Here is a 71,868-nt window from a genome sequence, read left to right as displayed (position 1 = left end):
CTGGGAACACTGACAGAGGAGCAGGAGGACAAACACTCTGGGCCTCCAGCAGGTTCATAAAGCATGCATGTTCACAAACAGAGCTCATCCAATCCCAGCCTGGTCAAAACAGGCTGTTTAAGATGACAATAATATGACTGGACGTCATAACCAGCCACAGCATCATTATTTCTTTGCACCGGGACCATAGCTGTGGCTGAAGAGGAGGACAGTTAAAATGGAACCCTGAGGAGTAAACTCAGACGTGTCTCTGTTTCTCTTTGCAGGCAGCAGAAAGCGTACATGGCCACCCAGGGCCCGTTAGCCGAGACCACAGAGGACTTCTGGAGGATGCTGTGGGAACACAACTCCACCATCGTAGTCATGCTCACCAAACTCCGCGAGATGGGACGGGTAATGATCACACCTTATCTCATGTCATGTCATTAAGTATGGAACAGTGTCACATCACATTGAATAAACTCTGGTTTGAGATATACTATACTTCTAAAAAAAAAATTGGTTCCCAGGGGGAAAAACAGGATCAAAATATGCTAATATGTATAATTATTGTTATTGTTGTTTTATTGTTTTATGAATAATAATACACGTTATTTGTAGAGCACCTTTTGTACTAGAAATGCAATCTATTACAAAAAGGAAAAATGAACATAGAATGAACATAAAATTGTTTGTTTTTTCCTTGTAAATAAATTACTAAATTGTTCTTTTCTGTTGTGTGTGTGTATATATATATATATATATATAATTAGTACCACTTAACATAACTCTGCATAGATGCACTTGAATATGCATAATAATCCTCCCAGCAGGACCCTTTTTAGTTCCTGCGGTAGAACCTTTATAAATCACCTGGAACCCTTTCAGAGGATCCTACTTATAACCCAACATAAAGGGTTATACCTGGAACTATCTCTAAAAGGTTCCCTCAGGTTTTACAGAGAACCCCTCTATGATGTTATGGTTGCACCCAGAACCGTGGCTGATGTGGTGCAGGGCAACTCACAAAAATCGTGGTTACAAATCACAGTTTTTTGGGGCGATTGTCGGCGGGATTGTTGCCGTTTCATGAAAAAGGGTTCTTAATGGAACCCTTAGACTCACAAAGAACCCTTGATAAACCCTTTCTTCAAATAGGGGATCTTTAGACGCAAACGGTTCTAAAATAAACTGAATTGAATTCTGGGTAAAAACCTCAGGCTCTCAGGAAGAACCTTTTATTTCTAAGAGTGTATGAAGCACAGATGGAAGGAGACAGGGTGGTGAATAAAGGCCCAGCAGACTATTGAAGCTGACCCTGCCTTCACTAAACTAAATGACCCTTAACAGTAACATTGACATAATAATGATACGTTGGTCTCACTGGCTATCCCACGCCAAACTCAAAAACGTCACATATCCTGATTACACGCCTCTCAAGTTGTGAAACATGTTGTGATGCATCTTCATTCTCCGTTCTTCAGGAAAAGTGCCACCAGTACTGGCCTGCCGAGCGCTCTGCACGCTACCAGTACTTTGTTGTGGATCCCATGGCTGAGTACAACATGCCTCAGTACATCCTGAGAGAGTTCAAGGTCACAGACGCCAGGGTGGGTTCTCCTCAGCAGAGCAGCGCCGTTCCTGTGACAGAATATGTTTCATTTTCATTGCATCTGAACAATGTGCTGAAAGCAATAAAAAACACAATTCTTGAACAAACTTAAATTAGATAAATAACACCAACAAATTTCGATGTCAACCTGCTACACCACAGTCAAAGCTGAACCCTGAGGGTAGATAAGAGATATTACTATATTTTGGAGGTCTGTTTACTTGCCCATCGGTAACAGCTGATTAAGCTGTGTTTTTAGATGGAAAAGAAAAACTACTTGTGACGGATGCAAAAGCAGAAAATGAAAATGTTCTACAGTTGACATATTTTCACATTGCCCACACATTTTAACACAGGTGCTTAATCCGACCAGACACATACCTGTTCTCCTCAATCACTTTCTGCCAACTACGAGCAAAGGATAACGACAGAACTTGGCAAACAGCCAATCATATTGCAGAGGTGCAATATGCAGTCAGCCCTGAATGGCATGTGATTTGTGCCATCTGCTTTTATAAGGAAAGTCTTCAGGCATGCTTATTGTTTTTTACCACACTGTGAGTGTGAGGCAATTAAAACAAAAACATTTAAAAAATATTATACCAGCCACTGACGTTAAATTGTAGAAAAATGCTAAATAAGAAAAAATGTAGGTATCTTAGATTTAACCTTTGGTTATTTCATGTATCATTTAAATTGCAACATTGGATTAGTAAATATAAAAACACACTTGCATCATTTCTTTTTTTCAAATCTTTATGTGAGTTCAGTTTCTCTTTCTTTGTTACTTTTCTTTCAACTTTACTTGAAAAGACAGAAAATGATGGGAAGTTATAACTGCTCTGTTACTGTTTTCTTTATAAAAGGGAACATTTCCCCAAGTGGTGGGGGGCTGTAGAATGTGTGTGTGTGTGTGTGTGTGTGTGTGTGTGTGTGTGTGTGTGTGTGTGTGTGTGTGTGTGTGTGTGTGTGTGTGTGTGTGTGTGTGTGTGTGTGTTTGTTACTCACAGTATCTTCACTCTGTTTTCCTGTGTGTTCATCAGGATGGTCAGTCGAGGACCATCAGGCAGTTTCAGTTCACTGACTGGCCCGAGCAAGGAGTGCCAAAAACCGGGGAGGGCTTCATCGATTTCATCGGCCAGGTCCATAAAACTAAAGAGCAATTTGGACAAGATGGACCAATTTCTGTGCACTGCAGGTAACTATGTGTGTGAAGATTTACTTTGGTGCAATCATCAAGCACTTGAAGATTGAAGATCCAAGTAGGTTGCTTATTGTTCAAATATTTAATACCCTCTCATCATATTGGAGGTGTTTCCAACACAGTCCACTTCATTTAAATGAAATATTAGAAACGCTTTCCAAATTAATTATATCAATGTAATCGATACTGTGGGATTCAAATAACAAGTTAGAGATAATACTGTATATGATAGTGCTGTATAAAGAGATTAGATCATGTTTGCTGTGTATGTGAGGCCCTTTTTCCACCAAAGGAACTTTCCCCAGGGACTTGGAACCTTTTGAGGATCTCACTGTGTTTCAACTCCAGCCAGGGTCTAGAATAAGTTCTGGTGACATTTTACCCTCCCAAAAAAGGCTCTGGTTGTAGGTGGTAACGGATGGATGTATAGATTTATTATGGCACAGTGGAAATCAGTCTTCATCATTTGTTTTATATTGTTTTTGACTTTCAAGACGTGTTTTCCTGGATTGCATTAACAACAGATAGAGCCCCTATACTCACTCTGCCTCAGTCTTATTGCATGCAGATATTTATTTACTACGGGTAATGTTAATGCAGATTAATTTTTATGGTATTTTCCTACTTTGATTAATTGACCGATTCATCTCAATCAAAAATAATTTTAAATAAATGTCTGTTTTTGAATATTACATATAAATTCATATAAAAGAAAAAGAAAGGCCTTATTATAAAATGCATCCAATACAATACCATCACAAACTGCAGCCTCAAATTGAATAAGGTAGGATTTATTATCAGACGCACTGGATGGTATTACCATCCACAGTGCAGGTGTTTCTATTTGCCAGGCTCACCAGGCACTGCTGGCTATTGGGTTTTAACATCCCTCTCCTAATTCCCATAATCCAATGCAGTATTTTCAACTAGAATAGACAGAAAAGTGTTTGTCAAGGTGGACAAATACACAGTATGAGCCGCCAGGTTCCCGTTTTGATTCGTTCTTGCAGATGTGTGTGCGTGTTTGATGCTGATGATGTAATGAGATCTAATAAAGTGTACCTCCACCAGTGCTGGTGTCGGGCGGACCGGTGTGTTCATCACCCTGAGCATCGTCCTGGAGAGGATGAGGTACGAGGGAGTGGTCGACCTCTTCCAGACCGTAAAGACGCTCCGAACTCAGCGGCCGGCCATGGTGCAGACCGAGGTATGGACATGAGAGGAGACAGGAGGAAACGTCTACTTCATTAGAATAGAGCATAGTGGGGCAATCATTACATAAATGAAAAATCCAAGCATCTTAAGCTGAATGTGTGATAACAAAAATAAGGAAGCCCAGATGAGCTTACTGCAAGAGACACACTGATTAAGGCAATTCTTTTTTGTAGTACAAGTTTTCTGAAATGATATGTTTGAATATGCAAATTAGGCATCTCATTAAATATGTGCTAATTTGCATACATTTCAGGAACAGGAATGTGAACATTGGATAAAACCAGGTTCAAAATGATTCATTCATTTTGTTTACATATGGGTTAGGGTTAGGATAGGGACATCTGGATATCTCTTTGTATCACTTCAGAAATCAGAAAGTACTGTCAATAGCCATAAATAAATTAGTTTTCTCCATGTTTTTAGTAATAAAATGATGTATAAATCAGGCTATGAATGATATATGAACAAACCCCTCAGTAAAAAGCTTAAGAATATAGATAGAATTTAAAATGAAAGTTTATTGTATGGGCTACTGAAGTGGACCAAAAGGACCTTTAAAGATATGTTTTGTAAAATGACATACATTTTTGAGAGTTAGCTGACAACTTTGCTGCTGTTTCAAGTAAATGTACTGAAGTTTAATTTCACTACTGCATTATGTGGTCGTATCAGTGTGAAGCCCTGCAAATGCAAGTCCTACCTGAAAAACACTTTCACCAAAAGGTTGTTTTCTTTATCACTAGGACCAGTACCAACTGTGCTACCGGGCTGCTCTGGAGTACCTGGGAAGCTTCGACCACTATGCAACATAACCCCGCCCAGAAAGAAGCCCTCAGACGAGTCCTGTGTCTCCTCTGAGCCACATCCACTCTGCTCCATCAGCCCCCCAAGGCCTGATGAGGAGGCTACAGTACAAGGAGGAGCCCTAAGCAGGAAACGGGGGGGACAGACGAGGTCCTCCAGCACCGGTGCCATGATTCTGCCACAGACCCGACACGAAAACCTCCCTAAAACCGACCCCCAAAAGACTTGTAGTCATGCCTCATCCGATTCCTGACTGAATACTCCCGTCACTCCCCAGTCTCTGCCTCCTCCTTATAGCAAAAACAAATGTTCTGCTACTTTCATTTATATCCATCATTACTATGTTGTTATAAATATTTAGAATTTATTTTGTAATCACTTACACTGGCTATTATATGTCTTAATGGGTCTTTTATTTTTATTCGCTTATTTTTTTATTTTTTTTATTAGCAAAGAGGACATGTATTCTGAACATTAATACTGGAGAGCGTATACTCACAGCTGCTAATAATTTTATTTTGTACCATAGATATGATATTCTAATGTTATCATTGATCTTATTTGGGGGTAAATGTGGGTTGCGTAGATATCCAACAGAACGATGGTGAAATATCTCACAAACAGATCAAATAAGCATAAACTTTTTTGAACTACAGTATGAAATAAATATATTGCTATAAACATGCAAAGACTATAAACATCTGAACAACTGCAAGCATGTTTCAAATCAATAACTGTTGACTGATTTCTCAAAGCCATCAGAGACTTTCAACAAAAGAAATCTAAAGTTGGTGGAAAGGGTTGTGTCCACCCCCAACATAGACTCAGGTACACTGAACACAGACAGGCTGTCGACCATGTCGCATTCTGAACACATGCTCTGTGCATTTAAAAAGAAAATGAATCCTCTGTGGCACCAAAGTAAGACTCAGTGCTGAAATTTAATCAAATTTGTTTAGTTCCCCAAACCCCTGCTATTTTGTAACTGTCAACAAATCCCATGAAAATGCTAAAACCAACAATGTGTTAGTCTCCCAGGTCTGTGTCTCTCAGCTCCAAGGCCATTGGTGCTTACTGAAAGCTTAGTTTGAATAAAAAACTAATGGCTCACAAATTAATCAATTATGAAAAAAAATAAAAAATCCTTTCCCAAACAGGTCAACACTGTAGTTTTTAGCAAGCAAACGGGATGAAATAATGTATTAGTTGGTCACTATTTGCAGCAGCGGATTAATCAACATTTGGTGCTCTAAAGCAGTGTTTCCCAACTTTTTTTTTTACAGTGGACCCACTTTTAAAAAATTTACAAACATCGGGAAACCGATTCACAATAGGCCTTGCATCTAACTTTGAGTAAATTTTTGATTAAAAAAACTTATATTATCTTGAATAGGTAAGATATATGTTTGAATAATCAGAACTTTGTTTTATGCGTTTGCATTGTTACATACTTTATAAATTAGACCAAATAAATGCATAAAGGCAGAGTTAACCGGCTATCTCATTCTTTTGATGTTCTCCCTTGGGTCAAACAAACAGAATCTACTCTAGCATTTCATACTAGAGTCCATGGGGCTTTAAATAGGCTACGATAATCAGAACAATACAAGTAGGATTAAGTCAAAACTCTAGTGTGTGAATTGATCGTAATAAAGGAACATGTCAGCCAGTGCTAACAGTGTGGCTCACTGATGTGTTTGTAATGGAGCTCTAAGGTACAGAGGACAAATATCTAGGAGACTTTAATGAACACACAGTACTTGTTGGTAAGATCAATTCATTGTTGGTTTGGCTCTGTGCATTGGGATTTGTCGACAACAGATTCTGTATATCACCAGACTTAATCAAAACTGAAATTTCTCTCTAAATGTCCGACCTGTTTATGATTTGAAAACTAACAGAGCGGGATTTTAAAGCATTGATAGTGGGCTTGGTGGAAAGTTAAGAATGTGGGGGGTACTATTAGATGATAATAAAGAAGAATAAAAACTGAAAGTATGATGGGCCAGCCAGTTCAACAAAATCACAAAATGTTCTTACCCTTTTGGTTGGTGCTCAAACTCCTTTCGGACATTATATTGATCCACAAACAGCTCCAATGGGCCACACACACACACACACATACAGCAGCTGCCATGTCTCCGACGTCATACTGGGAAGTGACTTGGTGATGGCCCCACGTGTCAAACTTCCATACTCATCTTATAACCTGCATCTTTCTGTTTGCATACGCGGCTTCACAGAGACAGCACACACAGGCAGATACACTGGATCCCGTTCATGATATATATTAGAGCTCAACTGTTTTTAATCACTGTGTTGCAGACGGACAGACTTGTAACTGAGAGCGGCATCGATGTTCAGTGGTGGATCTCTGTGGATTTCACTGGATGGGATGACAGAAGGGGGGTGGTTTTGATGAAGTGGACCATATAACGGATTAATTTCACAGAGGGGGTCCTATCTGTTGTATACATGATCTGTTTTCTATTTGTTAATAAAAAACAAAACTGTCTTGAAAACCTTGATGTTAATAAAGTTGAATAACTGGGTTTTTAATAATATAAATGTGTTGGACTTCTTTGCTCTCTTAGCTCTGTGGTAACGTGGTGTGAGGGGAAGCTACGGCTCTGTTTGCTACTTTGAGCATTAAAGGAGACACATCATGCTCATTTCTAAGTTCAGACATGTATTTGGGGTTTCTACTAGAACATGTTCACATGCTTTAGTGTTCAAAATACTCTGTATTTTGTACATACTGTCAGTGTGAATATAACTGTGTTAACCCTCTGTCTGAAAAGCTCTGTTTTAGCACATTTCAATTGAATTGCGTCGCTATAGGCACCAGCGTGGGAACATATTTACTTTCTGTCAGCTGATGTCATTCACATGCACTGCAACCGAAAAATAAACTGGGATACATTTAGAATGTAAACCTTTAAAACTGTTAAGGATTCAAGGGAATTTAAAGATTATTTATTGTTGTTAAGCAACAAAATGGATAGACAACAAAATTCAGTTCAAGCCCATTTGTAACACAACAAACCATAGTACATTCCTTTCTTTAATAGCCCATATATTTGTTTGTTGTGAATCACTGTACGGTTATCCTGACGGCTTGTTTTAAAGACACAGTTTCTGAATATGGGCTGTGTATATTTCTCCATAATTCAAGATTTTTTTGCCACAATAGTGTGAAACGCTTTTGCTGTGAGGCTCCATAAATAGTAAATACAAGTAATATAATTAATGAAACATATAAACAAAACTTAAGAAGCAATTCAAACATAAATTTAAGGAAAAACAATAATAAATTTGGTGTTCACATTACTCTTATATGATCTATTAGGTTGTGTGAGTTCTCAGGGGTTTCTAAAAACTGACTTGACTTTACATTTAGCTCACTACGCATAGATTTCACAGATGGCCGTTGTATTCATATGCATTACCTGTAAGGACATTTGTTTAGGTGTTTGCCTTTCATTTGTGAAATGTCTGTGTATTTATTACAGCAGGCAGATAAAACTTTGTAATTGATGTTTTCAAAGGATGGCATTTTCTCATTTTCACAGAACACATGGCTGTTGGTAGGAGTTAATATTTATTACATCTCTTCAAGCTGTCTCACAACAGACCTGGATAGCCGTCTTCATTTCAATAACTGTCATTCTCTGTCTCTTACACAAAGATGATTAATCACTGTAGGTTCATCTTTTTCTTCTAGTCCATTCTTGGAAACTAGTTTTGATTGTAATAATCAGACTCAATAATACGATGTCGATATTATATAGCTTCATCGGTACATCATTTTGATTAAGGAACTTTTGATACAGTAAAATAAATGTCAGATTTGGTGAGTGTGTTGATCTCTGACAGACTGGGAAACTTTAGTACTGGCATGGTCTGGTAGAGAGCGGACGCTGTGATTGGCTGGGGGACTACGGAAGCCCCTCCCGCGGAGCTCCATGTAAACAAACACACACTGAGCATGCGTCGCTGGAATAATGGAGGACTGTCTTTTCCACCCGGACTGATGATGTCTGTATTTCTACTCTACTACCTACTCTGAGAAAAAAACAACAGCAACTCGTCTTCATTTCAGCGTGCGTAAGTTCGTGTTTGGCACTTGAGAATTAGATCGTCTGTTGGAAAGTAGGAGTAACTCTTAAGTTTATGCACGAGAAACTGACGGTCAGCAACAAGCCATGTTTGCTAGTTGATTAGCGGAGAGCGCAGGCAGCTGTCAGATCCGATTCCGCTACACACTCCGCGGGTTTTTCTACTTTTAATAAATGATTATCTGGTTTGATAAGACGCATTGTCTATCAACGTTAGTTTAGTGCGGTTCACTCCTGAATGTGACAGGGCTTTAGTTTTTCTTTTCCATACTTTTAATTCCAGAGACGCAGAGCAAGCTATCTTGCAGTTAGCATGTTAGCTAGCGGACTAACGTTAGCTAAATATTTTTCCGAGGAGCATCGCTGTCAGTGGGCCACGGTGTGTGACAGACGTGGTGATCAGCCAATCACAGACTGGACATCCTAATTGGGCAGGGTTGTGTCCAATCACCGTTACGCGGCGAACCCCCATGTATTCAGGGTTTTGCTAGTAAAGTCCGTAATGCAGGAGTTTAGAGTATGTAGCCTGTTAGCCCAAAGTTGAGCATCTTCTCGGTGGGTCAACGGAATGCACATAACGGAGTCAAATGGTAGGTTTAAGTTGGAGGCGTTAGTTGCATCGTAGTCAAAGGGCAACTTGGGTGAATGCAAAAAAGTACTGACTATTCTTGTTATTATATGAGTTGGTGCTTTGGATACAATTTGTTTTCACATTAGAAATTACATAAATCGTCTTCTAGGTCTCTTCGTTGATTAAGACAAAGTTTGACTGGGTGAAAGTTTAGTGGACTTAGAATAAAGAATCTATAAATCTGGAACAGCGTCTCTGGAGTTTGCGTTTTAATCTAGTTCACAGTATAGTGTTTTTTTATGGTTTCTAGGTCTAAGTACTGTTTTTTTTCTGGACCTCGTCTAATGTGATCTGGATGGAGAAAAGGAAATTAAATCATCCGTTTTGTGTGTTGTGTGTGTGTGTGTTTTTAAGCGGAATAAAAGTTTTCACAAATCTGACAAGAAGTTTAAAGGGAAGAATTTTACCTTGCAGAACACAGGATTCTACCTCTGACTAATTGGTTAGTATGTTTGTAGTATACTGTGAATATGGTAATTCCATTCTAGCCCATTAAAACAGCCAAGTCACCCAATAACACAAACAAACTAACCGAGTGAGGCAGCGGAAGACAAGCAACTCCTGTGTTCTGCAAGGTAAAATGACTGCTTTTATTGATGGAGTCTGGTGGCTTTGATAACAGCTTGGGTAAATGCCGACCGCCATCTATACACTGACTGATAAGTACATTATACATCACCACTTAAAAAAATCCTAAGTATCCCTTTCACAGCTTTGGGTATTATGATGTCTGATACTGTTTTGTAAGCTTGAAGTGGTATTACAATGAAGAAATGGCCAAGTAATATCCCTTGACTTTCCCCTTTACTCCAGAGTTGGAGAGCAACTTCCACTGTGTGCTTAGTTGAGATGGTCTGTTACCCTCAAGTGAAGGAACAGAGCTGATGCAGATTGGGTCACAGGCTGAAAAGACTTAAAGAAACTGCATGAACGTGAGACAAACACACTGTCAGACATGTTACCCAGATGTTTTAAATGATCATGTCCATGTTTTTTCACCAATCAGAGTTGAAGCCCAAGAAAGAAACCCAAGATGACTACAGACACGCCGGCCCAAAGCGTGGGCTCCAGGATCATGACTTTCACCCCCTCCAAAGAGGAGTTCAAGGACTTCAGCCGGTACATTGCCTATATGGAGTCACAAGGAGCACACAAAGCTGGGATGGCAAAAGTAAGTAGTGTTTATTGAATTTTGGCAGGTTATTATAATACAAAGGGGTTTACTTATTATTACTCCTTCAACATACTATGTGTAATAATTTCTACTGTTTGTAGTTGGGATAATGCACTTTTTTTATGAATTAATAATTATTAGCCATGCTGTTTGGCTCGATAGTTAACATTAACCCCAAACATGACCTGAACCAAAGCCCTGCCAAAGAAAGAGTAGCAGAGATGTGTTTGGAACCTTAGGATGACGTTAATGCAAATTCAACACTTCCTGTGGCAACAGCGCGACGTGGTAAGGTACAGTCACTGTGGGGAAGCTTAGCTCAGGTTCTAACTGAGTGAATCCACAATAACAATTATTTTTGTCAATGTATCAGTGCTGTGTTCCACCTACTGCCTTGGGGCGGTGGATGGGTTGTCTCAAATTTAACACTTTAAAGCTGCAGTTGGGTATTTTTATGAAAATAACCAAATGTATCATATTTGCTCAGTCACCGTATCCTAACAGAGATACATGAGACAGATAATCTGTGACCCAATCAGGGTCCCTTTTCTTTCCTATAGTGCTCCTAATAGCATTTGCGAGATTCCACCGGCCCCAAAGAAAAACAACCAATCAGAGCAGAGCAGTTTCTTACACAGCTTTCAGTCACTGCTCATGAACTCTGATCAAACTGTCAAACTAGGCAGCGCTGGTAAAAAATGAGTCAAGATTCTGTTATTGTGTTCCCTATTTCTCTCCATATGTTTTAAGAAACATATTTAAGTAAACAGTTTTTTGTCAAAATGAGAAAGTTTGTGATCCAGCAGCGATGTTGACAACAGTTGAGCCAAAAACAAGCACTATCCCAAAATGAGATATGAATTCCCCCTTCCCTCTCACATTCTCCATAGCTCTCTCACAGGCCAATAGCTAGCTATCTAGCTAGCCCTTTGACACATACCGACATCAAACATGAAGGCAGTGGTTAAGTACTAAAGCACTCCTCTCGATTGATTTGATTGGCTTTCTGGGCAAAGTTTGACATTGATGAGCGGTGCGGCTCTGCGCCTGGCGCTGAAAAGTTATGAATATTTGTATCTTGTACACGCATCTAAAAACCGCTTTACAGTAGAAAAATAATGGTTTTGCGGGCGACGTGTTTCTAGCAACGCATCTCGGGGCCATAGAGACTCCTTAGCTCTGATTGGTTGTTATTTCATCAGGCACAGTGGAATCTTGCAAATGCCAATAAGAGCCTGAAAGGGAGGCAGACGAACCTGATTTGTTCTCAGATTATTGGTCTCATGTTCTACCGTCAGGATATAGTGACAGTTTTTATTTTTTTGCTTTAAAGTTTCTATAAATATTTATCAGGTACTTTCCAAAACACACATAAATTAGAGTCACTCTTCATTCCTTTTTATTTAAAAGAAAATGCAACACTTTTAAATCAGGTTCGCCTGTTACTACCGTTATTTGCTTCTCCCAAAACAGTGGTGAAGAACACCAGGGGTGAATGTTTTGAATAATTCCCACACTGTCTCTTAAGTAACCATATGACCGTTTGCTGACAAGCAATGTTGCATTTAAAAAGCAATTTTTTAACAGAGTCTGGTTCAGCTCTCACTCCACATAATTAACAATTCAGTAGTTTGATGTGACACAGAATAATATACCTTTCCACGGCTCTAATTCCATCAGTACAACCACCGAATCATGCGATACTCATCGTTCTAATTTGCTCTTCTCTGAAATAAAGCAAGTCTTCGTTCTGCCTCTGTGTTCTCTCGCAGGTTATTCCACCCAAAGGCTGGAAACCCAGACAGACGTATGACGATATCGATGACCTGGTGATCCCTGCTCCCATTCAGCAGGTGGTGACCGGTCAGTCAGGACTGTTCACCCAGTACAACATCCAGAAGAAGCCCATGACTGTCCACGAGTTCCGCAAGACCTCCAACATGGACAAGTCAGTTTGCATGGTCAAATCGTGAACCGCAGTTGATCGATACATGTTTATGGTCACACAATGAACATAGGATAACAATGCAGGTAACTTGGTACAGTGTTTGATTTACATAACGCCTAACGAGCTCTCTCCTTGGATTTGTCATCGTAGGTTCAGCAATCCCAGATACGTTGATTTTGACGAGCTGGAGAGGAAGTTTTGGAAGAACCTGACCTTCAACCCTCCCCTTTATGGGGCCGATGTCAGCGGGACTCTGTATGATCCAGTGAGTGGTGATAGTTTTGTTTGAACCACTGACTTGGACTTCCATCTATTCGTTGTGTTTAGATTTTATGCTCACGGACTCTGTAGCAGTCACGTCTCTGCGACTTACAGCCTTTGCTGAATCCCTCCTTTTACAGGATGTGACAGAGTGGAACATCGGCCGCCTCAACACCATTCTGGACACCGTGGAGAACGAGAGCGGGATCAAGATCAAAGGGGTCAACACACCATACCTGTATTTCGGGATGTGGAAGAGTGCCTTTGCATGGCACACGGAGGACATGGATCTGTACAGCATCAACTACCTGCACTTTGGAGAGCCTAAGTCCTGGTACAGTAGCTGACGCACCATTTCACTGCTGGACAGACTGCGTTTTAGCTTAGGTTGTAAAAAATACTATCGCATAGAGATGGAGCCTTTCTAAAAAATCTTGCTGTTCTCCTTTATTAACAGAGATTTAGTGCCTTCTGGAAACCTCTGAGCTCTTAGATACAGCTTTCCAGACAGTTTACCCACAATACCCTGGGAAGTTACGAACTGTTATCATACCTGCAAACTCATAAGAGGTTGCAGGTATGATAAATATGAGCTTTAAAATGTAGCATTCTGGTGTACTCTGAGAAGAAAATTAAGTGATAAGACAACATTTACTTTAAGCAAAAAACTAATTTATTAATCAGTATTTCAGCTCTAGTTGAACAGCTGGCTAGCTGGCTTTTTTTATTATTATTATTAACCTTTTATTTAGACAAAATTCATTGACCGAGGTCTCATTTTCAAAAGTTTTAGTCATATAACAACACAGATAAAATAAAATAAAATAAATAAAAACAAGAAAGGCAGGCAGTAAAACAACAACCATGAATAAAACATCAAATATACATTTTCACATCAACATATACAATATGGTTAAAGTCATTCATGGAGTTGAACAAGTTGTGGCTGGTGAACCAAAATCCTTTTTTTAGGCCTGAACAAGTCCTTCAAGGACTCGTTTGTGCTTCTTAGCCATGTGCCTTTTTCTTGCAAGCCTTTCTGCCTCTACCTCCTGCTTCCTTTGCTCTGCAGCAGTAGATGTTGCAGGCTGACACTCAAGCTCCATCCTCCTCTCTCTGGCTATGCGCAACTTACTGTCTCTGGGCCTTGTCCCTTGTTCCTGCTGTACTGATGTTGCTACATAACGTAACTTAAACTTTAACGCCAATACACAATCCACTAACGTTAGCTAACGTGATATCAAGCTGACTAGCTTTCCATTATAAACAGGTTGGGAAAGATTTGATGGGGTAACGTGACAAAAATATTACGACACACAACTTGATATGGCAGTTTAACGTTACTTTACTGACTAGTTACATAACGTTAAGTTAGTTAAACAGCATATTACATCGTTCCTAGCAAACAAGACTTAACGCTACCTCAAAACTAATGTTCTTTGCTGTAATGTAGATCCAGTATCGGCGGTAACTTCAACTTGGAGTGAAAGGATGAGAAGTTGGAGGGAAATGGAGACGCTGTAGACATCTTAACGCTGATTGGCCAAGACTCGACATGTCACATCAAAGATGTTTTATTGCGAAGATCACGACAACCTTTTCTCCTTGTCTCACTCCAATCTGTGAAACGCTGGCTGGCCAGTTGACCCCCCCAATTTATTTTTTTAATAAATATAAAATATACGGATCTACACGAATCACGTGGATGACATTTTGATTCAAAACGGCGAATTTCGACGAAAAGCGACAAGTTTGCAGGTATGTGTTATAGAAACCACAACAAAACAAGAAATACTACATATGCTTTAGTACTGGGAAAATGGGACCACCATCAACAACTCAGTAGATGTTTATATTACTGATGTATATTAATATTTTATCTTTATTGTAATTGAACACTATATATTAGTGGTGTAACAGACCTTCCTTAAACCCATTCATGCTATTCTCAGTAAAAAAGGGCATGATATGACTTGAACTAAGTTTTGTTATCCGTTGCCGTTTTAAGTACATGTGGTTTTAAAATACTGCCACGTAAATTTGCTTCTTTTTTTTTTTTTTTGTTCACTGATAAAAAAAATGGTGTTATTGATAATTGTTGATGAATGTATTTGTAGTCCCAGGCTAAAAGTACCACAGTAACCTTTCTATAAATGTATCCATTGTTCAGGAGTTGTCCTTCTGTGGTTATCACTTAGTTCTTCAAAACCCTTAACCGACATGCTATCTTAAACAGACCCTATTATGCTATTTTCCGGGTGCATATTAAGTTACAGTTACAACATGTTTACATGCGTTAATGTTCATAATCCGCCTTGTTTTTTTCATCCTGGCTATCCAGTAGCACCTCTTCTCACCCTCTCTCTGAAATGCGCCGTTGTAGCGCTTGCTCCTCCCTCCAGAAAGCAAAGTCTGCTCTGATTGGTCAGCTAGCCCACTCTGTTGTGATTGGTCAACGTTTCACATTACAAAAAACTCTTCCTCCGGAGCTTCAGCTCCGTCTCTCTCTTTTGTTGTTTGAGGGCAAAATTAGCCGGAAGGAGTATTATGTCACTTCCGTAACATTATGACCTCATAAAGTTACAGAAGTGAAGGAGAGAATTCAATGGAGCCGTTTCAGGCAGCTCGGGAGCAGTGATTCTGAGGGGGAGGGTAACTCTTTTTAGGCGTGGACTTCAGGTTTTACACTCTACGGACCTTTTACATGTACAAAAATATATATAACACACTAAAGAAAAGGGGGAAAGCATAATAGGGCCACTTTAAGGTTACCTTAACTCTTCTGTCAATATCATCTTATTTGATATTTGTGTTTTGTTACTTTTCAGGTACATCGTCCCACCAGAGCATGGGAAAAGACTGGAACGACTTGCCAAAGGTATGTGATGGGTTCCTGCAGAACTCCATAGATGGATTTTGATGTGTGCTCTCATCACATTTGTCATCATTCCCCCTATGAAAATGGATCATTTACACAGTTTTAACCGCTGGGTGCCACAAGTCACTTTAGCTTGTTCTGCTCAGTGGTTTTAAAGAGGAAGTCAGAAATGCTTTCAGTGAACCTATTTACCAACGGTTCCCAACCTTGGGGTCCAGACACCCAAGAGGGTTCAACAAAGTTTAACGGGGCGTTAAGAGGCCTTTAAGATGTGTAAGACAAAACATTTTTAATGCATAAATTTGGCCCACACCTCAACATTGCATTTATTTCTGCCAAGAAAACAAATTTAAAAAAAATTAAAGTTTGTATTATTATTTAAGGGATAAGCACACCGTTTCAGAACCCATCAGCTATCAGTCTGATGACAGATCTCTGGTGTCCAGGGTTCATATTTCTGGGGTTTAGGTGTAACTAGCAGATATCCGGGTACAGTCCGATTAGCAACTTAAAATACAAGACTGGAAGTGAGAAGCTAGTGTACGACCAGATTTTTTTCCAGTAGCCAGTTAATAAGCTACTTTAAACCAATGAAAAGCCCAACCATCACATGATAGCCGACTGGTTCCCAGATTTCATTGGGTAGATGCATTCCCCCTTTTTTGCAACCAAAGGCTGCTTGAACTTGATTGGTCAATACTGCACCTGTTCATAGACAGTAGAAGAAAACACAGAATTTGACAAAGTTAAGAGAATTGTTTTAAAAGTTCCTTTTTAAAAAAAAAAAAACAGGACAACTCATATTATGCAATATTCACAGATAATAATCTGCTCATAATTCATCCAAATCGCTTGTTCAACACAAGCTTCCCGCTTTTATGGCGTTCACTATTTGTTCATCAGTTGTTCTGTACTGTTAAAATATCTCACTTAGATAGGGGTCGTCAGTTTTCTAAATGATAGAAATGGAGAGTGACAAGAGACAAGGTTTGGAACCATCCTGTTTGGAAAGTAACAGGAATTATGTTTTCATATCCTATTTAACAATGAAACAGAAAATACATGAATGCAACCATAGAGGGTCGTCTGTGCTGATATTTAGGATGGCTTCCTGTGTCCCAGGTTTCTTTCCAGGGAACGCTCAGGGCTGCGAGGCCTTCCTGCGCCACAAGATGACTTTGATTTCACCCTCAATCCTGAAAAAATATGGCATACCATTTGAGAAGGTGACCTTTCATTTACTTTGTGTTGACCCCATGACATAGCTGCCTTACATTTAACAATATATACGGTACAAAAAGCTTAACAAAAATAATGGAAAGTTTGAAATAACTTCTGTTCTTGTAATTTCAGGTTACTCAGGAGGCCGGGCAGTTCGTCGTGTCTTTCCCATTTGGTTACCATGCCGGTTTCAACCACGGGTTCAACTGTGCCGAGTCAACCAACTTTGCCACCCAGCGATGGATTGATTACGGCAAACAGGCGACACTGGTATGCAAAAAACACCATTCAAACAGCTGTGAATATTTATCTAGCTTTCACACCAGACCAAACCAACTGTTCTAACCTGGCAAACCTACCTGAGTTTGTTTTGACCACATTTTTTTATTGAGATATCACCCTTAGTGTTCAAATGACGAATTCCAAAATTTGGTGTCAAATTAAATGCCTTTTTCTCCTGGCTCCATCGGTCCTTTAACAGTCAGTTTTAGTTGAGATAATTTCACCAACAGATCACTATGATTTTACAAGAACCGGCATGTTCTCAATTAAACCACAATTGTATCATCACTCTTTGACTATACATCTAATAAAGTGTACCAATTATATTTAAAAAAAGGACTTCATGTATGTGGCTAACAGCTAAGAATCTAATTCACGATCCAGCTAACTGTCAATACGCTGCAATCTTGCGGGTTGGGGTTTAAGGACTTCCAGATTAACTTTGAAAAACAAGCCTTGAAGAACCATAAAATCCATCGAGACCTTTCTGTTCAAGTCGTCTTGACTTGACGTTTTGCGTGTACCAGACTTTGATTGACAGCTTTTACATCAACACAAATTAACAATTTAAATCAGACTTTAGTTTGAACCGAACCAAACCAATCTTTACTTTCTCTTACTTTTTTTCCTACTGTGCATAAATGATCATAATTAGTAATAATACCATATAAGGCCATGCGTCCTGCCCCATAAGGCCTATATTGAAGTCCTCACGGTAATTGTATTTTTTTTAAAGTACCAGAAAGTGTGTGAATACAGCAAGTTCACTTGTACAAGCCTCTTAGAAACAAATCTGTTGGTATGAGTGGCTCTTGCATGAGTCCTTTTCACGTAGGGACAGAAGAGGGAAGCTCAGAGAGGTTCTCTATATGAAAGGATTCATCCTCTGTTTTTAGGAAATTCTGTGTCTATAAGATTTAACATTGCACATGGAAATTTTGACCTGATGGTTGCTGAAAGGAAAGGTCAAGGACTCATAACATTCTTAGGATCATCCTCTTAGAACCACAGATATTCAAATACGAGCCAGAATATCTGAATTACTCTAGAGAGTCCCATCAGCCCCAACATTCCCAACAGCGAACGCAAGTCATCTCAAAGCCTTGTTTTGTATTGCTCAGAATACCAGGCTTCAAAACCTAGACTAAAAGTGTTGATCTGTTTGTTCCTTTCCAGTGTACCTGCCGTCAGGACATGGTGAAGATCTCCATGGACGTGTTCGTACGCAAATTTCAGCCCGACCGCTACAAGCTGTGGAAGGCAGGGAAGGACAACGCTCCCATCGACCACTCCAAACCCACACCGGAGGCTGCTGGGTTTCTGAAAGAAGAAGACAAGAGCGAGCCTCCAAAAGAGACTCCCAGTGAAGCTGTGTCCGAGGAGCCCAGCACTCCTGTCCAGGAGGACAAAAGGTCTGGATTTACACTCGCTACTAACACATCTCTGACCACAGAACACGTTCCACTATGGATGTCAATTGCTTGTGATATACGAAATGCTAACATTTTCCTCAATTAAAGCTTTGGTATAAACAGTTTTCAGCACGACCCATGTTGGATAAATATTTAAAAAACTTTTATTTTTGCAAATGACTAAATTTATTCATTCAGTTCAGTTAAAAGAGCCATCATCACTGATGCTGTAGTATGTTGCTTTTTTTCTAAGCTAAGTGATCACATCCCTGTTCAGATGCACGTACAACATGAAGTCCACCGTTCATACTGCCACGACGCTCAGCAATGGTTCAGTCTTTAGTTCAGAACATTTGTGGAAGATGTACTCAGATCTTTTAATAAGGTAAAAGTAGCAATACTGATGTGTGAAAATACTTTGTAACAAGTAAATGTCCTCCATTTAAAACTCTTATTTAATTAAAAGTCACTTAAAGTACCAAAATTACTCATTATGCAGACTGACCCATTTCAGAAGCAAATACATTAAATAGATCATAAATACTGATGCAATGACGTTCATCACGTTAATGTTGCAGCTTGTAAAGGTGGGGCTACTTTTATTTACTTTATATATTGCTGGGCAGTTTAATCTGTTGAAAACGGCAAACGTAATTTATTATTTGATGCATATTTTGTGTTAAAAATCTAAAACTGCAAAGTAGCTAAATGATAAATGTAGTGAAGTTGCAAGTAGAGTATTTGCCTCCAAAATGTAGTGGAGTTAACATAGAAAGTGTTATAAAACCCAAGTATAGATGGTACAGGGAAAATCTTTTTGTACTAAAAATCTTTACTAAAAGTAAAGTACAAGTATGTCAAAATTGTAGTACAGAACTTGAAGAAATGTTCCAACACAGTAGTACTTTTAGTCTATTGTCAGTATAAGCTGTTCAGTACAGAACAATTCCACTGTAGTACAAGCACTGCACAGAAGTACATTGAAACAGAGCTGAGCCGATAACGGCGCTCTCACTCACCAGCTAAACCGCTAAAAGCTACTGATCCTGTCAGTGACCATGGTGATTCAGTGTAGTCTTTTCAACTGTGAAGATTCTGTGTTAAAGATTCATCCGTACATGTACTTCACTCAGCTTTGCTGTCTATGGGAAACGGAGTCCTGTCGGGCATTTCTTCACTAATGTCTCCCATGCATCAGTCCAAAGCCTCAGACTGGGACGAAGCGTCAGCTCGAAGCTATAGAAGCCTCAGAAGACATCAAACCCGAGGTGACGGTGAAGGAGACGGAGACGGAGCCAAAGAAGGCCAGGCTGTCACGCAAGCAGTCTCCAACTAAAGTCAAGCCAGATAAAGGTTCAGTACAGCTGCTAGAGATCTTATTTCACCTTTGGGGTTTTGTTTTAAGGGATAGTTTAGATATTTAGAATACTGACTCCATAATCATTGTACTACAGTAGATGGAGTTTGGACAAACAGACAGGAGTACCAGCTGTGGACACATTTTAGACACCTAAGAAAATTCAGTAGCAGTTTAAAGTACACTATATTAAGAATATTACAGAAAAGAGAAACTTATCCAAAATGTTTTTTGTCAAAGTGTGGTAGCGTTGGTACATGGGAGATGTTCACCTTCAGGGATTTCTGCAAGAAAGCCCCTTCTGAGGTTTATACAACACACATTCTTGATTAGGTTTAGGAAAAGATCATGTTTTGGGTTAAAATGAACCCTTTCTGGCAGAAAAGCACTGAATGCAAAATTCTGCGTGGCTTTGAAGGAACCACAGATAAGTTTTCCTTTTCAGTTCAGTTCCCTGTCAGAATAGGCTGTCTGACAGCAGGATAAAGTAGTGAAAATATTCTAAATAAAGCTTAAAATACATCCACACCAGTACATTGCTTTGCTGGTTCTATTGTCTCTTTCTCCAAAAAGGGGGCGTGCCAACTGTCAACTGTAGGTAATACACTGACAAATGATATGACAAATGAACCTTCTTTTTTTTTTTGTTTTTGGCTACGTAAAACTTGCGTTCTGTGTGAAAGTATTCATGACAAAAACAGTTTGAATAAATATGACGTGCAAATTAATCACACTTAAAAGCCAAGTTTTGAATAACAACCATAGATTAACAAGCGCAGTATATTCAGCTGATGACCGAAGCCTATTATTTAGGGTAGAACTCTTTCTTTAGAATGAATGTTTGGCTTCTACAAACATGTAGACCTCATTAGTGTATTTGTTTCATTGGATGTAATGTACTGAACCAATGTCCTGCAATAGACCCAGACAATCTGGTGGTATCAGTCATTGCAATAATGTTCATCATTACCGTATTATGCTTTTAGACACAGTGAAAGTCAAGACAGAGCCCAAGAAGGACAAAGACACCAAGCCTCAGCCTAAATCTCAGTCCAGAGCCAGCAGTAAGAAGACTTCAAACAGACAAAGCGCGTCAAAAAAAGAGAAGAACGGCGTGTCAGCAGTAGAGCTGTGTCCTCCTGAGCCCGTCGAGAGACGGGCAGCGGCCCCCTGCTCCGAGGAGGAGGAGCCTCAGCGGGGCAGCAGCTGCGGCCCGGCTCACAAGCTGTTCCAGAGGACGCTGAGCCCTGCGGACGTCCTGCACGTTCACAGCTACGCCAAAGGAGACTACGGGGAAGGAGAGGCCCCACACAAGGAGGAGAAGAATAATAGCGAGGACAGTGACGACGAGATGGAGAAAGACAGCAGACATGTTGGCAAAGCAGTGAGTGGACACAGACACTACACACACTTCAATTAACGTTCTTCACATGTTAATGGACCATAACAGTGTTTTTTCCGTGTTTTAGCCTCTCAACTTTTAGTTGTGTACACTATTGTTAACATTTATTCCAAACATTGATTCAGTACATTTCATATTTTATAAAGCTGTGAATGTAAAACTTGAATCCACTGCAGTGATCAACTCACTGCCTTTATTTATCTTTTGGCTTGGCTTTGCTCAGATGCCAGTAAGAAACATTACACTGACAAGCAATCCCAAAAGGAAACAATTAAGCAAACACAGGAGGATTTCTTATTTGTTTTATTTAAAGTATAGACTCTCACCGGCCAACTCTAAACTCAAATGAGGGCCCATCCTTGAACACAACATGAGTTATTGTTGCATTGAAACTCTACAAAAACACAACAAAATAAATATATGAATATTCACTGTATGGTTCAAGTTTTAGGTATGTAAGCATGCAAAAAATGATCATCTTCCAGTTGGGTCTTTTGGAAAGATTGTCCTGCCTGGATGCTGACAGTAACAGTAGCTGTGTCTCTCCAGCAGGTGGCAGAGGAGGTGGCAGGAGACGGAGAGCCAGAGAGTGATCTGGGGCAGCTGCCAGGCCACCATCCGCTCATAAAAGACGGCATGAGTGATGAAGGTCTGTGGAATCCACTACAGCAACTGAACTGCCTCACCATCACACTTAATATTAAATAAATATGAATGCCCAGTTATAGAAAAGGGGCTTTAGGTTTCTTACTCGAATATCATCGGCTAGTTGTTATTTAATCTGAATCAGTTGTTTCTGTCAATCTGGTCGAAAAAAAATCTATTTTCAATCAATTATTACCTGTCCTTGACAATATTCAATGGTAATAATAAGACATAGGCCCATTTGAAGGTGGAGTCTGTCATTCTAATCCCGCTAGCTGTTCATTCTGTATGGGTAATGGAAAAAAAAATCCTGTTGTCATACACAGCCCTGGTTCTGTAGATAGGAAACAAACACAGTGGCTCCAACTGAGCAACTAGTGCTGTACCGAATCAATGAAGCTTTAAATGTCTAATATGTGTGTGAGCCTTCCTTTGCAAAGTTTCACTGTATGCTTTTTTTTTTTTAATTAACAGAACAGGCTTGTATATTATGTATTTATTAGGGCATGGAGAGAAAACATGAACAAAGCAGAGGCTACTAAGGACAGCCTTTACATTTTTCATTCATTTTTAAAACGAAGTCTGTCTATAATGGAAAATATTGGGTCAACGAGACCTCTGGTCTGAATGCGTGTGCTAACTTTGCCGTACTTTGATTTTCCCTCAGAGGCTCTAGAGGAGGCCCCCCCAGTGCAGGAGGGTGGTCTGGAAGGGGAGAGCTGGGCCAAACCTCTGGCTCACCTGTGGCAGAACAGACCCCCCAACCTGAAGAAAGAGAGGGTGTACAACCAGCGCATGGGATCCAAAGCTCCATACTGCTCCATCTGCACCCTGTTCCACACCTACCAGCAGGTAATCGGTACCAGAGCAGACTCTACTCACACACACACAACATATAGACCATACACTATGGAGACCAGCAGGTGTCATGGAGAGAAAAGTAATGCATATGCACACATACTAGACTGAACACATCTTCAAGGTTATCTCGGTTTGTGAGGAAAACTATGTTCTGTGTTAAAAACTAGAAGTGTGGGGCTTGAAAAAGTGGCCATTTAGTAGGAAGTGTGGATCATAATGGGAAAGATTCAGTTTTTAGAGCATGACCCACATCAGGGCCAAAGAGTTGGGATAAATTGGGCTCTGATGCATCAATTGTCAAATGTGTCATTAAGCCAACAAGTCCAAGCCAGCCTATGTCTAAATCTTCCTGTAACAGTGTCAAGTTACTGTAACAGGTAGTTTCAGGTTTGTTGTCCACTCTGATCAGTAAGTGAGGGGCGCTCTCACTGTCTGCAGCAGGCTAGCAGCTGTGTTTTAGTATTTATATGCCTACAAATATTAAATTAATTCCATATCATATATCAGCAGTTGCAATCAGGGCTAGGCCCTAATTCAGTATGACCTTGAACATATCATCTTTCAATGGAATCCTATTTGAGATGAAATCCTATATTGAGATATTGTGATATAATTACGTTGTCTAACTTGATAATAACAAGCTCATAAAAACTCAGAGTTCTTAATTAAATGAGAAACTACTAGTATGTCAATCACACGAGTATACAAAAACATGTGTTTATTTTATATAGACTATTTATTTACTGAATTACCAGAAAACATTTCTGCTGAGATCGTCAAAGATCGTCAAAGATCAACAGGTAGGTAACTAAAGCTGTCAGATAAATGCAGTGCCGTAAACAGTACAGTATTTTCCTCTGAGATGTAGTGAAGTAGAAGTAAGTTGCAGGAAACAGAAACACTCAAATAAAGAACAAGTTTTTCAAAATTGTATTTAAGTACAGTACTTAAGTACTTGAGCTTAGTTACAATTCACCCCCCAAAAAATGGTGCAAACCAAACTGACAAAGTTGGTAACATTAGTGCTATCATTTTATGGCCCCGTCCGGAGGCATTGTTTTTTGGGGTTTTCTATCTTTCCTTTCCTCCTAGTCTCCTGAACGCAATAAGATTTTTTTCAAATTTGGCAATAAACATCCATTCAGGTTCAAAGATGAACTCATTAGAATTTGGCATTCAAAGATCGAGGTTTGACCTCACGTTAATTAGAATTTGTTTTTCCATGACACCTGCTGGTCGCCTTTAAACATTGAAGTGTTAGTTGTAAAAACCTCACACTTTATTTCTGAGGCTGTCATTTTTTTTTTTTTTCATAATTGACAGCAAAAACATAACTGTAAACCAGTAGTGCATATTCAGAATAAGATATTACTCGTAGCGCAGTGTTGTAAGCTCTGTGTGTCTGCGTGCTGTGTCTGCTGTCAGACTGAATGTGCGAGCGGCGTGGACGGTCCCGTCACGGTGGCCGGTGGGCGGATGCGGACCAAGCCTCTGATCCCGGAGATGTGCTTCACCACCACCACGGAGGAGGACTCCGAGTGTGAGGAGCATCCCGTCACACCTCACCTGGAGGAGGACGGAACCAGCCTCCTCATCAGCTGCTCTCAGTGCAGCATCCGGGTTCACACCAGTCAGTACACACACACTTCAACACGGGTTTTCACCCCTAAAATGTTTTATACGTCATCATGACAGAAATGTGTTACTATAGAATTAGACAGCAACATTTGATGGCAGATCTTTGCCATAACACATTCACTCAAAGCTTCACTGACTTGACTGCAGCACATGCTACCCTTGATAATGACATGACAGTGGTTCAGCTACTACACCACTGTGTCTTTGTGTTTGTATCTTCCAGGCTGTTACGGTGTTGATCCTGCCAGCGTGAGCAAGGAGTGGAAATGTGCGCGCTGCAAGGCCAACGCCATGACCGAGGTCAGTGACCGCTCGACACGCTGAGTCGTTGTTTAATCCAAGCCCTTTTGTCAGTTAAAGTGGCTCTGGCTTAAAGTAGTTATTTCTGATGGTCCACAAAAATGAGGGTTATTTGTACGTTGTCCTGTTCTTCACAAATCAAATATCACAAAATTCTGTATAAAATCTGCCCCTTTTCTTTAACATAAAGGTCACTCTGGGGTCAATATAAATGGGGGGTTTTTTCAGTCAGAAATGTACTTACCCAAAGACAATTTTGACTAACCCCTCTACAATATTTATTATTATATTTATTATATTATTATTTATTAGCGGTTCTCAAAATAACAACAAAGACTAAAGTTAAACGTCTGTTTAGTCCTTATTTACGTACACTAATAATCCGGAGTTTCACCAACATCCTCAGATCAACCAAACTAAACTCCTGTTTCCAGGATAATTGAAATACTCGCTTGCACTTAATAATAATAATAATTATAATAAAAATACATTTTATATATAGAGCGCTTTTCAAAGTTCTCAAAGACACTTTACAAACATTAAAATAAACTTTGTCTTTAACCTCTGTCATTTTTCTCACTAATCCCCAATCGGAACTGTGCTTGTTCAACTCAGGAAGGAAGCTACTTACATTATCAGCTTGAGAAAAAAAACTAGTTGTCTTTGCTAGATTTAATAGCTTAACGTGGCATTTTACTTTCCTCGGGCAAGACTTTTGTTGTTGAGCCTGCATTGACTTAATTTTCCCCCGTTTCCCACTTCTAATCTTGGTAAGTAGTGTAGGTGTTTTTTGTTTGTTTTTCGTGATCACACCGCTCAACATGTACTCGTGGCCTTTCCACATTGAAGGTTTGTCCTGAATGTGAACGAGTCCACTACTGAGGTCAGAGTAATGCTGCAGTAAGCCTGCGTGTACACTTGAGAACTGAGGAGCCTCTCCGTTAACATGTACACAATTTGTTTGGACAGTTGATTGATTACATGTTCTGTTTGTAGAATTGCTGTTTGTGTTCGCTGAGAGGTGGAGCATTGCAGAAAGCCAACAACAACAAGTAAGTAGTTCCAGAGTCATCAGGTACATCTACTGCGCGTTGATAATCGTGTTATCATGTCATGAATCGGCTCCTTTAAGCTACACAGGAACAACAACACGTGTCACTTGCTAACCGATCCGTACATCCTGACCGAACGGTACTGCACATATGCAAACTAGTACTACACACCTGTGGGTAAAACCTTCTTGTGCATTTCTTAGAATTTGCATAAACGTCCACCAGAACTCACCGATGGACTGACTAGAATTTGGTGATCAAAGGTCACTGTAGCCTCACAAAACACATTTTTAGCCATAACTCAAGAATTGATATTATAATTATGATCAGCATATAAGGATAAAATTATGAAGCAAAGACATTTTGGACTGCTAGGTGGAGGCTACAACATTGAGGCAGTTATTCTAGTCCCCTAATAATGCTACATTGTGAACAATGAATCCGTGTTGACATCGACAGGAGGAGAGCTAGTTAAGCTAATGTAAGGAGGTTTTATTAAGCTACATTGACGCGTTCAAGCTCTATTCAGTGAAAATTAGTGTTGGCTGAAGGTAAATTATAATGTTATCATGATGTGATAAAATGTAATCTAATCTTTTTTGTAAAATGTAGCTTTTATTAAGTTTGACACAGCAATATAAAATAGATATTAGAGAATAATTATTTAACTTCCTAACACTAGTGCTCAGCAGCTTTTGTACATCATTAAAACTGACAAGTTTTGGGTTTTTTTTAATCCGTTACAGTACAACCTTTTTATTTCCTAATCATTTGAATTGTGTGTTTGTTTGCACAAACCCACTGATGAAAACAGCCAATATGAGTATTGATACTGGAAAACGCAGTACACTCATTGTACCACAATCACTAACATGTAAATCCCTGCATAAAGGATAAATGTGCTTCAGGAAATGGACACAATAGGCAGCGTACTGCTTGATGAAGTTCAGTTGTGAACGTGTGTGTGTGTGTGTGTGTGTGTGTGTGTGTGTGTGTGTGTGTGTGTGTGTGTGTGTGTGTGTGTGTGTGTGTGTGTGTGTGTGTGTGTGTGTGTGTGTGTGTGTGTGTGTGTGTGTGTGTGTGTGTGTGTGTGTGTGTGTTGCAGGTGGGTACATGTGCTGTGTGCAGTGGCTGTGCTGGAGGCCCGCTTTGTTAACATCACTGAAAGAAGTCCTGTGGATTTAAGTGGAATCCCTTTGCAGAGATTTAAACTGGTGAGTTCAAACAACAGTCAACAATAGCCAGCATGAACAAAAAAAGGCTGATCGCTACTAAAGGCAAGGGGGAGTCAACTCACCTGTTCACAGCACTTTTAAGATAATGTTTATTTCCCACAGCATGTATTCCATCTGTACAACAAGTCATGTCTCTCTTCAACAGAAAATTTGTTCTCTTCTCAAGGAACATGTGGCCTTTTCAAACTGCTGGAATGCTTTTAATGTGAAACATCTGAGCAGGAAGTGTTAAGTTTTACTGCAGCTTAAGGGAATAGTTCAACCAAAAATGATACAAACTGTTTATAGAACTCACCTCCCCAAACTCTCTATGGTCCCAGAAAAAAGGTTTCTATCTAATGTGAACAACACGAGTGGAGCGCCTGAAAAAAACGAATTTGTTTCATGACCTTTAATTGCCGTCTTATATTCAGAATCCCTCTAAGACTGTTGACATGCTTTAATTTTCGTCCACCCTGCTTTCCTTTTTTCTTTTTTGTAATTCGGAGCATAGAGAGGTTAGGGTTGGGAGTACAATATACAGTTTAAACAGTTTTTATTCCTTTAAAAGCAAAAGGGGATGGACAAATGGTCTTCGGCCGAGTACAGACACAAAGCAACAAATTATATATTATTCATCAAGTCACTTATTTAATTAACTGATTGATTAAGTCATTTTTAGCTACACCTGATAATATGACCAACCACATTGACCATTGGCGTGAGAAAATGAGAAGCTGTCACCTTTAATGTTCTGTACACATTTGCTGATAAGAAAGAGAGAGGTGAGATGAGAGTTCCCTTAGAGTCAGGGATTTAAGGTATACGTTGCCGATTGAGATCCACAGATTTTCACTTGCATATTGGAGCAAAACACTGTAGGCTTTTGTTAAAAGAGAGCAGCTCTGCAACTCCAGCATGCCTGGACATTCCCATTCAAATCAACGTAGCAGGAGCGGCGGGCAACTTTAAGTGTAGCAGCATGCTACTTCCATGGAAACCCTCTAATATCAGCTACCTTCTGGTAAGGTAAGGTAAGGTATAATAAAGGCGTCATTTACAGTAGATCTATGTCCCAAACTGTGAACCTAAATGAGGACAGTCTGTAAACTGAGGAAATATCCAGCCATCTTTGCTGTAAAAATCCTGAAGGCCATTTAATCTAACAAGATGTGAAGCTACGAAGTGTAAAGGCTTCAGCTGCGCTTAAACTAATCCCGGTGCTTGTGTGTGTTCGCTCCACCTTTCATTAAGTAATTTCCCATCTGTGCGCTCTCCTGAGCTCTGGCTCCTGTGTTTGATCCCTGACAGAAATGTTACTACTGTAAGAAGAGGATGAAGAAGGCGTCCGGCTGCTGCGTGCAGTGCTCCCACGGCCGCTGTCCCACCGCCTACCACCCCACCTGTGCCCAGGCTGCCGGAGTGCTCATGCAGCCTGACGAATGGCCCTTTGTGGTGCACGTCACCTGCTGTCGACACAAAGGCCCCACTCAGATTGAGGTAAGGAGCTTCTGGGGATCTATTCACCTACTGACGAAATGTAAGATGCACTTTGTTTTCGCTGCCAGTACTGCAGCGTTAGCATCGTCCAGTTCTGTCACATTAAAGCGCACTAAATGTGAAGGACTACTGGAGCAGTGTCAACTTTATTACCAAGTCATAAAAACGTGATTTCCTCTCCTGACAGCGCAATAAAGCAGCCATGCACGAGCTGACCGTGGGACAGAAGGTGATATGCAAGCACAAGAACGGCCGCTACTACCAGTGTGACGTGGTGCAGCTGTCCAAAGAGACGTTCTACGAGGTCAACTTTGATGATGGTTCCTTCAGTGACAATCTCTTCCCCGAAGACATTGTGGTAGGTTTTCACTCGCTTTTCTTTATCGTATCATTTAAAAGAAAACTCAAAAAATACATAAATAACACACAGCTAATCAAAATATGTCATCTTCCCTTTAAAAGAACATTTAACCTCATACTGGGTAGTTATGTGAATGGAAAAATGACTAAAGTAGGTTCAAATTTACCAATTTTATGTGCACATTGAAGTATTGCATTACAAAAGCTGTATGAATTTTGTTTTGATAAACTCTCAGTTAAGCAAAAAAGGTTTTCACAATTGTTTCAGGTTTGTTTTCAACCTTACCCACCACGGTTTGTTACACAGAACCATCGGAGAAGCCATCATTGATATCTGTTAGAAAAGGGCTGGCACTTTTGAAATGTAATAGATTTGATGAAGCATCTGCCAATCAAAGTCATACCGATGTCAGTTAGGATAAAAGTGAAAACATCTTTTCCGTGGAGAAAAGCCTTCAGTGTCGTTCGTTGCTCTTCTTTCAATGAAGACATTTTCTCCATCTCAATAGAACTGATGCTATTGCAGCATCTATGCTAACCTCTGTAGGAGGCATCGCTGCCAGTAGCTTTTTCTTCCTTGGACGAAAAAAAGATTATGGATTATGGAAACGCCTTTTGAGTTCTGACATAGCAAACATTGAACTCACACGACTGTCTGGTGTTTCTGCTGTCAGCAACTTCCCTGATATTTCCAGAACGTAACATAAATGATTGTCTTCATCTCCGGCAACATGACCGATACTAGCAGACATGAAAGAACAAGTCAAAATTGATCAATTGAGACAAATTCCTGAAGACCTTTCTCCATTTTTCTCTGTAGACGGTTAGATGGCCAAGGAGACTTGTTATGTTTTTCTAATTCCCAACATCTACCTCTATTACCATTAACTGGTGGATTCTGCAACGCGTAGCCTGTAGCGTAATTTTGCTAAACTATGCTGTAGCTGAGACATTACTCCAAAACAGCAGATGCCTTGTAGGCTTTTTATACATTTTTTTATTTCAAAAGTATTCGCTTAAAATTTAACAATTGAATGCTAACAAGGCTTATGAAATATTGTGCATTCCTATTTACATAGCTGCCCAGCTAGATATTCATGTACAACTATGAGATTTTTTACTTGTTGTACTGCACAACACAGATTGTCATTAAAAAAAAAACGGTGTATAGGTAATGAATTGAAAACATCCTAAATTCTCAAATGGCAGCATTTATTTACCTCTGTGGCAGAGAGAACCCCGTCCTTTTATTTGACAAGTTCAAATGGCAAGCTGGCCTTTCGTTCTAATTTCCCCATTCCCTAGTTAATGCAAATACTTAACTTATACTATTTTCTGTATAATGTCCATTAGCACAACATCAAATTTAAAGAGTCATTTCAGGTGTTCCACTTTGCCTTATTACTTGAAATATTTAAAGCTACCACAAATGAAAGTCAAAACTGCCCGTGTTTGGTAGGCTTTTAATGTGGAATAACATCATTAGTGTTGATTGTTGTTGACTGTAGCTTCATACTGCGAGAATAAATTACTCGACTCTATTCATAGTATGAACTTACATTTGTAGATATTACTTTGGAAAGGGCAAGGGGGAACAAGGTTTGTTTCCTTGTGAGAATCTATATTGTAATAATCTTCTCATTTCAAGATGCATAACACTATGCCTTTGTTCAGTCTGACCTTTGCAACGTGCGTTTTGTTCTTTAGAGCAGAGACTGTGCTCAGCTCGGACCACCACCCCAGGGTGACGTGGTTCAGGTGCGATGGACGGACGGCCTGGTGTATGGGGCCAAATTTGTGGCTGCGCATGCCATCCACATGTACCTGGTAAGATTCGCGTGTGTGCGTGTGTGTGTGTCTTGTTTGTGTGTGTGTCTTGTTTGTGTGGTGTCACATGACCAGCGGTGGATCTACAGAAATATTCATGGGGGGTAGGAGAGGGTGATATGCAGTCCTTAAGGGTGGAAAGGTATAAATGCTGATTTAATGGCACACAAACACTAATATCAATACTTGTCTGGAAAAGCCCCCAAATATAGATAGTGTAAAACTTTACATTAAAAAGTGGCACTGGAAATCAATGAACCATTTTATTCCCTCAAATACACCTATTCAGACATATTTTTTAACAACAGCACAACAGAACATGTCATCAAATAATCTGTAAATTAGCCATGTTTAACATGTTATTTTTAAATTAATTCAAATGAATGTGTTAAATTTGACACTTGGCTACTAAGACTTAAATGAACAGTCACCGCATTGTTGATTTGTCTGTTTTTTCTTTGTGTGGGGCTTGGAGCGAGTGTTTTTATTGCCTTTATTTATTGCTTTTATTTAAACTGGCTGCTTTTGTATGCGACACTGATGACTGATCTAAAATCAGTAAGTTTGTCTGCAGATTGGGCAGTTTCAGAGATGTTGGTAGCTGAAGGCAACCAGGAGACAATCATTAGCACCGGTGAATATTTGGGTTTAGTCAGCTTTAATCTATCCCTCACACTATTAAACATGAGTTAACGGTACTGTTAGCTCATAACTAAAAGGATTCTTTCTGTTTATTTAAATGTTAGCTGACTCTATAATCCACCACATCTGATGGCCTTGCAGTCTGAGCAGCCATCAAAAAAACAGCCCTGCATTAAAACAATGCACGTTAGTGGGATGTTTCCGGTTCTGGTGATACAATGACATTGCATCCATGAAATCCAGATTGAGTAGCAAATCCATGAGACGTAAGCGCAGGTTTGTGATTGGCCAGTGAGCTCAGTCCCGGAATGTGCACGCAGCACGCTCCTATGTGTAACCTGACAGACACACAGGGCCTGTAGAGACCAGGAGGCAACCTCCGGTTCTGTCGAGTGAACCAAACACAGAAGTGTTTTAAAACTTGCATTCTCTCTACTGACCAGCAGGAGGCGACTCCTCTGCTTGTATAAAAGTCTATGAGAAAATGACTCTACTTCTCTCTTGATTTATTCCCTCAGTAAACATTGTAAACATGAGTTTATGGTCTCAATCTCTAGTACAAGTCTTTTTAATACATTATGTTAATTTAGTAAATGATGGTCCATTTAGAGTCAAATAGACAATAAAGCAGAGTTTGCTTTAATCTGTGATTGACAAGGCTGCTACCAAAGCTGTATACGGTCTCACTATTTCAGGGCTCCACATTCCAAATATGGTAAATTCAGTTTATTGGTTGGAAGAAAAACAACTAGCGATGGCCGTAATCCAAGATGGCCACAGCGAAATCGCCGAACTCGAGTCTTCAAAACATCAGTCCACAAACCTCTGGATGACGTTGCAATGACTACATCCACTTCCTATATACAGTCTATGGTACAGACAGACAGACGGGGCCTTTTTGACAGCCCACATATGCAGCGTATCACTGGGATTGGTCCCAGTATGCCAGATGGCCAGTATACCACTGCCTTGCCCACCATCTCCTTTTCTTCTGTTGAGTTTTATGGCGTTTGGCATTCATGAGTGCTGCATTACAGCCATAAACTGGACTGTCCTTACCCACATCCATCCAGCATTGCCATGGCATGTGTGACAAGGCGCATGACGGAAATGTATCTTGAATTGCTAGCAGTACCTGAAAGATTATTCCAGTAATTTTATTTAAACAGGCCCTATAAGGCTATTTTCCGGGTGCATATTTTTATCTCAAGTTCCAGTTGCAACATGTTTACATGCGTTAATGCTCATAATCCTCCTTGTTTTTCTCATCCTGGCTGTCCTGCAGCACCTCTTCTCACCCTCTCTCTGAAATGCTCCGTTGTAGCGCTTACTCCTCCCTCCAGAAGCAAAGTCTGCCCTGATTGGTCAGCTAAAACACAACATTAAGTTTTCGTTGTACTGCTCTGGCAAAGCGTTAAAAATGAAATGGAGCCACTTTTTCTTAATTTCATTTGCCTTTTGAAGTCCAAACAAAGGATGTCATTTCCCATGGAGGACATGACATGACGGCTGCAAAAAAACCCAACTCCTTCCTCCGGAGCTTCAGCTCGGTCTCTCTCTTTTGTTGTTTGAGGGCCAAACTAGCCGGAAGGAGTTTTATGTCACTTTCGTAACATTATGATGTCATGAAGTTACGGAAGTGAAGTAGAGAATTCAATGGAGCCGTTTCGGGCAGCTCAGGAGCTTCTGAGGGGGAGGGTAACTCCTTTTAGGAGTGGACTTCAGGTTTTACACTCTACGGACCTTTTACATGTACAAAAATATATATAACACACTAAAGAAGAAGGAAAAAGTGGTAAATCATAATAGGGCCACTTTAAGGGACTATGTGTGAAATAATCCTGACATTGTTCCTTGTGTTTCTGGGGTGCAGGTGGAATTCGAGGACGGGTCACAGCTAACAGCCAAGAGAGACGACGTCTACTCTCTGGATGAAGAACTCCCCAAGAGAGTCAAATCCAGACTGGTAAGTTCAATTCAGTTTATTTTGTATAGCCCAGAATCACAAATTACAAATTTGCCTCAGAGGGCTTTACAATCTGTGCACATGCGACATCCTCTGTCCTTCCCTCACAGTGTAACCCAAACCTCACATATCGACCATATAATCCACCTAATGTACATATTTTTTTCTAATCCTGTGTGTTCAATTTACAAAGAATGAGTTTGAACTATAAAAATGTGTTAAACCAATGAAAGACTTTGAGGGGACGTGTCCGTGTTGTCATGCGGTCTTGTGTTTGTCTCTGCAGTCTAAAGCGTCGGACATGAGATTTGACGGCATTTTTGAAGAGAAGGAGATCATCAAGCAGTCAAAGAGGCAGAGAGTGATCAACTCACGTTACAGGGGGGACTACATAGAACCTGTGATTTACAGAGCCATCATGGAGTAGCCTTTGCGCCCGGTCTACACTACACACACACACCCGGTACACACACACACACACACACACACACACACACACACACACACACACACACACACACACACACACACACACACACACACACACACACCACCTCCACCAGCACTGACAGACTGAACTGTGCTCACTGTAACCTTAACTTAACAGCTAGCCACTGAGAGAGTGTAGCTCCAGATGACTTCCTTCAGGACCTGCTTTGGACTGTTCTCCTTTTTTTTCTTTTTCTTTTTTCCACTTCTCATTCATCCATATTTGTTTATTCAAACAAGATTTTTTTTTTAGCTACTGCAGGATTCTGCACACAGTGCAGTAGGCTGGAGTCTGACCCTGGCAGGACAGAAAAGTGGGAAGCAATACAAAAAATGGCATTTGTTCGAGAAAGTAGCATTTTTGATTTTAATGTTAAATAAATTGCTCTTAACTAAACATTTCAATAACCTCAGCCACATACGTGTTTAAGTTAAAAGTTTAGTGGCTATGATACGGAGCCTGACAGGTATCAAAGGTAGTTTTGATTTAGTAAATTACTAAATTGTTCCTTCACATGGCTGAATAAATGCTTCCTTTAAACTAACAGCCTTATTGCAATTATTCCTTGGTTCCTGGTTCCTGCTGAAAAAAAGACTAAAACAATTAATGTAAATTTATTTTCTATTGATTGACTACTTGATTAATTGACTCACCATTCAGCTCTAAAGATGTTACCCCTGATACCTGCCAGGTTCCATATTCTGAGGAGGCTAGTTCTGCCATGCTTTTTTGATGAAACACAACTTTATTTGATGCAATTCAAATAATGAAGTCCTTAAAACTAGATATTGACAAAGGGCCCCTCTCCAAGAGAGTGCCACAATGTAACAGAATAATACAGGACCCTAAATGTGGAGTACTTTAGTGGTAGATTACTATTAGCTTGCTAGGCTAAATAGGCTAAACCCATTCTTTTTTTACTCTGTCTACTCCATTAAAATAAAATAGGAGTGACATTACCATTGAAATCAATGTAGCAAGACGCTGTGGCAGCCATTTTTATATGTAGCGTCGCCATTGTGACCGTTGTAGCGTGCTGACTTCATTAAGAACTAAAGCGACTTGCAGCTAGAGGCTGACTCGCTGCAGTTAAGTTTTGCAGTGCTAACTAAAACGAGCTATGGAGGAGTAACGTTAGGAAGCAAAGAGAATAAATGAGTAAAGTTCAACAACTTAATGCTTCATATACTCACTCTTGTCACAGCTAGGAAAACACAATACTATCAACAGATTAGTGTAGCATTAAATCATTGTGGAATTAGCTAGCTAGCTGGCTAACTAGGTGAAGGCTGTCAAGTTAGTTTGTCTGGGAATTCCACCATGCTTCAATGCTACACTGGTTACATAAAATGAGCAGAACATCGGGTCTAATGGTCACGCCACATCACTCCCTGTCTCTCTGGAGAAAGACAAGCTAGCTAACTAGCCAGCCATCCGTCTCAGGAGCTGCGTCCGCTTTACAGCCTCATTGACGTGTTTTGTCACCATTACAACTACCAAAAATCGCCATTTTCTTTTGTACTTATCAAATAACCACGGAAAACAGTACAATGTCCGTTTTACTCTAGTTTTTCACTATTCTATTTCTATGGTCTCCCAATGAATAATGATTATCTACTTCAAACACCTGCACGGTCAGAACAAGAATTGTCTTTATGTTTGAAATAAGCAAACCAACATCTTCAAACAATAGGAAAACAGTCCTTTATCCAACACAAAAGGCACAGAATGTGTCGGGTAGCAGAGCTCTACGCTACCGCTAGGCTCATCAATGACCTCATCCGCCATCTTGCTGAAAATCTCATTGGCTTTATGAAACCTCAAGTTTAACAAACAGGTATTTTTCCTAACATGAGTTTATATAGCCACATTCTTCGAGATACATCCATATGGTTAGAGTCTTTACAGGAGTATATTGAAAACAACATTGCACTGTTTTTATCCTTTTAATGATAGGACCCCTCCACCTAAAACCTTTGTATTTGTTAGCTACTCACCTTAAATAGCCTGGAATCACGCACAGGGCACAAGTTTGTACCTGCAATCCTTCATGAAATAGTAGCCGACATTTGTTGAAACAATGAGGTTACAGGGAGATTATTTTTAACATCAAACAAATAAGCACGTACTGAAACTTAAAGCGTTTCTATACTACAATATCTGTGTTTATGTACCAAAACAAAAACTCCTCAAAAACATTTTGAGACCTTACTTTGAAAAATTGTAGATTTTTTTTTTTTGATTTTTATGGATATGCGCATGGGACAGAAAAAGAAGTCAAACGTTTTTAAATGTTGTGGAAACACAAGAACATTGAAAAGCTTAAGAATTCCAATTGTTATCTGGAACTATCTGATTAAAGAGTAGCAGACAGCTTTTAGGCACTTGACAGCTTTCTCTGCTCGGTGCTATGGGACACATTTCGGTGTGTACCCCCCAAACAATTGAGTATAGTCTGCACTTTGGTGGACATCAATATTTGAGGATTTAAAAAAGAAAACCACATAAATATAAAAAACATTTTTGTTGAGGATTGGTTGAACATGAATTAATTCATGACCTTAGTTGGCAGAATAATCAGATGTTACTCGCTCTTCTCTGGGCTTTCAACTGCAATTTAAATCTCTAAAGAGAAAGTATGTGGCATTTGAGCTGAGATTAATCTGTTATACATAAAGTTTTTATTTAAAACTGTGAGACCGATACATGGATGTGAGCAGATCTCACGTTTTAAGGTGCTAAAATAAAAGGATTTTGATACACAGATTTGGGCATATTGAGCTCACGAGTGGAATGCTGCAGACTTTGCGTGAGCAATTTAAAAGATTTTACACAACTTTACACACCTGCGAGTAGAAACGTTTACCACAGCATTCCAGACAAAATGATTGTGACAAACGGATACAAAAATATTAATAATATATGGATGGAATATTTCTATTAGGTAGGAGCAATGCCATTTAATCCACCAATGCCTCCTCTTTAAGTATAACAATGAACTGCATTCCTTTACATTTAATTTAGAAGAACAGAGTATAGCTTGTTTTTACCAGCCTATTTATTAAGGTGCTTGATAAAATCAACTCTGCATTACAGTCACACTGGGGAGGTTGAGGTTGATGATGTATGTTCTATTTTTTCTACAGTATATAGACGAATTTTAAGGAACCCATTCAGATTTCTACTGCCCTTTGTCTACCATATTGTTCTCCCGCTCTTCTACTGAAAGTTGTGCATCGCACTTTTATTGAAGTCTAGTTTGCGAGGACGTTTCAATATTTTTTTTTTGCTGCCACTGCTTATTTGTAAAATAAAAAAATGTTTTAGAATGTTAATTGTACGTTTATAAAAATGTCTTATGGATTGCGCGGCCCTCAAGCTCTTTGGTCACATTGCACTAGTTAGCGGGACGTGGTGGCCATCAGATGTCATCACTTACCTGTGAACTCGTTCTTGTTGTGACGGAGGAACAGGTGTTTTCTAGTTAGTCGCTGCCAATTCAAGGACCCTGCTTCCATCAGTCCAGTGGAGAATGAATTTATTTTATCCATAAAGTATCAACAGAGTTGTACATGGGGAGGGGGGGATTTTCTATTCTATTTTATTGCATTGTTTTGTAAAACATGTTCTATGTGTATTTTTCACAGAAACCTGTGAAGTGTAAATGTCATGTAGTCTATTTTGAGATGTTACCCGTTGACCAGGAGATGAGCTGTCTGTTCTCGTTGTCTCCTCCTGAAGAGAAAGAACTGAAGCAATTTGTAAAATTCATCTGTTCGTTTCAGTAAAGAAATATGCTTCAGCGCTATTTGCCTGTCTTTGTTATGAATTTCTTTGAATTTTCTTTGCACAATTGTCCACTTGGTCTCAATTGTGAACTTTTAAGCATTTTGGTTGTCAAAAGTTGCTGTGACCTACAAAACACAAAAAAACGAAGAATGCGTATACGAAGTAGACAATGTATATGAAGTAATGACATTTTGGACAGACATGGATGTAAACTGCAAAGTCTGCAACTGCGAGGCAGTAATTCTAGTTATTTATATTTCTTGGTATTACAGTTTTTCCTCATGATGTACTTTTTTTTTTTTTAAGGGTTTAAATGCTGTTCCGTTTAGCTGCTTAACATAACAGCCTTAACAAATTTTAGTTTCTGAAAAGGACACCATGCCGCTGAGCCTGCGTTGGAAAGCTACAACGGCGACGCAGCGGAAGGTTATTCAAAGTGAGTACTTTGGCGCCATTTACGAAATCGCCAATCATCCATCTGCAGTTGTCTTGCTTCATGCCAACATTTCCACTTTCTAACGTTCCATATGGTCCCTGCTCGCTGCTAGCAAACCAACAAACACACATGGCCGTTTATTGATTACGTTCTACTTGTCCTACTTTTGTTAGGTTGTTACAGGGCATCAACGCATCCTGTGGATGAGCGCTTGTACTGGCGGATTGGGTGCGCAGGAGGGCAACAAGAGCTGATAATAAAACCAAAACTCAAAATTAGTATGTACCGTTTAAGAAACCAATTAATTTAAGTAAGGAAGCTACTTTTACAGTGGCGTGAGCAGTGTCCGTCACAACAACAAGCTAAAAGTTTTTGGGTTTTTTTCTATGACGTTATATTAGTTATATACTTTCAGGCTTATTTTCAGCTTCACATAACATAAGACTTTTGAGCTCTTCAAGAGCTCATCGCTATGACACCTAACTATTGTACTGTCACTTTACCTCCTTATACTTTACTTACTGATTTACAAACTGTTTACCTCTATATAAGACTTCATTCCTGTTAACGCTCAGTTTATTTAGTGACGCTGTCTATGTCTATTTATATATAGGTTACATACATTTAATGAGCATGCTTGAAGGCAGCCTGAGGTTAAATATTTTCTTACCAATGAGTGCTCCGTTGTAATTGTATGCATATGATGAATGACGTTAAAAAAAACAGGTATGTGCACGTGATTAGAGCGCACAAGTCGAAAAGCATCTTGACGAGGGAGCATTTTGCCTAAAATGAATACAAACGCTTTCATGATGTGTTTAAATGTGATCTTGTTGAATGTAGGTTTTGGCAAGAAGCTTAAATAAATACACGTTTGTAGGAGATTTTTTTAGGCTTCACCCGCGAGGCAGTAATTATAGTTTTCCCTGATAATGCTACATTGTGAACAATGAATCCGTGTTGACATCGACAGGAGGAGAGCTAGTTAATGTTAGCTGTTAGCAGCAAGTGGGCAGCACAGTCCTACTTGGATAATAATAGAGCTTGTCAGTATCCGATCCGTTCTTCGCATGCGTAAAAGTCAGTTCATGCACACAACGTAACTTATTTTACGACACTGCCTGATCGGTTCCACGCATGCGTAAAATATTTTTGTTATTTTTATTTGCTTTGAGTTATTGTTGGTTGTGACTTAGAAGGACCGGACCTGGATCGTACCCAATGGACCGGACCGACAAAAAACAGACTGTATTAAACTGGCCCCATCATGCTATTTTCTGGGTGCATATTTTTATCTCAAGTTACAGTAATATGTTTACATGAGTTAATGCTCAAAAAAACTTCCTCCAGAGCTTCAGCTCCGTCTCTCTCTTTTGTTGTTTGAGGGCGGAGTTTTACGTCACTTTCGTAACATTATGAGGTCATGAAGTTACGGAAGTGAAGGAGAGAATTCAATGGAGCCGTTTCAGGCAGCTCAGGAGCAGTGATTCTGAGGGGGAGGGTAACTCCTTTAGACGCGGACTTCAGGTTTTACACTCTACGGACCTTTTACATGTACAAAATATATAGAACACTAAAGAAGAGGGAAAAGTGGAAAAGCATAATAGAGCCACTTTAATACTTTTTTTTGGCGATAGAATTTGAAATTTGAAACTATGTCTGATCAATTCAGTGTGTTCTATGCAGCCCTCTGGCAGTATCTAAGGGACTGAAAAATAAAACCTGTAATTGAGAAGGTTGGGCGAAAGAAAATAACTAACTAATATAGTTAGTTCTTTCATACCTATATATGTGTGAGAGAGCTGCTGTGAAACTGCTCTCCACCTCGACGTCAACCCTCAAGGTTTTTCAGTTGTATCTTAATGTCCACTGTCACTCACACTCTGTCCGAGGGAAGACTCTGGAAGTGTAATGGACGTTGGTTTAATAATTGATTAAAATGTCAAACTAACAGGATGTTCTTTTATTTTCCAACTGTGCCAGTTAAGCACTCTGACACAAGAGAACAAATTCATTGTTACATTTGATAAAAAAAATAATGTACTTAGAACCAATCAATGTGTCACACAACTAGTTACAAAGCAAAATAATGCATGTTCTACCATGATTATAATTACGACAGAAGAAATTACATATTTTACATCAAGGGTTAGCCCTTGATGTAAAATATGTAATTTCTTCTTTGTACAGTGTTGGACACTCACACAGCTTTCTTCACATATTGCTGATGTGGTCTGCCATGGTGTCAGTGGAACTCCATCCTTTAACCAGTAGAACACAGAATGGACGAAGCCTCTTCAGTGCAGCGTTCCACGTGTCAGGGTCTCGGTCCCACGGGTTTACCCTGAGGTCAAGGGTCAGTCGGTGCGGTGGACGATGTGTCCTCAGTCTCTGAGCGAACTCCAGCAGCTCAGCAGGCTGAATGAAGTTGGAGCTGGTCAGGACAAAAGGCGGCACATTGAAGTTAAGATTTAAAGTTGAGAGTCACAAGTAAAAGTCCTGCATTAAAATGGCACTGACAGCATTATTGACCAAATATACTTAAAAGTAGCAAAAGTAGAATACTCCATCTTTAAGAGAGAATGCATCTTATCATTTATGTGCGTGGGTTGGGACTGATTTAATGCCATACGTGCGTACGTAGTGGTTCAAATTGTGTTACAGTGGGGCAAAAAAGTATTTAGTCAGCCACCAATTGTGCAAGTTCTCCCACTTAAAAAGATGAGAGACGCCTGTAATTTTCATCATAGGTATACCTAAACTATGAGAGACAAAATGAGAAAAAAATTCCTGAAAATCACATTGTCTGATTTTTAAAGAATATATTTTCAAATTATGGTGGAAAATAAGTATTTGGTCAATAACAAAAGTTCATCTCAATACTTTGTTATATACCCTTTGTTGGCAATGACAGAGGTCAAACGTTTTCTGTAAGTCTTCACAAGCTTTTCACACACTGTTGCTGGTATTTTGGCCCATTCCTCCATGCAGATCTCCTCTAGAGCAGTGATGTTTTGGGGCTGTCACTGGGCAACACGGACTTTCAACTCCCTCCACAGATTTTCTATGGGGTTGAGATCTGGAGACTGGCTAGGCCACTCCAGGACCTTGAAATGCTTCTTACGAAGCCACTCCTTCGTTGCCCGGGCGGTGTGTTTGGGATCATTGTCATGCTGAAAGACCCAGCCACGTTTCATCTTCAATGCCCTTGCTGATGAAAGGAGGTTTTCACTCAAAATCCCACGATACATGGCCCCATTCATTCTTTCCTTTACACGGATCAGTCGTCCTGGTCCCCTTGCAGAAAAACAGCCCCAAAGCATGATGTTTCCACCCCCATGCTTCACAGTAGGTATGGTGTTCTTTGGATGCAACTCGGCATTCTTTCTCCTCCAAACACGACGAGTTGAGTTTTTACCAAAAAGTTCTATTTTGGTTTCATCTGACCATATGACATTCTCCCAATCCTCTTCTGGATCATCCAAATGCTCTCTAGCAAACTTCAGACGGGCCTGGACATGTACTGGCTTAAGCAGGGGGACACGTCTGGCACTGCAGGATTTGAGTCCCTGGCGGCGTAGTGTGTTACTGATGGTAGCCTTTGTTACTTTGGTCCCAGCTCTCTGCAGGTCATTCACTAGGTCCCCCGTGTGGTTCTGGGATTTTTGTTCACCGTTCTTGTGATCATTTTGGCCCCACGGGGTGAGATCTTGCGTGGAGCCCCAGATCGAGGGAGATTATCAGTGGTCTTGTATGTCTTCCATTTTCTAATAATTGCTCCCACAGTTGATTTCTTCACACCAAGCTGCTTACCTATTGCAGATTCAGTCTTCCCAGCCTGGTGCAGGTCTACAATTTTGTTTCTGGTGTCCTTTGACAGCTCTTTGGTCTTGGCCATAGTGGAGTTTGGAGTGTGACTGTTTGAGGTTGTGGACAGGTGTCTTTTATACTGATAACAAGTTCAAACAGGTGCCATTAATACAGGTAACGAGTGGGGGACAGAGGAGCCTCTTAAAGAAGAAGTTACAGGTCTGTGAGAGCCAGAAATCTTGCTTGTTTGTAGGTGACCAAATACTTATTTTACCGAGGAATTTACCAATTAATTCATTAAAAATCCTACAATGTGATTTCCTGGATTCTTTCCTGGATCCCCCCATTCTGTCTCTCATAGTTGAAGTGTACCTATGATGAAAATTACAGGCGTCTCTCATCTTTTTAAGTGGGAGAACTTGCACAATTAGTGGCTGACTAAATACTTTTTTGCCCCACTGTATGTACGTGTATGTGGCGATGGAAAACTTTAAGAAACTATGCATTTAGCGGTTAACCTGTTCCAAAACTCAAGCCGTTTGTAGCTGAACATTTTAAAATGCAAAATGAGGAGAGAGAGGAGGAGGCTGGTGGGGAGGGAGTGAGAGAGGTTCTGACTCAGACGCTACTGATCAGGAGACACCAGCTGGACCAGGGTCATTGATTAATACTAGTGGTGGAAGAAGTACAGAGATCTTTCACTTTAGTAAAACTGCTAATACCACAATTAATACAAGTAAAGGCACTTGAGGTAAATAAGTAAAAGTACTCAGTCTACAGTCAATAGGCTCTGTAGTTCTTACATGAATATATATTATAATATGAGATTATTATCATTAATGCAGTAAACTGTAACATGCATTTGTAATGAGCTACTTTTCTTAAATTGTTATACAGTTGGTTGCTTTAATTAACTGTATAACATTTATCTCGTAGAATAAATGTTATAAACCCAAACTGTGAGGAATCAAAAAGACAACGTGTGTAGCCGGCAAAACACCGTAAAACTAACCTCCACAATGCAGGGGACCAATTCTAACAACTATACACTCATATCTCATGTTCATTGAATAATTTATTGCCTTTGTAGTATTCAATTATTATATGCATTATAAAGAAATGATGGTTGAATATCCTATTTGGCTGCAAAATATTGACTGAAATATAGATTTTTTTTTCATGCCCTTCAGTTTCTAAAGCATTTAAAAACTAATGGTTCGTCTTTGTTTAATCCCTAGACATGTCTATAGCGCTTTTATCAGTGAACTATTTGGAACAGTCACGTCTGAAGAGCTCTGATTGCGCCAAGTTACATAAATTCAGAGGTGCACGGCCGAGCACCGTGTCCACCTGCGGACCGTTCACACACAACACAAAGGCCGTGATGACATCATTTTCTGGCGCGCTGGCTTCATCACATCGATCATAACCTAAACTTAAGCCAGAGGTCGCATCCTGCAGCTCTTACCTGATGTCGAGACGTTTCACTGAGCTCGGCGAGGGTCCTGAAAACAGCTCCGCCAGCACACACACGTTCTTGGCTGTGGAAGCAGACAGTTAACATTAATGAACTCAAGTGAATATTTCCTTTGCTTTCATTGTTTATCGATGCTCCAATAGCACATGTACAGGTCAGCTTTCTGTCGAGAGGGAGTGTAAATGAGACTGTTTAAACAATCTTTTGGAAGGGGAAACGAGCTGTGAACGCAACACAACCGTGTTATCGCCATTCAAGTTCAAACATACGAAATTAGCTTTAAGTGGTTTATTCTACTACTTTGTCTATTTGTGTATGTAGATTTCTCCTAAATTCACCAAAATAAACCTTATATAACGTGTCATTTGCATATTTAAATATATAATTTCAGAAAACTTATAATACAACAAATAATTATCAACTTCCATTGTTTCATGGTGATATATGTTAGGTAATTATTTTATGCTCCAATAGCACATGTACAGGTCAGCTTTCTGTCGAGAGGGAGTAAATGAGACCCTATTCACCTGTAGTGTCTTTAAAATGTATGTTATTTTAAAGTTCAAATCTTTTAAAAGGTAGTTTCTTCAAAAAAAGAAATCTCAACTTCATTACATTTAAATACACCAAACTTTACAGTTTCATTCCTGTCTTTCTTCTGAAGGTTTTTACAGAAGGGTTTGGTCATATATCATGTAGCATCATTTTAATGATGCCATGTCTCAATATTGTTTATAAAAGAAGCTGCAGCAGGAAGGATAATATCAAAATGTTGGTTGGTCCACTGGATGTTATGGTTTCTCACATCTGCACTCACTTGCATAAAAAGTTATATATATATATATATATATATATATATATATATATATATAAAATATATATATATATATATATATATATATAATAGGATTCAAAGAATTTATAATTATTGCTCCTTTCTGATTCAATACGTTCATTCTAATACAAGCGTTTGTTGTGTGCCTCTTCTCTGAATTTACCACTAACAACCTTCCATTGACCTTGGATCACAGATCCACAGTTCATCACATTCACGGACTCCTAGTCGATCTCCTAGGGATCGTTTTCAAAATATAAAATGTTTTGATAACAAATGGCTTCAGATGACCTTTAGAGAACATTTCTGAACAGAATGAGGACTGTGGATTAAGACCCATATCTAAAGACACAGTTTCATTAAGACATCCCTGAAAAAATTCCATATAAATCCCATAATCTACGGGATAAGGATCTGGACATAATTCTTCATCTGATGATCATCAATTAACAGCTCATGACCATAATCAATGATAAACATGATCAAATATGAGCAATAATTAGATCATAAGAAATAAGTTTGCTATCATGTTCTCAATACAAAGAGCATACATTTGATTTTGTACATAGCTTTAGAAAAGGTACTCAAATGAAGGACGTGCTTACCTAGACGATTCTGAGCCAGGCTGAGCGTGTGGAGGGAGGGCACCGCCTTCAGAGCAGCCACCAGCTGCTGCAAACTCTCCTCCTTGTTGCTCCACCGCTCAAGAAGGCGGCAGTCATTAAAGCGCAGCTCTGAGGGTGAGAGAGGAAAAGAGCAAACGGTGAAACATTGTAACGGGGGAGAGTGTAGATGCTGCGTAGATAGCTTCCATGATTTTCACTACCGCATGACAGAGTGCAGGATTTACCATTAGCGATGCTTCTGCACCAGTTATGTTTTACCTTGGGCTCCAGCTCATATCATAAACAGAAGTAGATATGAAGCCTCTGGCAAACCTGCATTCAATTATGAACAGGTTTAAAAGCCCCTTTGTGGAGGATTCAGATATTTTGGACTCTGTGCCACGGGTAGGCAAGCTTCGTTCGCAGAGTCCAAGTGTTTCTCGACTGCACAGCCAGTACTTCATACTTCAGCACAGATGCATGTGCACAGTGCATGCACTTGCCAACCTCATGACAATAAGAAGAGCTGCTCTGTTCGTTGTTTCTGGCTGAACGACAGACAAAAAGTCTCTCCGGGAGTTAAAATGCCTTTTGTATGTCTTTACTTAAAGACAAAATATAAAGACGTGGATAGGGACAGACTTTTCAAAACATCCAATCTAACATGTTAACCAAATAACATTGAATATATCAAGACCTGTTTTATTGAAGATTAGCACCACCTGCAAAGCTACGCTAAATCAATGTCAATCACATTGCATTTTCTATAACTTCTTTCCATTTAATCAATGCTTTCATACGTTATTTGATCAGTACACCCTAAGGCTGACATGAGGCCTTTACAAACTGAAACACACGAGTGAAACTAAACTCCAATCCAGAGTTTCAGTTCGAAGCTAAAAAAAAGTACTCAGGGCTGAATGCAAAGAGACTCTATTCATCAGCACAGAGCAGAAGAAGACACAGGTTGGCCCTGCTATTAGGCAGCAGTGTAACATCACATTGCGGCTTGACTAGGTACGGCACGGCTAAAGCTGACTTGGTCCCATGTATCTGTTGTATAAAGTTTACATTTAGGGACTAATGACGGGTGTTTGCATCGATGGCTCTCCTGTAGCCATGAATCACTCTCCTGTTCTTACCTTCCAACTTGCAGTCTCTCAGTAGATTTAGGATCTCAGGGAGACAATCAGCCAGCTTCAGGTCCTCCAAGTTGAGACTCCTCAAGAGGGGATTTGACTCTAAAAGTTTAGAGATTCAATTTGGTTTAGAGTAAGACAGATAAACAGACCAGGTCGATATTAGGGCAGGGCAGGCAGATATTGGCTTATTGTCGATATATCTGTATCTGTGTTTATGCCAACTGATGAGTAACAAGAAACCGCAGTACAATAATACTTAGCAGAGAGAACTGACAAGTTCATTTTTCAACAGCAAAAATCAAACAAAATCTGTATGTAGATGTTTTGGTTATGCGTTTGTGTTTAACAAAATACATAATAAATTGTGTGCTGTATGGTTTAAGATGATCAGTATCGACCTTAAAGTTGGGGTACAATTTGGTTCCCATGTATCTCAACTGTGGAGTAGATCTTAAATTATAATACTGGTGTTATTCTATATTTTTCTTATAATCACCAAATCAAGTAACAAGACTAAAAGAAGCAGTGTGAGAGTGTCTCTCAATACTTTCTGGTATATTTTTACAAACGTTACTCAAACAGTAGAACAGCAACTGTTGGGACTATTTTCAGCAGCAGATTAATTCACATTTGATGGTGGTTTGGTTTGTGGCAGTGGGGCAATGTTTGTGGAATTGAGTCAAATTGAACTACAGTGTTTCTGTGTTGATGGTAATAAAGGAACATGTCACCCAGAGTGACTCATAGATGTGTTTTTAATGGTTTATGGTCATTTAATGGAGCTCTGTGGCACAGAGGAAGAAGATACAGTGGGTACGGAAAGTATTCAGACCCCTTTAAATTTTTCACTCTTTGTTTCATTGCAGCCATTTGCTAAAATCGAAAAAGTTCATTTTTTTCGCATTAATGTACACTCAGCAACCCATCTTGACAGAAAAAAACAGAAATGTAGAAATTTTTGCAAATTTATTAAAAAAGAAAAACTGAAATATCACATGGTCATAAGTATTCAGACCTTTGCTGTGACACTCATATTTAACTCACATGCTGTCCATTTCTTCTGATCCTCCTTGAGATGGTTCTACTCCTTCATTGGAGTCCAGCTGTGTTTAATTAAACTGATTGGACTTAATTAGGAAAGGCACACACCTGTCTATATAAGACCTTACAGCTCACAGTGCATGTCAGAACAAATGAGAATCATGAGGTCGAAGGAACTGCCCAAGGAGCTCAGAGACAGAATTGTGGCAAGGCACAGATCTGGCCAAGGTTACAAAAGAATTTCTGCAGCACTCAAGGTTCCTAAGAGCACAGTGGCCTCCATAATCCTTAAATGGAAGAAGTATGGGATGACCAGAACTCTTCCTAGACCTGGCCGTCCAGCCAAACTGAGCAATCGTGGGAGAAGAGCCTTGGTGAGAGAGGTAAAGAAGAACCCAAAGATCACTGTGGCTGAGCTCCAGAGATGCAGTAGGGAGATGGGAGAAAGTTCCACAAAGTCAACTATCACTGCAGCCCTCCACCAGTCGGGGCTTTATGGCAGAGTGGCCCGACGGAAGCCTCTCCTCAGTGCAAGACATATGAAAGCCTGCATAGAGTTTGCCAAAAAACACATGGAGGACTCCCAAACTATGAGAAATAAGATTCTCTGGTCTGATGAGACCAAGATTGAACTTTTTGGCGTTAATTCTAAGCGGTATGTGTGGAGAAAACCAGGCACTGCTCATCACCTGCCCAATACAATCCCAACAGTGAAACATGGTGGTGGCAGCATCATGCTATGGGGGTGTTTTTCAGCTGCAGGGACAGGACGACTGGTTGCAATTGAAGGAAAGATGAATGCGGCCAAGTACAGAGATATCCTGGAAGAAAACCTCCTCCAGAGTGCTCAGGACCTCAGACTGGGCCGAAGGTTCACCTTCCAACAAGACAATGACCCGAAGCACACAGCTAAAATAACAAAGGAGTGGCTTCGGAACAAGTCTGTGACCATTCTTGACTGGCCCAGCCAGAGCCCTGACCTAAACCCAATTGAGCATCTCTGGAGAGACCTGAAAATGGCTGTCCACCAACGTTCACCATCCAACCTGACAGAACTGGAGAGGATCTGCAAGGAAGAATGGCAGAGGATCCCCAAATCCAGGTGTGAGAAACTTGTTGCATCATTCCCAAGAAGACTCATGGCTGTACTAGCTCAAAAGGGTGCTTCTACTCAATACTGAGCAAAGGGTCTGAATACTTATGACCATGTGATATTTTAGTTTTTCTTTTTTAATAAATTTGCAAAAATTTCTACATTTCTGTCAAGATGGGTTGCTGAGTGTACATTAAAAAAAAACAATCTATGAACTTTTTCGATTTTAGCAAATGGCTGCAATGAAACAAAGAGTGAAAAATTTTAAGGGGTCTGAATACTTTCCGTACCCACTGTATATCAGTCTCTGATACACACTCAATTCAATTTGACTCAATTCCACAAACATTGCCCCACTTTCAAATGTGAATTAATCTGCTGCTGAAAATATCCCAACAGTTGCAGTTTGAGTAAAGTATTGAGAGACAATTGAAAAATACAGAATATCACCAGACTAATGCTGTTGATACGTCAATTCAAAACATTTTATATCCTTTGATCCACTGAGAAAATCGCACAACACGATGCCCCGGTGCATTGAGTACACCTTTTAAGAAGGCCCGGAAACTCACACTGTTGTGAACCTCTGACGGTGATGTCCCACATATACCTGAGAGAGTGGTGAAGAGCTGGCTTAGAGAGGAGCCGGTCGGTAATCTCATCCCTGCTAGGTGGAGAGAGGTGAAACGTGGAGAGCGTCTCAGCACCGACGTGACGAAGTGCAGATCTGTCTGGAGCTCCGCCACTTTGATGTCCAGCTTCTCCAGGGGCAGCAGCTCTGATGAGGGGTTAGGAGACAGTTACCTTAGGTGGAAATGTATACCCTACACTGCTTTAGTATTAGCAGTATTGGTTTTTAAAACTCTGCTTCATTCTGCCGGACTGATCCATCTCGAACAAACCCTATAAAAAGGAACAGTTTAGGCCGACATTAACATGACATTACTTTATCCAAAAGGTTTACAATAAGTGAATTCAACCTCCTGTTCCCGAATTTAGGACGGACAAGACCCCGCAAATGGTTACCAAGAAAACCTCAACGCTCCCTTGACGTTCCCTGAACACACCTCTGTTGAGAAACGCTTCACAACAGAATTTGTTGCTTGGCTCTGGACTGGTTCAACTCTTATTTTAAAACGACATAACACACTTTCAATCCTGCCCAAAACAAGTGTAACTTTGTTTTAAGCTTTTCAAAGCACCTGACATGTCAGACTCCACATTCCTGGGGCGATTTGGTAAGGGGCGCCGCCCCCACATCACAGTCTGGATCTCCGCGTGCAGGGACGTCAGGTTTGGGCTCGCGTCCAGCAGGACTTCCACGAGCCGGGTGCACGGCAAGACGCTGACGCTCAGATGGGTCAGAGAGCTGCGGGAGCTCTCGGACAGCTGCTTCAGGGCTTTGGCCAGCGACAGCACGTCCGTGTCCCTGAAGGTCACTGCACAAACCAGTTAGAACAAATCATTCGTTCACTCTCACAACAAAAATGTGCTCTTTCTTAGTTATGTCAACCGATTAAAAGGAATTAATTATTAATATTATATTATATATTATATTAATAATTAGTATTAATCAAATGTTTTTATGAGGAAGGAAAGGTATTCAACACCTTTGTTGGACTTCAATGACACAAACAAGGCATCTTTAATTGTCAACTGTCACCAGTGCTAGAGGAAATTCATAGACGTCAATGTGTCGGCTGATATCGTGGGAGCACAGATACATGGTGCAAAGACCCCCATGACACCTAACGTTAATTAGCAAACTTACAGAAGCTGTGAAGAGTCAGAGAGCGAAGGCAGAAGAATGTGGGCAGGGCAGAGTTCAGCACTCTGAGGGAGTCGGACCCACACTGCCTGATATCCAGACAATCGATCCGTCCCCATGGACAAGCCCCCGCCGAGGGACTGTCACAGGGACTGAAGTTTCGACAGAGAACCTGAGGGTCCAATGTAAAGTTCGCTTTCCCAGATTCCTCTGTGGAGTCCAATTTGGAACGTTTGCAGGGAGTGACTTGGTCCTCTGAAGCCCTAGTCCCAAGACCTGAACCGCAACTGGCCCCGTCTGCACTGGCCGAACCGACTTGTGAAATACAGCTCGCCTTTTTGCTGTTCAGTAAGTCTCTGAGGTCTGCATTGACATACTGAGATCCCCTGCCATGCAGGATCCAGGCCAGCACTATGGGACACTGCACATGTACCACAAGTTTTTTCGCCACCCCGTGGTCCAGCAGGCGATGGAGGACGTACAACGCCGTCTGCGTCCTCCTCTTTGATAGATCAATGCTCTGCGATACGCCAACGCTCCAGATACGCTTCTCTAGGAGGCTCAGAAGAGGTCGCCGCTCGGCGGTTAAACTCTCAACCGGCGTAGTGAGCAGAAAATGTTTGATACATTTAGCTGCCGCCCAGAGGAAGGAAGGGGTGTTCAAATTGGTGATGTTCCTCTTGACGAAGGGGTTCGTGAAGCCGTAGAATACGAGGGTAAAAAGCATCCTCATAACTTCGTGTTTGGCCTCTTCTTCTGTGTCGAAGTCTGTCACCTGAAATGAGACACAGGATACAAATCACATCCGGGTTTTGGACATTACTACAGTATATGAGATTGGCCATTATTAAAGAAGACATTGCACCTACATGGTTTGGTCCACACATGTCCCTTAGGACTCCAATCCACCCAGAGTGAGTTGACACCCCTGAGACAAAGCAAACAAACAAAAGAAATGACAAATGGAAACTCAATCATGAATTCCTCTGATCAAAACAAAGGTGCCTTCTCTGTGAGCAACGACATACTAGAAAGCACTTTCTTTTACACTTCAGTTGTTACCTCTCTGGTTGAGGGCAGGCTGGAGCTCATCCAGCTGACATACTGTCAGATGAGGAAGAAGATCCTTAATGAGAAGCGTTGGTAGACCTGCGTTAGGACAGATTGGTCAACTTCAGGACATTCCAACAGTGGACACAAGTCCCTCACCACAGCTGACTAGCATAAGCTGAACAAAAAAAAAAAACTCACTCAAACTATAAATATATATATATATATATATATATATATATATATATATATATATATATTTCAAAGCGCATTGGAATTGACAATAATCTATATAAGTGACCAGTCAGTGGTATTGACTTATGCAGTTATGTACAGTTATATTTCCGTATAAAATAATTCCTAATTCCTTGTCACACTATGTGTGACATTAAGTTACTTGACCAATAAAGCATAGTATGATCATTTTTTTGATTTTAGGAGAAACCATTTGAATGTTATGTCGGGTCATTTACTGGATAATAACGTGGGCACAACCTGCTGAGCTTTGAATGGAGTTCTGTGTAGCTGTCTGCCTCCATGTGTTGGATGTGTAACGTCAGCTAAAGTTAATGACACGCTAGCTGTAGGAGAATCACGCTAACGGTTACTAACCGTTAGCGTGATAATTATTTTTCCCAGGGGGCCAAATGAGCAACTGAAAATATTTTGGAGGGCCGGGCCAAAATGCCGAACTCAATTATGCATAATATACATTTTATTTCTATATAAAAAGCAGTAAATGGCATTGTTTTGACCGCTGGTAAGAGTGTATGTTATTATTTGGCAATTAAAAGGTGAGGTTAGCTTTCAAAAATATCATTTATTCAAATAGAATTTCCAAAATGATAAACAAAATGTGAAACATTTGACTCATTTTCAGTCACATTAATAACAAAGGGCATTTTGAGTTTCATATACTATTGAAACAAGGATTTTCTTAGCTTTCTAAAGACATCACATCATCTTTGTAGCCAAAATAAACAAGACATGTCACTGAACTGTGTAACTGTGTAAAGAAAAGTGTCCCAGTTTTGTATCCTTTTTGACTTTACATGCCTATATTAAACATTTAATGTTTTCAGAACTGTGCAAAAAAAAAGAAAAGAAAATTGTACTCTTTAAACACGGCGACATGCTCCCCACAAACCAAACACACAGGTTCACCCTTGACTTCAGTAAAGAAAAAAATAGTAGTCCATATTTGTTTGAAAGTTCTGCTTTCGGCATCCACTTTCCTCTTTTTGGCATGAGCCGACATTTTCGCATTTTTCAGGGGTGACAAGGAAGGTAGACAGGTTGTCAATCACACGCATTTCACGTGCACAGTTGACGTGCACGATTGCGTGCACTGTGAGAATAAATGGGCTTCAAAATAAAAGCAATGCGGTTTTAGTCCACCCATAAGATAATTAGAAAATATGTTTTATTTTCTAATTATCATGTAATCTTTCGCGGGCCGGTCAGAATCATCCCGCGGGCCGTATTTGGCCCGCGGGCCGTACAATGCCCAGGTCTGGGAGGGAACACCCTGCTCAGTGTTAGCTCTTCGTTTTCTCAGAGGCTAGCTAAGTGACGTAAACGTTACAGTAAACATGGCTAACGTTGACTTACCAAGAACAGCCTCACTGCCCAGAGCAGCGAAGTGTTTCCTGACAGCTTGGAAACATATCTTCTTCAGACATAACGTTAACTCTTTCGGATTGTTCGCCATGTTCTGCATTTGCTGTGTTCGTATTTACTAACGTCATTGACCACGACGCTAACAGTCAACGTCAACCTACTGACAAGGTGTGACAGAGCCCTGATGGCGGGTCACCTCCATAGCTGTCAGGTCATGCTAACGGTCGGTCTTCTCTCCTCTTCCCTGGTGTTGTGGTTCCATGGAGCCTGGCATGTGCATTACCTCATTACCGCCAGCAGTTTGGTGGGGGTGAGGGGTACTTCTTCTTTTGGTTTTAATGACGGTTGGCAAACAGCTTTCGGGTGCACTACCGCCACCCTCTAATCAGGCGGGGGGCGGTAGTGCACCCAAAAGCTTCCCAAAATTATAGAGCACATGTGTCAAACTCAAGATCCGGCCCGTGAATGAATTATCTTTGGCCCGCATGATAAAATCTATTTACTATTAGAGCTGGCCCGCCGGTGTATCGCACGCACCACCAAAATACTACAAATCCCACAATGCACTGTCCGTGTGTCGGCACGTCAATCACGGGCCCGTGAACGCGCGCCTCGCAGTCTGTATTACATACCACTTGTGTCAACTTTCAACTATCCCTCTCCCCAAAAAATGGCTAAACGAAAGGTGGAATTTGAAAACAGGAGTTTTCAAGACAGGTGGGAGGCACAGTATATGTTCGCGGATGTAAAGGGCAAAGCTGTGTGTCTTCTGTGCGGAGACAGTGTGGCTGTAATGAAAGAATACAACATAAGAAGACACTATGAAACGAAGCACCAAGACAGATACAAGCATCTGGACACGACACAAAGGCTCCAGAAGGTAGAGGAGTTAAAGAGAAGCCTAACTAAAGCCACATCACAAAGCGAGGCTGCTGTTAAGGCCAGTTTTTATTGTGGCAGCAGAGGTTGCAAAATCAACCCGGCCCTTTACCGAGGGGGAATTTGTCAAAAACTGCATGATTAAAGTTTGCGACGCCGTGTGCATTTTTAAATGTGAGCCTAAGCAGAAACACCTGCTGACCGTGTGCGTCACCTTGCTGCCAATCTCCAACAACAGCTTGTGGGAAAGGGAAAAGATTTCATCGCAGACTCCCTTGCTGCGGATGAGAGCACCGACACTTCTGATACTGCCCAGCTGTCAAGGTTCATCCGTGGAGTGGACTCAAGCCTGTGCGTAACAGAAGAGTTGTTGGGATTACACCCAATGCATGGCAGAACTACGGGGAAAGATCTCTTTGAAGAGGTGTCCAGATGTGTAGATAACACGGGGCTGCCGTGGGATAAACCTGTGGGACTGACAACAGATGGAGCGCCTGCGATGTGCGGTCAGAAGAGTGGATTGGTGGGGAGGATCCGAGAAAAGATGAAGGAGGAAAACGTCACAAGTGAGTTGACAGCTTATCACTGCGTCATACACCAGGAGTCGTTGTGTGGCAAAGCCTTAAAAATGGAACATGTGATGACCCACTGCTACTTCGATTATTATTATTAGTCACATTACTATCCCTATTTTCATGGCTATAATTCTACTGTAATAATTGCTGCTGTTATTATAAGTAGTCTTATTATATGAATCATTTATGTCATATACATTGAATGTGTTGTATCTAAGAACTGTTATGCTGCTCATTCTGTACACATGACATCTATTGCATTCTGTCCATCCTGGGAGAAGGATCCCTCCTCTGTCGTTCTCCCATAGGTTTCTTCCTTTTTTCTCCCTGTTAAAGGGGTTTTTTAGGGGAGTTTTTCCTGTGCCGATGTGAGGGAAGGACAGAGGATGTCGCATGTGCACAGATTGTAAAGCCCTCTGAGGCAAATTTGTAATTTGTGATTCTGGGCTATACAAAATAAACTGAATTGAATTGAATTGAATTGAGCATCATAACATTAGCGGTTAACTTTATCAGTGCCAAAGGTTTAAATCACCGCCAGTTCAAGTCTTTTCTGGAGGAGTTAAGTACAGAATGTGGTGACTTGCCCTGTCACACAGAGGTGCGATGGCTAAGCCAGGGAAAGGTGCTGGAAAGATTTTTCCAGTTGCGTGAGGAGATCTGTGAGTTCATGGAAAGCAAAGGGAAAGGCACAACAGAGCTCCGAAATAAAATGTTTCTGTGTGAAGTGGCGTTTCTGTGTGACATCACAAGCCACCTGAATGCGCTCAACCTGCAGCTTCAGGGGCCGTGTCGTCACTGACATGGACGCTGCAGTATATAACCAGTATAGTACAGTATATAACCAGTATAGTACAGTATATAACCAGTATAGTACAGTATATAACCAGTATAGTACAGTATATAACCAGTATAGTACAGTATATAACCAGTATAGTACAGTATATAACCAGTATAGTACAGTATATAACCAGTATAGTACAGTATATAACCAGTATAGTACAGTATATAACCAGTATATACAGTATATAACCAGTATAGTACAGTATATAGCCAGTATAGTACAGTATATAACCAGTATAGTACAGTATATAGCCAGTATAGTACAGTATATAACCAGTATAGTACAGTATATAACCAGTATAGTACAGTATATAACCAGTATAGTACAGTATATAACCAGTATAGTACAGTATATAACCAGTATAGTACCAGTATAGTACAGTATATAACCAGTATAGTACAGTATATAGCCAGTATAGTACAGTATATAACCAGTATAGTACAGTATATAACCAGTATAGTACAGTATATAGCACCTGTGGGAGACGCAGATGCTGCAGGAAAACTTGAGCCATTTTCCGCATTGCCAAACAATGAAAGAGCAGGTCGCTGCCTTCCCAACTACACAGTTTGCTGAAAAACTCGGCATACTTGGTGCTGACTTCACACGGCGATTTGCCGATTTTGAAGCCCAAAAAAGCAGGTTTGAACTGCTCAGTAATCCATTTGCAGCTGACGTGGAAAACGCATCATCAAACCTCCAAATTGAGCTGATTGAGCTCCAATGTAGTGACACACTGAAGGCAAAATATGAGTCTGTGGGCTGCAGAGTTTCCACGTTTCATCCCCGACACAATGCCCCAGCTGCGCTCCCAGGCTGCTCAGACGCTCTCTGTGTTTGGCAGCACATACTTGTGTGAACAACTGTTCTCTTTGATGAAGATAAACAAAACTTCACACAGGACTCGTCTTACTGATGAGCACCTTCACTCAATCCTGAGGATTTCCTCAGCTCAGAGCCTGACCCCAGACATTGATGAACTTGTATCCAAGATGAGACACCAAGTGTCTGGCTCAGACCAGTGAGCATCACAGAGCAGCAAACGGTGCTTTGACGCATTTTCAGTTTTTAATGTAGTTTCATTTTTGCATTTTTTTTCTCTTGCTACTACAGGACATTTGAAGTAAATTATGTTTGGCTGTTGTTTGCCTGTAGAAAATGTTTTCACTTGAAATTACTCTGGAAAAACTGCAGATAGAGCCATAAGCAATTAATGAAACTGATTTTATTACTTTTATTTTTATTTATTTATGTATTATTTATAATTTTTATTTCGTTTATTTCATAATTAATGTTGTTTTATAGGCAATACTCTATAGGCCTTGTTAGTTCCAGGTTCAATATGTGCACTAAGGTTCTTTCAATAAGTTTTCAATAAACGTTGAACCCATCTGGCCCTTGACTTGTATCAATTTCTTTATTTCGGCCCACTGTGTATTTGAGTTTGACACCCCTGTTATAGAGGGAACTGTTAAGACAGATATGACTATTCCTTAGCCCTGTTATAATCCTCCCCTCTTTCATATTTCGTCCCCTAGATCCTGCATTTCCAATAAGATTTTGTTGTTTTTTCTTTCTTTATTCCATTTGTTGTACCAATGTCTTTTTGATCTGTCACTTCATCATCACTTTAGCTTCTGACTTTCTTTTATTTACATTAATGTGATTTCTCCCACTCTTCAAAGACCTTTTTGCTGCTTTATTCACCTTCTCATACCGATCCACTCAAACCCGGGCATGGACCCACACAAAATTAACAGAAAGCCACATTTGATGAATTCTTAATAGTGATTGAGGTTTGTCATACAATAAATCCTCTCTACTCCTGGAGGGGCAAAATGTCAAACTCATTAATACTGCACGAGTTTGGGGGGTTCTTCTTCGTCTTTATTTTTAATAGCGGGACTACAAACTAGGGTGATCCTACTGTAACCCCAGAGTAGAGCATCATGACTGAATGAAGAGTTTACATTCTGAATATTAAACTTGGTTCCTGTAAATACTGAAATGAAGCCCCTCCCACCTGTTTATGTCCGTCACTTTTCTCCTCCAAACACTTCATATTTTCTCTTCTTCCACTGTTTTGGCACCGTTTGATTGAAACGATGACAATGCCTCACTACAATCGATTCTTTAAGTCTTACTAAAATCTGTATTTAAGTCAACTAAAGTATTCTTTGTGTGGTTTTTTTGGGAATGTATCTAATGAAAAACACCAAATCCAGGCCCATCATTTCAATTTTATTAGGCCTACTTCTATTAGTTTAAATCTATGTTTAGATGTAAATGTCTAATAGTGATTATCTATATGACATAAAATGGGGTCACTCAGCTCTGATGTCACCTGTCTGGGATCCAAACACACAACTATTTCAAAAAGAAATTTGCCACTTCTTTAAGCGGATGTCCACTCAGTGTTTATGGTTAATGTAGTCAATTTAAGCCAGAAATTCAAGCAAGAAGCATTGCGTGCTATATTGATCAAGGAAGCTAACATGATAGTGACGTAGTTGGTGGTTAGGAAGAACTACAAACTACTCCCGCTAGTATTACTCTGGGAAGCCAGCATGGGTCCACATGTTGCTGTAGATGCCCCTCAAAAAAGAAACTTATTTCAATATAAAATTTAAAATAGTATTTTGAAACACGTCTTATATTACGTGTAATATTGCTCCTCATGTGATTTTAGAATTGCAGAAGCCATCTTGCATTTCTGAAAAAAAAGGAAAAATTAATCGATTAATTTTCAATTCAGTTTATTTTGTATAGCCCAGAATCACAAATTACAAATTTGCCTCAGAGGGCTTTACAATCTGTGCACATGCGACATCCTCTGTCCTTCCCTCAGATTAACTGTGCAGCCGTATGTCTGGCACAGCTCTGCAAGTAGGGGGACTCAGCTTTTATGGTGAATATAGAACACAATGAGGAATTTATTGCTTTATTGGACTAGAATTACCATCAACACATTATTAGACTGGGTATTATGTTCCACCTTTTACTGCTCCTACCAAGAGATAACATGTTGGGGCCACCAGTTTGGCTGTCACAGTGACACGTGTTTTTTTTTTTAATGAGTGCACAGTACTTAATAAATATTGTTGGCCATCTGAACATGCAGCTATGACTTAACATTTCAAGTGTTTATTCAGATTCTGACAACTGTAATTGGTAGATGCACTAACATAGCATTTTTCCACCGTGACTGACAAAAACTTGACACTTCTTACACACACGCATGCACACTCAAGCAACTTGGTGGTACATTGTCTTGCTCAAGGGTACTTTTTGCAGCATTTGTATTGTGAATGATCTGTGTATGAGGGGCTCGTGCTGTAGCAATAAAAAAATGAAAAAACCCTCACACGCTTAAACATTAACATCTGATTTTGCAATTCATATATCAGCATTGACCTGCCATGGGACTACCAATCCAAATTGGCTTTAAGGCTACAATCTGATATGGATCATCAAATTGTGACAGTATGTTTAAAACTGTTCATGGCCCCTTTTACATTTTTTTCTTAAAAAAAGTGAGGAAGAAGAGCTGGCATGTGTGCTTCTTCCTTACAGTGGTCAAGTCACTTTGGTTATGTGTGTGCATTGTGCTATTAAAATGTGCAAGATGGAATGTACATATCTATCTGGCTGCTTTAAGAAGGCTGTAGGAAAACTAAACTGCAACCACAGTTTGACGTGCACGTCGAGACAACTGGTCAAAACCGGCAAATCAATTACGAGTGTTGGCCATGGTTTGCCCCGATCCTAGAGCAGTTATTTTTGAGAATAAATTACTGCATTCATGATGGATTGAACACCAATAAATCTCCTTTACCTTTAATACAAAAACAAACAAACAGAACAACAAATAAATATCAAAATATATACAGTGAATGTGGTCGTGTGATAGAGTCTGTTGATTTCTTCACGCTATACAACACCCTTCTGATCCTCGTGAGAGCGCTGGTGGAAGACGAAGGAGACAGCAGCGTCCCAGGAGGCCTTCAGCACTTGGTCCCTCAGACCCTTCTTGTCGTAGCAGTGGTTCCACTGGGAGAGGTTGCTGGTACAGTCGGATTCTTCTGCAGGGGGCCGGACCTCCCTGCCGTTCACACAGCGGCGACAGCGAAACCTGACGAGGAAGAGGAAGAGAGGCCCGGGTTCAATACATTACATACATTTATGATCATACGTTAGTAAATATTTATGATCAAATGAAAAGTACAGTGGGCAAGATGTCAGAACTATGGTCAAGCAAAAAAGTCATGCGTCATCCGTAAAAGGATGTTCGATGAGAGCCATGATATGATAAGGTAGAGATGTAATATAAGGTGACAGCCGTAAAAAACAAAGCCTGTATATAAGAATCAGACGTTTTTTAATTTTACTAAATGAACATCATGCTGTATTGAAGAAGACTTGAAACTAGAGATTGAGACCATAAACTCATGTTTACAATGTTTACTGAGGGAATAAATCAAGAGAGAAGTAGAGTCATTTTCTCATAGACTTCTCTGTAAAGTAAAAGTCTGTACTGAAACTCCTGGGTTTCAGTACAGACTTTATGTGTCCCCAAAAATTTGTTTCACACACTTGTAACAAGCTGAGCAAGATATCAAATAAAAAAAGTCTGTGCTGTATCGGTCACTGTACCGGTCATGCGTGTCGCTGGCGGTCTCCTCGTTGAGGGTGAAGAGTTCTCGGAGTTCGCCCAGGGAGAAGTGACGCTCCACGTCCTGCTCCTCGTCCACCACGCAGCTGCTCAGGGCTTTCTTGTGGGCCTGCCTCTGGAGGATCTTCTCCTCGATCGTCCCGGTCTGTCGGCAAAGAATAATATGGATCAAAACGTGGACACGGCACTAACCCGGCTGTCAGCTTTCAGCAGCTCCCGAACTGCTCCGACACAATCCATAAAATCAAATCAGTAGAAAAAAAAGTTATTTATATATTTGAAAGTATTACTGCGTATTTCTTTACACAGACATTAAGGGTGCAATGTGTAATACCTAGCCACGTGCTACATCCAAATGATCTACTGTGTCATACAATCTAAATTTAAAGTAATTGGTTATGTAAAAAAAGGCAACTACTAACTAACAGCAGGGCAAGAATAAGCTAAATTCAAGCAAACTGCTTCAACTCTGATAGGCGTTATAATTAACACTTAATATCAATGTATGCCGTCAGTTTACGTTAGCCATCTATACGTTTACTGTGCTACTAACCGGCTGGCTGCATGTGTTGGTGTACATTTGTTTATTGGATTAAATCCAAAGTGGCAGAAATTAAAAAAGAACTTTGTCTTCGTCCACTTTCGTTGGACTGACTGGACGCTACAGTGACTCACTATCGCTTCTCTGAGTAAAAGTGGTATTACAGGACAAGACGGGCCATGGCTAGCATGCCCATATATATATATATCTCTGCAGCACAATACATAGATATCTTTGACATGACGTCAACACTATAACCTCTTCACGGTCTGGCCAGATCTTACACATTGCACCGTTAAGCAGATGTGATGATCTCTTTTTATGTCATGTGTGCGTCTTGTGAGCTGTGTGGAACTAACAGAGAGCAGTCTGTAGATGTAGCAGGTCTTCTTCTGGCCGTCTCTCCAAACCCGTGCCATCGCCTGCTCATCATTGGCAGGGTTCCAGTCCGGATCAAACATGACAAGGCGATTAGCACCGATCAGATTCAGGCCACATCCACCAGCCTTGCTGCTCAGCATGAAGATGAACTCTGGATTCTAAGAAAACAGATGGATTCAGATGTTGTTCAGTGGCTTTTTTTTTTTTCAAAGCTCAGTGTCATTTGAAACAGAGTTGGACACTCACAGATGGACTGTTGAATCTTTCAACAATCTTGGCCCTTTTCTTGATGGACATTGTGCCATCCAGACGAACATAGAGGTATCTGCAAAAGACCAAGAGGAGGGTTGCTGCTTACTCTAACTGACAATTCCTATAATACAGACAATTGAAATGGTGGTTTCTCAAATAATCACCTTCTAGATCTGCACAGCTTTTCAAAGAGGTCCAGTGTTTGAGTGTAGTTGGAGACAAGCACCACCTTGTCACTAGTTGTAGTTCTTGTCATTGCCAGAATGTAGTCAAGAACCAGCATTTTCCCTGGAACGAAGGAAACAATTTCTTACCCATAAATAGAAACAGTTGAGCATTGCACCACAATTACAGTATCAATCCTACAATAACTGAAACAAGCTGCAAACACACTGGCATATTATCAACATAGAGTGTATGTAAGAATTGGACAAGGTCCATCGGTTTTGAAGCCTTTGCCGTCTTATTTTTTTTGCAACCAGTAATTGGAAGTGACCATATTAAGAGTGAAGAACAGATGTTGGTTTTCTCATAGATTTCTATACAATCAGCCTGATTCTCGTGCCTCTCTTCGTGTGGGGAAACTGGGAGAGCAAACAGTTTTTTGACTGTGGTTCACAATTTGGACCAGCAGCCCTTTTTTATGAAGGGCTGAAAGCCAATAAATATGGCTTTTACAATACTTGTCCAATGTTCTGTATCTGGTTTGTTTAATCTGCACACAAACAGAAATGTAAAAACTTAAAAAACTACAGCATGCGTTGGGTAACTCTATTGTGAGTTGGTCTCTTTTTTTGCCAAACAAATTACACTCAAGATAAGAGTGTCGAGAGAGTCTGTAACCATAACCCTACCAAAGCATGAATTACTCATGCAAAACTATAGTTAGTTCCTATGTAACCAGCCATCAATAAAAAAAAAAGTATGAAAAATAGGTTTGTCCATCAGCTCCTATGAGAACAGAATAATTGATAACCTCTAACTAAAATGACTTCAATGATGATACAACCAGAGCCTATTCCAAGCCGTTAATGAGGTGGCTACTAGTCTTAAACTGTTCTCAGGTTCTTGAGAGTTATCCTGCCCCTCATAGACCTAGTCTAAATTTTGTTGCCGTGAAAAGAGATCCAACAGGAGCCATTATGCTGTATTGCTTTTTTTCTAAACACAGTCAGAGTATCTGACATGTCCTTACCAGAGAGCTGAGGCTCCACAGCCTTAGTGCAGTAACCAGGTGGGAACAGATCCAGCGCCCCTTCAAAGCCCTCCGCGTTCTCCACGCACTTCTCATGGATGAGAGCCGGGTCTGCAAAGCAGAACGCTGGTTAGTGTTTTTCACCAAGCAGCAGATGAGTTTACACTGTGTTACATTTGTTTAGGCACACTTACGATTGCACAGTTTCTTGAGTGATGTGATGGAGGACAGGGAGGAGACACTTATTTTTCCCTCTTGTAATGTCTCAATGGGTTTCGCCTGCCGCAGGAAGTGCTTATAAAGCTCTAACTGTAGAGGAGTCAGCCTGCAGGGACACAGTCAGAAGGTTTTTTCATTTTAAAGTCTATATTGTTCAATACAATATTGTATTCAGATGCTCACTACTTTATGAGACTTGGCTGGCATGTGCCTGTAGCCATATTTTCTGAATTAAATAAAGCTCAACTTAAATAAAATAAAAAAACTCTTGCTATATACACTGGGTAAAATAAGTATTGAACACGTCACCATTTTTCTCAGTAAATATATTTCTAAAGGTGCTATTGACATGAAATTTTCACCAGATGTCGGTAACAACCCAAGTAATCCATACATACAAAGCAAACCAAACAAATAAGTTCAGAAATTAAGTTATGTGTAATAAAATGGAATGACACAGGTAAAAAGTATTGAACACATGAAGAAAGGGAGGTGCAAAAAGGCATGGAAAGCCAAGACACCAGCTGAAATCTATCAGTAATTAGAAAGCAATCCTGCCCCTTGTCAGTGCAAATTAATATCAGCTGGTTCAGTCCCAACTGATGGCCTATAAAAAGGTGTCTCATTACCAAGCCGTCACACAAGAAACATCTCATGATGGGTAAAAGCAAAGAGCTTTCTCAAGACCTTCGCAACCTTATTGTTGCAAAACATACTGATGGCATTGGTTACAGAATGATTTCTAAACTTCTGAATGTTCCAGTGAGCACTGTCCGGAAATGGAAAGAACATCATTTCACCATAAACTGGCCACGACCAGGTGCTCCTCGCAAGATTTCTGACAGAGGAGTGAAAAGAATTATCAGAAGAGTTGTCCAAGAGCCAAGGACCACTTGTGGAGAGCTTCAGAAAGACCTGGAATTAGCAGGTACAATTGTTTCAAAGAAAACAATAAGTAATGCACTCAACCGCCGGGCCTGTATGCACCCTCACCACGCAAGACTGAAGAAAAAGCATGTTGAAGCTCGTTTAAAGTTTGCTGCACAACATTTAGACAAGCCTGTGAAATACTGGGAGAATATAGTCTGGTCAGATGAGACCAAAATTGAACTCTTTGGATGCCATAATACACACCATGTTTGGAGGTCAAATGGCACTGCACATCACCCCAAAAACACCATACCAACAGTGAAGTTTGGAGGTGGGAACATCATGGTGTGGGGCTGTTTTTCAGCATACGGCACTGGCAAACTTCATATAATTGAAGGAAGGATGAATGGAAAAATGTACCGAGACATTCTTGATAAAAATCTGCTGCCATCTACCAGGATGATGAAGATGAAAACGAGGGTGGACATTTCAGCAAGACAATGATCCCAAACACACAGCCAAGGAAACTCTCAATTGGTTTCAGATAAAGAAAATAAAGCTGCTAGAATGGCCCAGCCAATCACCTGACTTGAATCCAATAGAAAATCTATGGAAAGAACTAAAGATCAGAGTTCATAGAAGAGGCCCACAGAACCTTCAAGATTTGAAGACTGTGTGGAAGAATGGGCCAAAATCACACCTGAGCAATGCATGCGACTAGTTTCTCCATACAGGAGGCGACTTGAAGCTGTCATTACCAACAAAGGCTTTTGTACAAAGTATTAAATAAATTTCAGTAAGCGTGTTCAATACTTTTCCCCTGTGTCATTCCATTTTATTACACATAACTAGTGTAAGGAAGGAATTGAAAAAAAGTGAAATGTTGGTATTGGTACTTAAACTCAGCTTTAAGTGATTCCTGACAATCCACAATTTTACAAGAGACAAAGTCTCCTAAATTCACCTACTAGTCTTCAACTGTCTCTCACCAGAAACCAAAATGAAATCAACCTACCTGCAACATACGACCTGCTCGATTTTCACAGGAAGATATTTGGACAGGATATCAGATGTTCTCCTTATCAAGCACCTGTAGAGGGAACATGGTCAGCATTACATGGGGATATTGAACTTAAAATACAATAAAACATTTTAGACCCAGTGTTGAACATAGCAGGTTAAGCGTCAAATATGTTGCAAAAAAATTAATCAAATTTTGTTTGGAGAATGCTTTTTGCACAAATTATGTTTTCTATTCAATAAATGACCAACTGTGTGATGTGTTTCATGATGTTTGTTGCCTCTGTTAAATGTTTTAGGTATTAGCCTAACAAATGTTATTGATGTAGCATTGACATATAGAAAGAGTTTGTAAAAAATATTAAGAAAAATAGAAGGAAGAAACCAGAATAAATTAATAAGAGGAAGAAAAAAAACCATTTGATAACACATTTTAGTGAAACAAGGGACAAGCAACGGTTGAAATGGGGAGCTATGAGATACTTTCTCATTTCACTACAAAGACCAAAATAAAGTGGCAGCTGGCTGGAGGGAGATCTCTTGAAAGTTTCCTACTAGCAGTTGGCTATATTTCCAGTCATTTCCAGTAAATATCACAATAAAAACCTCAGAAGACATAAAGTACAACTCACCCATGCGCTGCATTCAGTGGACACGGCACACACACCCTTTGTAGTGCTTTTTTTTCGCAATGGAATATACATTTTCATATTCAAATGTGGTTGTTTTTTTGACAATTCAAATATATATTTGGACTTGGAATGTTGGTCGATACCCCTGGAGGATAACAAGACGACAGGGCCCTCCACAATATCAAATCTAGCACTGGGGCATTTTCAACCCATCCCAAAGTCGATAAATAAGAGAGTATTATGAGGGGCTATATGGCAAGTGGGGATATTTACGCATGGTTATCAGATCTAAACTAAAATCAAAATATTCCCCTGAAGAGATCACAGACTGCACTGAACCGAAGTGGCAAGAGCTCGAGCCCAGATGGGTTATGATTTTTCAGTTATACAAGAAGTTTGCAGGTCAGGAAAACTCCTATCCTACACAGGATGTCACGTCAATCAACTGAATCTGAAAAACTTCCACTAACTTTGAATAATTGCAAATGTTTCAGTCTTCCTGAAACAGAACAGAGATGAAACAGACCCCTCATCGTACCGTCCAGTCTCAATGCTTAGTAAAGATTTCAAGATCTTTACAAAACTATCATGCCTACAGACCAGACTGTTTTCAATCCAAAAGGTTGTGCTTTCTCAATGTCAGAAGGGTGATAGACATTATGTATCATAAATTCCATAAATTGTCTAAGCAGGCCATGATATGCTTTAATGCAGAAAAACGACTCCCCACTTTCCCCTCTCCTTTTTCCCCTAGCCATTGAACCCCTCGCAATCAGCATAAGTAAGCATGGCCTCATTAAACCCATAACATTCAGGGGTGTAACAAGGTCTCCCTTTATGCAGACCACATACGTAGCTCTGCTTTTGTTTTTTTAAATAACTATTCAAGAATTCATATTCAAATTTCATACAAATGTCTTACAGGATAAAATCAGGAAGTGAGGACATTTTGGAAAGACATGGATGTGAACTAAAACATGGTAGGTGGAGGCATACAACCGCAAGGCGATAATTCTATTTTTTTTATATTTTGTCTACATTGTTTGTCTGTTTTTTGTGTATGCAGAACTTCCTATCATTAAAGTGTTTGAAACATTTAAATTAAATATATTAATATAAAATAATAAATGAATGAAAGAAAAAAAAAAATAAAGAAAAAAATAACAAAAGCATCTTTATTCTATAAAATAAAATAAGAATAAAACACCCTGCGTATGTGCTTTGAGCTCACCTGTTGACGATGCTGATCAGCTCCTTGAGTTTCCCCTCTCCGGTCTCTCTGTCTTTATCACTAGCATCTGCATCTCGACCCTTGAGGATGGGAAGCTCAAACCGCTTTTTAAACTCCTGAGCCGTACCTGCCATCGAGGTGAAAAAAAAATTGGAGGTGATCAGGACAAACAGCTGAAATAATACAAACGTGTTTTAGCCTTTTATGTGTGGAGCTACTTACCAAGGATCCCAGCATTAACAAAGTGGACCAGGCTGAAATACTCCAGCAGGTCGTTCTGGATTGGAGTGCCCGATATCAGCACTCTCCTCTTGGCACTCATGGCATTAAGGGCCTGATATGTCTGGTTGTCGGAGTTCTTCAGCCGATGACCCTAGAGCACGCACAACTATTAGATTACCGTGTCAACAGTCCTCGTTCGGCAATTCTGGGGTACAATGGATGAGATGAAATACCTCGTCGCAGATTACTAGTCCGACTTTGCCCTTGTGCAGAACCCCGGCGTGAAGCCGAAACGTCTCATATGAAATTATCAGGATCGGGGTTGGTACTCTCAAACCATGCTGAGACATGAAGTTCACTAAAAACCAAAGACAAACAAACAATTAATAAACAGACAATTAATAAACTGCAATATTTTCAAAATGATGTACAGTATGTTACCTTGGGGGAACGTTTACCTGAAAACAAACCACCACTATTAAAATCAAATGTTGTCCAAGTACCCTCCATTTCTAGCCACAGTTTGAAGATTTGGTAGTATATTTTTGTAATTCTAGAGGGTACCTGGCCATACTGCAATATATCCATTTGAGTTAAAATAGCAAGAAAATCTTGAGAAAGGGCATGAGGAGATGCCATTTTTGATTGATGTGACATTCTAGGACTTTGGAATCTATCCAGCTTTAAAGCTGCATTAATTAGTTTTGGGCCACTTGGGGCCAGCAGAACAAGCTGACATGCAACAGAGGTTGAGGTTCATGGTTGGTGATTTAACCCCTGAAAACTCCTGGGTGCCCCCAGTTGGGTAAATGTTGAATGTAAATAAAAGAAACAGATTTAAAGCTTACAGTGCCTTGCTAAATCCATCTGGATATAGTGCATTTAAAACAGGGAGCAGTTAAGAAATATAAATTGAACAAACTATTTACCTCATGCAATGAGTGAACCACTGATGTATTTTCTTACAGGCTAAGTTTAACTTTCAACATTTTCAGCCTGTATAATATGATGGAAACAACACTGGAGTTATTGTGGGTTCTTTTGGCTGGTTTTGCTTTGCTTTGATTCAGCCACAAAATGGTGCTACAATGTGTGAAGCAACGAAGGGTGACAATACAGGTGACATAGATGATGGCCTAAACAGGGGATGTTGCAATTATCCCATTAAAATGTCCGTCTGATGTTCGAATTATTCTGGTTTGGCTCTTGAGCAACAAGCTGTCTGCTTAGGCAGAAGTGTATGAAAAGAGCAGGAGTCTGTGGTCCGCAAATGCTGCTGTGGATGTTCATGATAAAACGGAGGGGAGAGGTCAACTCTACCTAGTTTTCTGTCGATCTCATCCTTTGAACCTCCGTCGATGGCCACCGGTGAGACGCGTCCTCCCAGCCACTTCGCTACTTCATTGTACCAGTTCCGAACCAGACTGGAAGGGGAAACCACAATGACCTTGTCTATCTCCGGCTTGGCGTCCGGGCTTTGGCGCAGCAGGGTCCACATGAGGGCGATGCACTGCAAGGTCTTCCCCAGGCCCATCTCGTCAGCCATGATGCAGCCGTACGAGTCGGAGATGCGTCTTCCCGTCACACAGTCCCACAGGAACTTCACCCCCTCAAGAAATAAAAAGACATCCATTTTTAATCTAAAATATATATATATTTGTTTATACTTGTGGTCCACTAACTCTCTTTTTCTTGAGCTTTCAACTGAATCTCCTGATCCACTTCAAAGATGAAGACAATGATAAGCTCCAGAAAAAGCTTTAATTTAGTTTGATTTGTCAATTCACTCTGTTTCCAAGGGCAAGAACTATATTACTTCTCATTTCATTTTTAAGTTTCTGAACTGATAAATGTATGGCTGCTTCAATAATGAAGGATTCCACATCTCTACTTTTTAACACTATTATTATGGTGAATGCAATATATCTTTTAATATATGCAATTTTATTTTTCATTTGAGTCAGTAAAAGTTTAAAAGAAAGAATCTTGGCATACCTCTCTCTGATGGGGTCTGAGCACTTTTCCTAAAACTGGATCCACAACAACGTGGACTGGTAGTTTTTCTCTGGACAGGACAAAGAAAGATGACATGTTTTGTTTTTTACAAGAACTGATAAAGCAATAGCAGCGAAGGCGATCAAGTGTTTTCTTAAAGCTGCACAAGAACCAGTTTATGTCTACAAATCCATATATCTGATCAGAATCTATCATTTAAGAGGACTACACTTACTTAATAAAATAATGAATACACTTTTTGCAGGTGTCTCCTAACCTTCAGAAAGTGAGCGCTGTTTCTGGAGAGAGCTGGAATTAAAAAGGTACTAGTTTCAATAATTTGCCTGCTCCTACTTGGAATACGTAACATACAAAACTTGGCTTGTGCAGCTTTAACTAACAATCAAGTAAAAGGTGTTTATTGGAGAAAGGGTCCCATGTGTTTTTGAACCTACTTTTCAGCTTTGATCAGGTCGTGAGCGCTCAGAGTCGGGGGCTCATAAAGGACCAAAGCGTCTTCTAAGAAGGGATCGTGAAGTGCTTTCCTCACGCCTGCACGCTTCAGACCGAGTGCCCTGATGCCCAGTGGGCCTGTGGGCAATATGTCAAGAGAACAGTTTAGATCATTCTTTACCCAGGGCATTAGACATGAAAACTTTGCATGGAACAAGAAAATTGTTACCTGTGTAATTAGGAATAGGAATTTTAAATGGTTTGGAGAGGATACTTCGAATAAACGCCTCCTGTAGAAAGGATTTTAAAATAAGTGGTGGCAACAAATTGCAACTATTCACACACACAAAGATGTAGTTTGATGGTGCTCAACAACACTCACATGTTTGTCACCATCCATACAAGGGGGCGGCTTGTTCAGCTGTGTCAGAGGCTTTCTGAAGGGAGAAATATGGCTTTCTCTCCTCTCTTTATCACCTTTTCTTTTTTTCTCCTGTGAAATAAAAGCATTACACACTTTTTAATTACAAACGCACCAATGCAGCCCATCATTCTCTATGTTTTTTTAATCATTAAAAGTAACGGTCTTCCCTCATAGCTTGATATTATGAAGAAAGAAAAACATCTAGTACCAATCTCAGCTAAGCATCTATTAGTTTGTGCCTCACCCGTACATAAATGACACAGAACAGAAACATATGTTAAAGCTTTCAGTGCAAATATGAAATATGTTGAGTGATTGAGCGATTCAGTTTACTTAACCCTCAGTTCTACCAGTTCTTAAAGTTACACTTTCTAGAAATAAAGTGACTTAGGTGATGCTGAATTGAAGATTGGTTGCTGACGATTCAGAAGATGTCAAAAGATGTCATGAATGTCTGTCGATATGCCAACACGCAAGATATCATCTAAACGGCCAATGTATTAACAGAGTTTGGCGTACGGGTCTCTTCTTACGAGGACGCAACAATGGGAGAGATCTGCAGTCAAACTATGAATGTAAGCTTTAAATGAAGCTAATGTACAATGTTAACGTATTGGTCATGCTAATTTACTTACAGTTCTATATGTCCAGTCCTCATCTTCACAGGAATCTCCTGGTTGCTTCCGTTTGGCAACCTGACTGGGTGCAAGACTCCTTCTCTACAAAGAGGATTTTACACGAGTAGCATTAAGACTGATGGTTCTAAGCTGGTAGTCAACACCCGAAGGCAGTCTGTAGCATAATGGCAATACATAACAATAATTCGGCTTGCTTACCATTTTCCTTGTTTCCTAGGCTGTATCTGTTATGTCGAGGCTCCTCACCTGCCCATGTTGCTAGCATTAAACGCTAACTTACCTCTAGTTACCCAGAAACAGCTAACGCTGGCTCCTCTGCCTGCTTCATTTTCAAAGCAAACGCGCTCATGTCTGTGCTCCTTTTTTGCTCTTACCTTCTAAAGACACTTACTGATTTAACAGATAAGTATTACCAGTGAGTTGGTATAGTCAACTAGGGGGGTGTTAGTCACATAGAAGATTTATAAAAGCTTTAGTTTGGCATGCAACCAACTATAGTTTCCCCTCGGTTCAGCTTCATTCTGGTTGGTATCAAACTTCGCGCTAAATGTTGTTGCACAACACTACGGCAAGCCTGAAAAGCCAAAAAGCCAAAAATTGTATATATCTTGATTTCGTTTTTTCCCATGAAAATAATCAGATATTTGGTGTGTATGATTAATGTTGTCAGTGTCATTCACAAGTACTGAAGCATACTTTCAGTTTAGTATATGAGGTACTTTTTCTTTACTTGAGTATTTCCACATTGGGCCTATGATACTTTATACTTCTACATCACTACATTTTACAGGGAAATGTTGCACTTTTTACTCTACCACATTTATCTGATCAACATCAGATTGTAAAATACAATTACAGTTGAAGACAAAACTACAGAGTAAACATTTTTAAACCAGCTTCACCTTGATCAGCTACAAAATCAAATTGCTGCAATGCGTTAATGGAATAATAATTACTCTGTCTTTTACATTTGCTGTGAAAATACATTGTCTCGCCTAGGTTATGGGGTATATAGGAAATATTTAGGCCAATGGATACTCATCTTTTGAAGTAGACATATCTTAAAAGACGTGGATTTATTTATCTTATGCTATGTATAGGATGGACACGCAGAGAAGGCTAGAAATTGGTGTAATTTAGGTTGCATTTAAGGTATATGTAAATAGACAATGTTATCATTTTAATCATGTTAAACTGTCAACATTATTTTATAATTTTTCAAACTTAAGTAGGTTGTTCCTTTTGCGTCATGGCATTGTGGAGCATTACTGTTCATAAACAGCACATATTTAAAGACTTAAGTTGTTTCCCAATTCCATATTGCATGCTAATGTTAACCCAGTTCTTTGTATCGGGCTATATGGACTCCTAAAACTGTCAAAATGCATTACATAATTATTATATTGTGTTATAGGAAACTAAAGCTTTCTAATCAGTTGCAACAAAAAAAAGAAATGCACATGTGTAATAATAGATCTACTCCCTATTTCATTCCCTTTTTTCCTTAATTTTCCTCACTATATTTCCAAAACACTTTATGCTTGTATGAGAATGTGACAATGTTTGAAGTTTGTTTGTGTAATCAAAGATCGCACTGCATACTAAAACCACACTATTCACGGCCAGTTAGAATTGTTCAGTGGGGAATTTAGTTTTATTTGTCCTGGATAGTTAAGTGTGTGACAAACTCTTTCTGCCAACAGGTGGCAGCTTCCCCTTCTTTTTTATCCAGGTTCCGTTATCATGCTTAGCTGCTACTGTTTGGTGTTACAACCAGTAGTACACTTTGTTCTGTAGGGGAGAGCACACACCTCCTCTTATATGTTTTTAGCATTAAGAACAATGGCAATGTGCTAAACTTGCTGGGTGTGTGTCATCTCCTGATGCTGGTGGAGGAGTAAGTTTCATGTGAAACTGCTGTGAGAATACATCCAACTGCGGGACAGTCAGGGAATTTAAGTGTTAACCACTAATGATTGGAGACTGTCTGCTTATAGTGTGCTGGGCCACTCACATACAAATGTCATCTTTTTAGATGACGAAATTCAGAGCATTTTCAGTGATTCCTCACGTCTCTAAACATGGTGACAGCTGAGCCGACGACTTGTAGCTAACGGCGTTGATGGCGCTAACAGTGCAAACGACGGCAACAGTGCTGACAGAGCG

The 71,868-nt window shown here is 40.1% G+C and overlaps 4 protein-coding genes across 8 annotated transcripts in view; 2 read left to right on the top strand and 2 right to left on the bottom strand.

Annotated features, from left to right (window-relative positions):
* The window catches only part of ptprfa (protein tyrosine phosphatase receptor type Fa), a 241,120-nt gene extending 233,790 nt beyond the window's left edge, over window positions 1-7,330 (top strand). Inside the window, exons 32-36 of the mRNA XM_054596551.1 lie at window positions 267-393; window positions 1,464-1,589; window positions 2,635-2,789; window positions 3,867-4,002; window positions 4,754-7,330. Of these exons, the coding sequence (XP_054452526.1) occupies window positions 267-393; window positions 1,464-1,589; window positions 2,635-2,789; window positions 3,867-4,002; window positions 4,754-4,822 (613 nt within the window). The 3' untranslated portion in view covers window positions 4,823-7,330. The remainder of the gene's footprint in view (window positions 1-266; window positions 394-1,463; window positions 1,590-2,634; window positions 2,790-3,866; window positions 4,003-4,753) is intronic.
* Window positions 7,331-8,814: 1,484 nt separating this feature from the next.
* kdm4aa (lysine (K)-specific demethylase 4A, genome duplicate a) lies at window positions 8,815-33,944 on the top strand. Of its 5 annotated transcripts, none has more exons than XM_054623904.1 (22): window positions 8,815-8,917; window positions 10,570-10,734; window positions 12,510-12,685; window positions 12,836-12,950; window positions 13,087-13,280; window positions 15,775-15,824; window positions 16,947-17,050; window positions 17,178-17,315; window positions 18,504-18,739; window positions 19,938-20,092; window positions 21,083-21,480; window positions 22,051-22,147; window positions 22,811-22,995; window positions 24,430-24,634; window positions 24,866-24,942; window positions 25,939-25,994; window positions 27,100-27,208; window positions 28,520-28,708; window positions 28,896-29,066; window positions 30,776-30,895; window positions 33,411-33,503; window positions 33,790-33,944. In XM_054623904.1, the coding sequence occupies exons 2-22, from the start codon at window positions 10,597-10,599 to the stop codon at window positions 33,928-33,930; spliced, it is 3,147 nt and encodes a 1,048-aa protein (XP_054479879.1). In that variant the 5' UTR covers window positions 8,815-8,917; window positions 10,570-10,596; the 3' UTR covers window positions 33,931-33,944. The 5 variants fall into 5 exon arrangements, with proteins under 5 accessions (XP_054479879.1, XP_054479845.1, XP_054479854.1 ...); XM_054623870.1 differs by having other exon boundaries at window positions 22,048-22,147; XM_054623879.1 differs by having other exon boundaries at window positions 8,815-8,921; window positions 22,048-22,147.
* Window positions 33,945-40,149: 6,205 nt separating this feature from the next.
* On the bottom strand, window positions 40,150-52,964 carry lrrc41 (leucine rich repeat containing 41). Its single transcript, XM_054596111.1, has 10 exons — window positions 52,651-52,964; window positions 51,052-51,138; window positions 50,859-50,917; window positions 49,993-50,764; window positions 49,424-49,660; window positions 48,832-48,999; window positions 46,088-46,186; window positions 44,946-45,074; window positions 43,497-43,569; window positions 40,150-40,652 (listed from the first exon to the last, which is right to left on the bottom strand). Exons 1-10 carry the CDS (start codon window positions 52,757-52,759, stop codon window positions 40,433-40,435), a joined length of 1,953 nt encoding a protein of 650 aa, XP_054452086.1. The 5' UTR covers window positions 52,760-52,964; the 3' UTR covers window positions 40,150-40,432.
* A 4,830-nt stretch (window positions 52,965-57,794) lies between these two features.
* On the bottom strand, window positions 57,795-70,258 carry rad54l (RAD54 like). Its single transcript, XM_054627110.1, has 18 exons — window positions 69,901-70,258; window positions 69,700-69,783; window positions 69,023-69,133; window positions 68,870-68,930; window positions 68,643-68,778; window positions 68,188-68,257; window positions 67,513-67,801; window positions 66,426-66,550; window positions 66,193-66,343; window positions 65,971-66,097; window positions 64,103-64,177; window positions 62,193-62,323; window positions 61,999-62,109; window positions 60,968-61,091; window positions 60,798-60,876; window positions 60,530-60,709; window positions 59,611-59,774; window positions 57,795-59,089 (listed from the first exon to the last, which is right to left on the bottom strand). Exons 1-18 carry the CDS (start codon window positions 69,901-69,903, stop codon window positions 58,888-58,890), a joined length of 2,223 nt encoding a protein of 740 aa, XP_054483085.1. The 5' UTR covers window positions 69,904-70,258; the 3' UTR covers window positions 57,795-58,887.
* Between the last annotated feature and the right edge of the window lie 1,610 nt (window positions 70,259-71,868).

This window comes from Anoplopoma fimbria, chromosome 3, assembly GCF_027596085.1.
Source record: "Anoplopoma fimbria isolate UVic2021 breed Golden Eagle Sablefish chromosome 3, Afim_UVic_2022, whole genome shotgun sequence".
NCBI classification, from domain to species: domain Eukaryota; kingdom Metazoa; phylum Chordata; class Actinopteri; order Perciformes; family Anoplopomatidae; genus Anoplopoma; species Anoplopoma fimbria.
The sequence above is the reverse complement of the archived record's forward strand: the minus strand, read 5'-3'. Positions and strand labels throughout refer to the sequence as shown.

Coding starts and splice junctions, on each gene's coding strand:
- kdm4aa (XM_054623870.1), top strand. CDS start 10,597: ATGACTACAGACACGCCGGCCCAAAGCGTGGGCTCCAGGATCATGACT. Junction 12,951..13,086: donor GCGGGACTCTGTATGATCCA/GTGAGTGGTGAT, acceptor CTCCTTTTACAG/GATGTGACAGAGTGGAACAT. Junction 24,943..25,938: donor AGGCCAACGCCATGACCGAG/GTCAGTGACCGC, acceptor TTCTGTTTGTAG/AATTGCTGTTTGTGTTCGCT.
- lrrc41 (XM_054596111.1), bottom strand. CDS start 52,759: ATGCAGAACATGGCGAACAATCCGAAAGAGTTAACGTTATGTCTGAAG. Junction 50,918..51,051: donor GCCTGCCCTCAACCAGAGAG/GTAACAACTGAA, acceptor GCTTTGTCTCAG/GGGTGTCAACTCACTCTGGG. Junction 40,653..43,496: donor GTGAAACGTCTCGACATCAG/GTAAGAGCTGCA, acceptor TGTCCTGACCAG/CTCCAACTTCATTCAGCCTG.
- rad54l (XM_054627110.1), bottom strand. Junction 67,802..68,187: donor TCAGACCCCATCAGAGAGAG/GTATGCCAAGAT, acceptor TTATTTCTTGAG/GGGGTGAAGTTCCTGTGGGA. Junction 66,344..66,425: donor GACTAGTAATCTGCGACGAG/GTATTTCATCTC, acceptor TGCGTGCTCTAG/GGTCATCGGCTGAAGAACTC.